This window comes from Pyrus communis, chromosome 17 (genome assembly GCF_041283825.1).
Source record: "Pyrus communis isolate YQ-2024b chromosome 17, ASM4128382v1, whole genome shotgun sequence".
NCBI lineage: Eukaryota > Viridiplantae > Streptophyta > Magnoliopsida > Rosales > Rosaceae > Pyrus > Pyrus communis.
The window spans coordinates 7,392,593-7,461,450 of record NC_142581.1 but is presented as its reverse complement, the minus strand read 5'-3'; the positions used below and the strand labels follow the sequence as shown (position 1 = coordinate 7,461,450).

At 37.3% G+C, this 68,858-nt stretch overlaps 9 protein-coding genes, 1 long non-coding RNA gene and 2 pseudogenes across 16 annotated transcripts in view; 4 read left to right on the top strand and 8 right to left on the bottom strand.

The window, feature by feature from the left end:
* Nucleotides 1-11,702: 11,702 nt before the first annotated feature.
* On the bottom strand, nucleotides 11,703-12,205 carry LOC137709480 (chlorophyll a-b binding protein of LHCII type 1-like; annotated as a pseudogene).
* A 9,987-nt stretch (nucleotides 12,206-22,192) lies between these two features.
* LOC148689348 (uncharacterized) lies at nucleotides 22,193-24,030 on the bottom strand. The gene is made up of 2 exons (XR_015958278.1): nucleotides 23,727-24,030; nucleotides 22,193-22,700 (listed from the first exon to the last, which is right to left on the bottom strand). It is a non-coding gene; the product is annotated as an uncharacterized LOC148689348 (long non-coding RNA).
* Nucleotides 24,031-26,692: 2,662 nt separating this feature from the next.
* LOC137708041 (uncharacterized) lies at nucleotides 26,693-27,359 on the top strand. The gene has a single exon (XM_068447012.2). The coding sequence runs from the start codon at nucleotides 26,784-26,786 to the stop codon at nucleotides 27,210-27,212; it is 429 nt and encodes a 142-aa protein (XP_068303113.2). The 5' UTR covers nucleotides 26,693-26,783; the 3' UTR covers nucleotides 27,213-27,359.
* LOC137708040 (transcription initiation factor TFIID subunit 6) lies at nucleotides 27,322-32,876 on the bottom strand. Its single transcript, XM_068447010.2, has 13 exons — nucleotides 32,551-32,876; nucleotides 32,291-32,461; nucleotides 31,932-32,018; nucleotides 31,751-31,852; nucleotides 31,556-31,664; nucleotides 30,960-31,063; nucleotides 30,735-30,872; nucleotides 30,546-30,641; nucleotides 29,995-30,119; nucleotides 29,430-29,562; nucleotides 28,679-28,804; nucleotides 28,489-28,600; nucleotides 27,322-27,833 (listed from the first exon to the last, which is right to left on the bottom strand). The coding sequence occupies exons 2-13, from the start codon at nucleotides 32,414-32,416 to the stop codon at nucleotides 27,457-27,459; spliced, it is 1,635 nt and encodes a 544-aa protein (XP_068303111.2). The 5' UTR covers nucleotides 32,417-32,461; nucleotides 32,551-32,876; the 3' UTR covers nucleotides 27,322-27,456.
* Nucleotides 32,877-34,997: 2,121 nt separating this feature from the next.
* LOC137708011 (protein IQ-DOMAIN 33) lies at nucleotides 34,998-37,838 on the top strand. The gene is made up of 6 exons (XM_068446974.2): nucleotides 34,998-35,658; nucleotides 35,748-36,107; nucleotides 36,427-36,633; nucleotides 36,812-36,925; nucleotides 37,155-37,526; nucleotides 37,651-37,838. The coding sequence occupies exons 1-6, from the start codon at nucleotides 35,587-35,589 to the stop codon at nucleotides 37,744-37,746; spliced, it is 1,221 nt and encodes a 406-aa protein (XP_068303075.2). The 5' UTR covers nucleotides 34,998-35,586; the 3' UTR covers nucleotides 37,747-37,838.
* A 151-nt stretch (nucleotides 37,839-37,989) lies between these two features.
* LOC137708012 (eukaryotic translation initiation factor 1A) lies at nucleotides 37,990-39,381 on the bottom strand. The gene is made up of 2 exons (XM_068446975.2): nucleotides 39,238-39,381; nucleotides 37,990-38,645 (listed from the first exon to the last, which is right to left on the bottom strand). Exon 2 carries the CDS (start codon nucleotides 38,626-38,628, stop codon nucleotides 38,188-38,190), a length of 441 nt encoding a protein of 146 aa, XP_068303076.1. The 5' UTR covers nucleotides 38,629-38,645; nucleotides 39,238-39,381; the 3' UTR covers nucleotides 37,990-38,187.
* Nucleotides 39,382-40,039: 658 nt separating this feature from the next.
* LOC148689347 (uncharacterized) lies at nucleotides 40,040-41,310 on the top strand (annotated as a pseudogene).
* A 329-nt stretch (nucleotides 41,311-41,639) lies between these two features.
* Nucleotides 41,640-44,912, bottom strand: LOC137708321 (golgin family A protein (DUF1664)). Of its 2 annotated transcripts, none has more exons than XM_088689777.1 (11): nucleotides 44,750-44,912; nucleotides 43,987-44,120; nucleotides 43,496-43,577; nucleotides 43,265-43,338; nucleotides 43,052-43,153; nucleotides 42,864-42,953; nucleotides 42,679-42,753; nucleotides 42,546-42,578; nucleotides 42,373-42,453; nucleotides 42,149-42,208; nucleotides 41,640-42,059 (listed from the first exon to the last, which is right to left on the bottom strand). In XM_088689777.1, the coding sequence occupies exons 1-11, from the start codon at nucleotides 44,802-44,804 to the stop codon at nucleotides 41,883-41,885; spliced, it is 963 nt and encodes a 320-aa protein (XP_088545903.1). In that variant the 5' UTR covers nucleotides 44,805-44,912; the 3' UTR covers nucleotides 41,640-41,882. The 2 variants fall into 2 exon arrangements, with proteins under 2 accessions (XP_088545903.1, XP_088545904.1); XM_088689778.1 differs by having other exon boundaries at nucleotides 43,265-43,335; nucleotides 44,750-44,908.
* Nucleotides 44,913-47,312: 2,400 nt separating this feature from the next.
* On the bottom strand, nucleotides 47,313-50,924 carry LOC137709558 (3-oxoacyl-[acyl-carrier-protein] synthase, mitochondrial-like). 3 transcript variants are annotated; one of them, XM_088688708.1, is made up of 7 exons: nucleotides 50,757-50,924; nucleotides 50,453-50,683; nucleotides 50,140-50,247; nucleotides 49,996-50,067; nucleotides 49,801-49,851; nucleotides 47,745-49,080; nucleotides 47,313-47,626 (listed from the first exon to the last, which is right to left on the bottom strand). In XM_088688708.1, the coding sequence occupies exons 2-6, from the start codon at nucleotides 50,576-50,578 to the stop codon at nucleotides 49,060-49,062; spliced, it is 378 nt and encodes a 125-aa protein (XP_088544834.1). In that variant the 5' UTR covers nucleotides 50,579-50,683; nucleotides 50,757-50,924; the 3' UTR covers nucleotides 47,313-47,626; nucleotides 47,745-49,059. The 3 variants fall into 3 exon arrangements, with proteins under 3 accessions (XP_088544834.1, XP_088544833.1, XP_088544832.1); XM_088688707.1 differs by having other exon boundaries at nucleotides 47,745-49,851; XM_088688706.1 differs by lacking the exons at nucleotides 50,453-50,683; nucleotides 50,757-50,924 and having other exon boundaries at nucleotides 47,745-49,851; nucleotides 49,996-50,257.
* Nucleotides 50,925-51,741: 817 nt separating this feature from the next.
* LOC137708257 (protein-tyrosine-phosphatase IBR5) lies at nucleotides 51,742-55,625 on the top strand. 2 transcript variants are annotated; one of them, XM_088689517.1, is made up of 6 exons: nucleotides 51,998-52,136; nucleotides 52,340-52,579; nucleotides 53,296-53,395; nucleotides 54,477-54,534; nucleotides 54,719-54,825; nucleotides 55,002-55,546. In XM_088689517.1, the coding sequence occupies exons 2-6, from the start codon at nucleotides 52,343-52,345 to the stop codon at nucleotides 55,316-55,318; spliced, it is 819 nt and encodes a 272-aa protein (XP_088545643.1). In that variant the 5' UTR covers nucleotides 51,998-52,136; nucleotides 52,340-52,342; the 3' UTR covers nucleotides 55,319-55,546. The 2 variants fall into 2 exon arrangements, with proteins under 2 accessions (XP_068303398.2, XP_088545643.1); XM_068447297.2 differs by having other exon boundaries at nucleotides 51,742-52,579; nucleotides 55,002-55,625.
* A 147-nt stretch (nucleotides 55,626-55,772) lies between these two features.
* Nucleotides 55,773-58,719, bottom strand: LOC137708256 (uncharacterized). Of its 3 annotated transcripts, none has more exons than XM_068447296.2 (7): nucleotides 58,657-58,719; nucleotides 58,490-58,554; nucleotides 57,867-58,115; nucleotides 56,724-57,568; nucleotides 56,415-56,463; nucleotides 56,272-56,311; nucleotides 55,773-56,090 (listed from the first exon to the last, which is right to left on the bottom strand). In XM_068447296.2, exons 3-7 carry the CDS (start codon nucleotides 58,107-58,109, stop codon nucleotides 55,951-55,953), a joined length of 1,317 nt encoding a protein of 438 aa, XP_068303397.2. In that variant the 5' UTR covers nucleotides 58,110-58,115; nucleotides 58,490-58,554; nucleotides 58,657-58,719; the 3' UTR covers nucleotides 55,773-55,950. The 3 variants fall into 3 exon arrangements, with proteins under 3 accessions (XP_068303397.2, XP_088545642.1, XP_068303396.2); XM_088689516.1 differs by lacking the exon at nucleotides 58,657-58,719 and having other exon boundaries at nucleotides 56,724-57,048; nucleotides 57,139-57,568; nucleotides 58,490-58,629; XM_068447295.2 differs by lacking the exon at nucleotides 58,657-58,719 and having other exon boundaries at nucleotides 58,490-58,629.
* A 7,829-nt stretch (nucleotides 58,720-66,548) lies between these two features.
* The window catches only part of LOC137749267 (mitochondrial pyruvate carrier 4-like), a gene marked incomplete at its 5' end in the record, with an annotated part of 2,803 nt that continues 493 nt past the window's right edge, over nucleotides 66,549-68,858 (bottom strand). Inside the window, 4 exons of the mRNA XM_068489368.2 lie at nucleotides 66,549-66,849; nucleotides 67,000-67,073; nucleotides 67,182-67,234; nucleotides 67,671-67,769. Of these exons, the coding sequence (XP_068345469.2) occupies nucleotides 66,801-66,849; nucleotides 67,000-67,073; nucleotides 67,182-67,234; nucleotides 67,671-67,769 (275 nt within the window). The remainder of the gene's footprint in view (nucleotides 66,850-66,999; nucleotides 67,074-67,181; nucleotides 67,235-67,670; nucleotides 67,770-68,858) is intronic.

The following is a 68,858-nucleotide window of genomic DNA, read 5'->3' as shown; positions in this document are numbered from 1 at the left end:
AGTGGTTTTCCACCGTATTTCTTATGAATTGGACCAAGCCACCACTCCCAATCATCATCTAACCCTTCCTTTTCCCATTATCACCCAAATTTGGAAGGAATTTGAGAGCAATTTAAGGGTTTTTCACGGGAGTGTGCCGGAGGTGGGGTGGCGGCGATCCACCATTTCTAAAGCAAATCCCGTCAACCACCACCACCATTAGACTCCTCTTGAACCCAGGAATAAAGCCCAAGTAGTGGTGGAGGCGTCGGAATAAGTTTGGAGGTCGAATAGAAGCACACCAAATTCTAGGGTCCGTACAGATTTTGGTGAAATTGAGGTATTTCCAAGCTAAATTGGCCTTGGTCACAGGTATAAAGTTTACTCTACCCATTGAGACCTACAATTCTGTAAATTTTGGTAATTTTTGGAAATAGTTGAATTTTCCGACAAGTTGGGGCGGCCGACCGCCATCGGCGGCGGTGTGTGCGGTGGAGTGTGGTCAGTGGGCTGCCAATACTATTTTTAGGCTGTGATAAATGTCGGGAATTCAGTCTTGATATTGAATGACATAGTTTGATCGTTTGAATCAAATTTTGTTATGATACGTGATTTGGTCGAAATGTGAATCAACGATCCGACCGTTGGATCGTCACCAAACTTGGATACATTATTATATGAAATATTTAAGGATTATAGGAATTTACAGATCGGAAATCTGATGTGCAAATCTTTCCAAATTGGATTTGTAAGTTCGTAAAATAAATGTTAACCGCCACTTGATTTTGGGTAATTGGCGGAGATCCGACCGTTGGATCGTAATGAAATTTTAGTAGATTATTCTAGAAGCATAATGTGGATCTTTGGGAGTTACGGATTGGAAATATGATATGCGTATCTTCCGGATCGAGTTATTCAGGGTTGTAGACTTTACCGTCGATCTTTGATCAACAGTTGACTTGTGGTCTATAGGTCTCAAACTATTTTAGAATGTTCTTGAGGATGTACCTTATGTGAATTTCGTATTCTATTGACAAGAGTTCTAAGACGTGATTCAATAATTGTTATAGGCGCCAATCGTTCGGGACGTCATATATATATATATATATATATATATATATATGTATATGTATATGTTTTAAAGTGCTAATAAATGGTTGAGTTTAGATTATGTCATAGTATATCCATATACATGTTATCTACAATTAATTATTGTGAACTACGAATGGTTTGATCCCTGTTTAGGGTAGTCTAACGAGACGTTAGATGCAGCCATACAATAAACAAGACTAAATAATTGAGACAATAGTCTTGTTTGAGGAATTGAGTAGTGTGATGGAGATTGGTTAATGTGAGGTTTAACCTTAGGTTTTGGTAGTTAAATGTTGGTCATAAATTAAGATGTAAAGAATCAAGAAATTGAAGTAAGGAAAGGTAAGTAGTGATAGTTAATTTAATTAATGTCTATTTGGACTTATCACTGATGATTACTCTCAAAAGTAAATAGTTCGGGTGTGGGGTGTTACGGTTATGCATTTCATGCCATTTGTATATATGTTTATATATCTGGAAATATTATAATATGGTTGAATTTCAGATTTACATCATGGCATATTCATATGTATAGTACCTGAACCTAATTATTGTGAATGCTTTGAAGTGCCAAATGATGATGCGGACGTCCAGGTAAGCTTCAGGTGAGTACTTGTTGATGATAGTGATAGTAGTGAGTATGATTGTGTTGAGATATATTAGAGCTCATAAACCTGCACCTCGGTGTTAGTGCTCCAGCCCGTGGCCAGGGCTTAGCCTTCACGTGATCGTTCACCTCCCGCACCGCACGCTCACTTTGGATCCAAGGTAGGTGCAAGTCTGTCGTACAGACCACTTTAGGTGGTTCCAACTCGTAGGTGACTTGCAATACTTTGCACAGCCTTCACGTGATCGTAGTACTTGAGCGTATTTATTTACACACAGCCTGTCGTACAGACCACTTTAGGTGGTTCCGACTCGTGTGCAGGAATTGGTAAATGAGCTGAATGATGAGATATGTGATGAGATATGGATAAGTCGTACAGGTCATTATAGGTGACTCCGACTTATGTGCTAGTATTGATTGATGTGATATGTGTACATTTGTACAGGTCACCATAGGTGATTTTGACTTGCATGCTAGTATGGTTTATTAAGCACATGATTATTTGTATTGTTAATGAGATGCTAGATAGTGGTATATTTCCGGGTTTACTATTAGTATACTTTTGATTTCATACTTTTACGTAGTATGATTTGTTGGAAACTATACAGGTCTTACGACGAGGGTTTACTACCTTTGATAATGGAAATGATTTTGAAAATCTTTGTTTCGACCACTCACTTTTTCTAATTTTGCACCCCTCCAGATTCTAATAGCAAAGTTCCGTATCGATGAGGACTTGTGGCAGTCCCAGTTCAGGTGGCTCTTTATGATGGTATAATCATATCTTACCTTATTGTGCTTACTTATGCTCTGTATCACATGTAAAATGGGTCCATACTCACTCACCGCGTATTTGTGTATATATGCATTTTTTTAAGTTTAAATTTATTCATATTTTATACATTATCACATTCTATAACTTCATCACCTTCCAGATGTCGGCCAGCACAACTCGATTCGGAATCCTAGTGGACTTTTCGGGTCGGTGTGTGTCAATGGATGTATTCTTTTTCCATTTATTATTACTTATTGTTACATAGTTTTTATCCATCTATTCAATCAAAATGTTTGAATTTTTTTATTGTAGCCGTTTATAATACAAATAATTAATGTTAAAACTATAAAAATATAAATATTAATGAGGTGTACAAAGTTAAGGGACTTTGATCAAACTTTGAATACCATTAAGGTTTTAATCAAAAAATGTTAGGGACTAAGGATAGCATCCAAAATATCCCTAAAAAATAACCTAACTCTTATAAGCATATACAAATGTATTAAACTTCTTATGTCGGATATTTATTCAGATTCCTATAACTACAATATCAAGATGCTGAGCACAATGCGACATGGTTAATTTTGCTTATTGTAGTTAATAAGTCACAATCAGTGACATTAATAACAAATCGTCAATAAATTACATAAGTTGACTACTAGGGGTGAGGCAGATTCTGGGACAAAAACCTTTAATTATCTTTTTCCATCAAAACCCTTTAAAAAGGGCAATGACAACAGGGTCAATTGGCACCAACCAACCCCTTTAAAAAATGGAGATCAGAGAGTTGGTGATTGCAATTCAAACCTTTGTACAGAACGACGATGGGAGAGGAAGCATCCGTACAAGGCTCATCACATGCCACACTGTGGCTGTAACTGCACCGTTGAAAAAACTGAACTGTCAGTTTTTCACCTTATTTCTACCAAGCTCATAATGTTTGTGTTTTGGCACGTCCAAATTTGCTTGCAACGAAGTGTATACTCTCATGTGTTTGTTTTTCCCAATTTCTCCTCATATACCCCCTGCAGCTAAGTCTTCTTTGGCATGTTGCTCACTGTTACATGGTCGCATGCACTTGCACATGCACCATATATTTGAAGATAAAGATGAAGTTGCTACGTAGGTTCGTGGTGATGGTGTAGAACAATATACACAGGGTGGTAGTGATTGTTAGAACAATATCAACAGAAAAAAATGTGGCAATAATCACGGTGGTGGTGAATGATTTTTTTATTGTTATTGTATATTTGAATGTGAGCGACTACTCATAACATTGTTCGTTCTTGGGTGTCATTAATTTCCTATTTTCCTTATAAAGTGAAACTAAGGCACGTGTAGTTGTTGACAAAGATAACAAAGGTAACCTAGATGTGTGTACCTCGATGTTTATCCATAGAGAAGTGGATTTTAGGATGTGTAAAATTAATTTTTTTTTTTTCTGTTGAAAAAGTGGACGTGATTATGATTTATATCATACATTGATGTTGCAAGGATCCATTTGTCTCTTAAAATAAACGAATGTATCTTTGCTTATCATCTTATTAATTATCATTGAATGAGTTTAAACTAATTTATAGCAGTATTCAATAAAATAGTGAGTATCACCATCACTTTAGGATGGTGATGAAAAAATACACTCCTCTTGTTTTAAGAGACAAATGGATCTCTTGCAACAACAATGTATGATATAAACCATCATCACGTGGACCTTTCACCAAAAGAATGAAAAATATCAAATTTTACACATCCTAAAATCGGTGAGGGTTGCGGGGATCGAAGGACAGGGACGACTCGTTTCGATTCCTAAGATTTGGAGGTGGATTGCAAGTCGTAGTTGGAGGTCACAAGGGTCACCGGAAATGGTGAGGGTTGCGGGGATCGAAGGACAGGAACGACTCATTTTGATTCAGGTTGTCACACGCAATTTAGAGTTTGAAAAACCATTTTTTGTGCTCCTATTTTCTTCATTTTTTTTCATCGCACAATCAATTCACCATAACAATATAATATACTATAGCATGATATTGAACAACAAGTAATACGAAAATAAATGTAGGGTTAATGCATCATAGTAAATGTTTCATGCTATCAAAAGTAATCAAAATATCGAAATTGAAACCATGTTTTAGAAGGTACTTGATTGATGAAACTAAGAAGATCTTTGAACTTGGTTGTAGAAGATCATTATCCAAACTGTAACGCAACATCAGGAACATGGTGATAATGTGTTCTAGGTTTATTTTAGTAAGAAAATAGGGAGAAGGTGTGGCGCATGGAGAGAGAGGAAAAAGAGATATTTTGTTGTAAAGTTTCTCACCAGTTTTTTATTTATGATAAACATAGCATGTCCTAAAAGAATTACAAAGTCCAATAAAAAAGATTTAAAACATAATCTTTAAATATAATCTACTAAGATGTACACAATTGCAGTCCTAATTAAATTATAACTGCTGCAACAGTATGAACAATTTAATTAGTTTTAAAGAGTGAATTAAAGAGAAGTATAAGCCTACAAGAGTAGGTAAAGGGAATCTAATCCTTGTACAAAATGTTCACCTACACTCGGACAAATCTCAAAATGGCATAACACAGCTGCAAAAAACTATTCAATTGTACTCAACTTGCAACATTTTACTCAGATGGGAACTGACTCATCTAAATATCATCCTTCCTACCTTTCTATTTCCCAGTGCAAACTTTTCTATTATTTTACTCCTTACAAACGTATGGTATAAAACTGCAGAAGTTATAACCTTGCCCTTATTTGTACTGCAGTTATACTCTTATTGATCGTTGATATTGTGAATGCTGGGAAATAAGTTGATTGTCATTTGTTAAGCATAGCAGTATATATGTAAGCATACATCATGTGACATTAAAAGAATTGGTGCAAACATATTATTTATATTATAACAAAGAGTACATGCATGCGTTAAAGGTTATCGGCTATGGAACATACACACAAGAACCCACAAACGTAGGTTACTCATGTTTTCCTCAACACTTCGACATACATACACTTGGCCAGTTTAAGTACGAAACATACAAAAGTTTTTATTCTTCGTTTATTAAGCTAGCGCTGATTTGCTGGATCACTTCAGTTTCCTTTCTATTGCTAGAATTAATAACCACTGTTACCATGAATGATACCACCGCCGCCGCTGCCACTATCATATGCACCACCATATCCACCACCAACTTGTCCATCACCGCCACCGCCCTTACCACCTCCATGTCCACTGCCACCACCATATCCATCGCCTTGACCACCTCCTCCTCCACCTCCTCCGCCTCCTCCTTGTCCACCGCCTTGTCCACCACCTTGACCACCTCCACCTCCGCCTCCACCTTTTCCACCTCCATGGCCACTGCCACCTCCTCCTTGACCACCACCGCCCTTACCACCTACATGTCCACTACCACCACCATATCCACTACCTTGACCACCTCCTTGTCCACCACTTCCACCACCGCCTCCACCTTTTCCACCCCCTTGTCCACCTCCACCATATCCACCTTCTCCTCCTCCTTGTCCGCCACCACCTTTACCCCCACCTTGCCCACCGCTTTGACCACCTCCGCCTTCTCCTTTTCCACCGCCTTGACCACCACTTTGTTCGTCTCTTCCACCACTACCTTTTCCACTGCCACCTTGACCACCTCCACCACCTCCTCCTCCTTGGTCACCACCGCCTCCTCCTTTTCCTTCACCTTGACTACCTTCTTGTCCGCCAACACCGCCGCCGCCGCCTTGACCACCTTCTTGCCCACCACTTCCACCTCCTTGTCCTTGACCCCCACTACCCTTACCGCCACCACCATATTCACCACCTTGACCACCTCCTTGTCCACTGCTTTTTCCACCTCCACCTTGACCACCTCCTCCATATCCCCCTCCTCCTCCTCCTCCTCCTCCTCCTCCTCCTCCACCACCACCTTGGCCACCTCCTCTTTTACCACCACCTCCTTTTCCTCCACTCTGTCCACCACCTTGACTTCCTCCACCTCCGCCTTTTACACCGCCTTGACCACCTCCTTGTCCGCCACTTCCACCACCACCTCCTTTTCCACCACCTTGTCCACCACCATGACCACCTTCACCTCCTCCTTGTCCACTACCTTGACCACCTCCTTGTCTGCCACTTCCACTACCGCCTTGACTACCTTCTTGTCCACCACCGCCTCCACCACCTCCACCATATCCACCACCACCTCCTCCTTGTCCACCACTGTATCCACCTCCTCCTCCACCTCCTCCACCTCCTCCACCTCCTCCACTTCCTCCGCCCCCTTGGCCACCTCCATATCCAATACCACCACCCTGATTCCCATGGTGGTGATTGTCAATGTACTCTGAACAAATGAAATTCATGTGTAAGAATATGATCATCTTGTTTTAGGCATTGAAAGAGAAATCGGAGCGTAACATACAATATTAGTTAGTAGGTAAAAGGTTTCTTCTACTATTAAAAAAAAAACATAGATAAAATGAGTAATATTACACTTACCACCTATCTGTACCATATCTCTAATAGAGGTAGGGCTCGCCAACGCATGTGTATCCTATCTCTATTAGAAAGATGATACAAATAAATGATAAGAGTAGAATTTTTGAGATAAAATTGATCCAAATATAAGTATCTCATGTAATAAGAAAGAAACTTTCGCAAGATGTTTACTTACGTGTTTCTAGTATGGCTTCTTCAGTTTTGGGGTCAGCAGCATAGCTGGCACACCTACCACGTCGACCGAGGCCGTCGTAGTGAATGCAATCGTCTACCGTCTTCTCTTCCCCATTCACTGCACAGGTCATGCATGTACTGTTCAGTGAACTAATATTTAATCAAAACCCTAAATATGCTGTAATTTAGGCATTAACCATGAGAATATATATACATATTTTCTTTTAAAAGAAAAGATTTATGCATGTAACTTTACAGTTTACACCACGCAATAATCTAACTTCTGCCAATTATTAATAACCATTTTTACACTAGAATTTTATACATGTTTAAAATTAAAACTCTTCCCTTGTATGTTTATGTCGTTTTCTTTTTACTAATTCATCAAAATATAAAAAAGGGAGTGAAAAAATGAAACAAATTGGAACTGGGGTTTGAAAATCTTGAAAAGAGGACCTTGAAATACTGTTAAAGGAAGTGTAGGTTCCACTTTAAAATTATTTAGGGGTACGAAGAATAGCCCAAATTACGTATTAAGACATGCAAATGACGCGAGACATTTCATGCAGATTGTGATTATAAAACCACAAGAAATGAAAGAACAAATTAAAGGAAAATAATGTGGATTATGGAAGGTGATGATCCTAGATAGGATGAAGAACCTTTGGTCTCATGATCCTGAGGCACTACTTCAGTGGCCACAGAAGAAAAAATGAGAACGAGCGCAAGCAGGTGTAGGGGCAGAAATCTGTTCATTTTTTTCTTCACAAACATAATGCTCACAAAACCACACTCAAAAGGAAAGCTTTATAGATGGAAATCTTTGGGAACTCCAATGCTTTTTCCAGTCTTTTGCTAGGCTTTATTTATAATGCAGGAGCAGAAGTAAAATGCAAAACCGCCATAAATTGGGAAGATGGGATGAGGACAGAGATCTGAACTCTTAAGTAGTTACTCGGCTGCTGAAAAAGTTGGCACATAGGCTATGTGCATGTACATGTCTCAGTTATCACTTCATCTGGACCGAAACAGCGCAAATAGAGACGTGTGTATAGGTTGAGCTCAGCAGAGAGGGATTTGTGCTCGCATACGGCCCTCCGAGTTCGTAGAGTTTTCGAGACTTCGAATGTGCATGTTCAAAACAGTGTACACAGAGACGTGTGTATAGGTTGAGCTCAGCAGAGAGGGTTTTGTGCTGGCATCTGGCCTTCTGAGTTCGTAGAATTTTCGAGACTTCGAGTCTGTAGTCGGTAGTTGATATTTTTTTTGTTGAAAGTTACTCACCTCGGTATAAAATTTGACGGGGACTTCCATTCTCTGGAAACATGTAATATTAAATGAAAACTCATTAGTTATGTATTTATGGGTTTGACGTTATCATCCTAGGCAACAATTCAAGCTAATTTTAGATTTACTGTTACCTTGTACGAGGTTTGAAATTATACAATAACTAGTGTTGTAGAAAGGTGTTTAATTAGTAAGATAATGGAGGTCGAATTTGAGACTAATGCAGGACAAAATAGGTCAGTTCTTATGGATAAAAAGTTAAGAAAAATTATGGAAACAGTTTAAATAATAAAACTATTTTTACACACTAAAATCACACACTTACTGACGTGTTTTCTAATATAGATGAGCCTCATTGATATGATTTTTACCACCTACAAAATTAGGAATAAAAAATACTTAAAAATACCTGCAAAAGAATAAGGTAGTTCTAGTATAAATGTTCATGCAAGGTAGTTTTCCATAAAGATTATTAAAACAAATTGTATTTAAAACCTATTCTTAATTAATTATTTAAAACAAAGTTTGGAAAAAGATTTGAAATTGTAAATTGAAATAACAATGCAATTAAATAAAATCAATTAAAGAATTCAACAAAAATAAAGAAAATAAAAGAAAACGGTTTTGAAAATCAAGTTTAAAATACACAAGGGTCTTGCCGTCATCTAACAACCCTATGTGGTTCTATTAGTTACTTATGAATTACCAAATACATGCTTTGAAGATTAGGTTTTCCTAACACATATTCTTCGTGATCTTCACGTAAGAACTTATATCTAACATGTGATCCATCAGTGATATTCATATCAAATATAAACATGAAGACTCATTAAGCTTTGTGAAAACTCTTTGAAAAAAAAACAAACCTTAAGAGCGTGATGTTCGCCTTAAGTGAAATTACAATTATCAATCACAAGAAGCCCTCCTCAATTTCAAGTGATGCTCCAACAAAAATTGCATCAAATTACTTGTCTAAACATCCTAATGGTCACAAATCATTAAGACAATTAGATAGTTTCAAACATGGAGATTAATAATTCAAACATGCATACATAATATCATAAGCAAATTGAAAAGAAATTATTTATTAATTCTTGTTAAGGTTCGTGGACTCACCCTAGCAAAAAGGAATTAGTTACGTATATTCATAATCAAAATCAAAGAAATAATTATTAAGAACATGGATAAAAAACACTTTGCTCTCTAAGCTGAGTTCTCCAAAGTAGTACGTAAAGTACCCTAATGGCTAGCTAGCCTTATTTATACTACTACAAAATAAAACCATTCCTCGAAAAGGTCTTCTAAAACTAGGAAACAAAATAATAAAAGGATAAGTTAAATTCACAATTGAAACAAACTAAGGAAATCTATCCTGCAGGTAAGTAATTACGTTTCTGGACCATCAGGGCTCCAAATCAAACCAAAAGGACTTGATTTGAAGCTTAGGACATCCTCTTCAAGTTTATAGAACCCAACTCCAAAAACCATCTTGAAGCCCAAATCTTGCAAATACTCCATGCAGGTCAATCTCAGCACTAAACATTAGTAAATAATTAATTTGCCATGATCAGATGCCTCAGATAAAATCCTGAAACTTTAACACAATCTTCTTAATAGACTCACGAACCTGCTCCATCGAAATTACTAAAAAATTCCTCTATTTGATCACTTTTTGCTTAGGAGAAATCGCATGTCCAACATTGGAAATACAAAACAAAATATCAAAATCTTACAAAAATAATCACCAAAATATACTAAAAGTTGGATAAAATATATAATATAAAAACAACTCATCACTTATCGTGTGGATTCTATCTTATATTAGAGTGTGTGTTAGTTTTAAGTGAGTTAAAAACGAGTAAGAGAAATATGAATGGGCAACTGCATGTGCCTTTTCTTACTATAGTGATCATAGAGTGATCATTGTGTGGAATCACTACTGTTGGAGCGGAAGACTAAGAATCAAGCAATTCAACAACTTGAGTTACAATATACTTAATGAGCTGAATTTATTTTATTGAGCAATAGACATAGTTGAATTTACAGAATTATAATTATACCAGGATATAGAGAACCATTATCAGATCCCACTTCATTTCGTAGGCATTGTTGGAGGGTTGCAATATCTTTTACTTTTACTCGTACTGCAGGTTTGGCCCTGCCAGTTCATAATTTCCTAGTTGTCCAACGGATGTGAGATTTATAGTCTCAGCCTCCTCACTGCGGGGAATTTTCAGGCTTAATTAACACGTTGACAATACAAATTTGGGTGACATGGAGAACGTGTGTTCTTTGGACTTCACAAATAGACTGTTTCTCGATCAACCATTGAAGCTAAATATCGGCGCACTTCAGCTCATAAAACATGTGCAGGGAATTTTCAAGCTTAACATGTTGACAACACAAACTTGGGTAACATGAAGAATGTGTGTTTCACAAACAAAATGTTTCTCGATCACCCACCGAAGCTGAATATCAGGCGCGTTTCGGCTCGTTAAACATGTGAATTGCACTACTTTCGTTGGTTGTGTGATCTGCTTTTGTATCTTGACAAGCCAACTATTTGTGATGTGATAACATCTCCAAAATTTGACCTGCTCACATCCTTCATAGCAGGACCAAACACGCAGAGGTCGATCTCCATTTTAGGGTTTAAGTGTTGGACAGGTGTGATAAATCATATATTGTCAGCTGTAAATATTCATAATTAGTTTACCAATTGTATTATTAGCTTATTAGTGAGCTCATTAACCAGATTCCGTTCCTTTATCTTTCTCATTCTCTCTGTTCTTGCATCTGCTTCACTAGTAAAACTTGGACTTTGTTTATTTAATGTAACCAAAAAGAAGAAGAAAACATAAAATTTTCTTCTTCCTTTTTTCGTAATTTTTTCCAAAACAGATTGTCAAAAGTTGAAGCTGCCACATCATTTTATGAAGCCTAACAAATTAAAGAACTGCAGCAAGTGTAGTTTCATCATGTTTGTATTTATATTTATTTTTAATCTAGTCGAGTAACTGCATGAAATCCATTGAACACTGAACTGATATTGCATTTTCATGACAAGATGGATTAACTGAAGCTTGAAGGTGGTGGCAATTTTGAACTAAGAAAATTGAGTTTTTGCAGTAATTAAGTTGAAATTGTTCTACACAAATTTAAACTCAAAAGACATTTATCAGATTCCATCAGCGTAAGCACATAGAAAAATTTGCGTTTTACAACAACCGCTTTACAAAATTTGTAAAAGCATTTTTCTTTAAGGTCTCCATGGAGCTTACTTTCCAGGAACAAAGTTTGTGGCATATGACCAAGCATTATTGTTAACGGGGTCAGCCAAGTGGTCGGCTAGGTTCTCTATCCCTTTCCGGTGACAATGGCTTGCACGAAAAATCCAAACATGGAGAACATGGCCAATCTTCCATTCTTGAGCTCCTTCACCTTAAGCTCAGCAAAAGCCTCTGGGTCTTCTGCAAGGCCTAATGGGTCAAAGCTCCCTCCGGGGTATAACGGGTCCGTCACCTCACCGAGTGGTCCGCCGGCAATTCTGTAGCCCTCCACGGCCCCCATCAAGATAACTTGTGCGGCCCAAATGGCCAAAATGCTTTGAGCATGGACTAAGCTTGGGTTTCCCAAGTAGTCTAGCCCACCTTCACTGAAAATTTGAGCTCCTGCCTTGAGTGAAACAGCCTCACCGAACTCGACCTCATTACGGGACAAGAGTTCGGGGAAAATGCAGCCGAGAGCGCCGAGCATTGCCCACCTTGAATGGATGACTTCAAGCTCCACCAGTACTCAGTTCCACCAGAAGGAAATACAATTAAAAGGACCAAAAAAGGAAAAATTGTTCGAGGATATAATGTGCTTTGTTCTCTAGCCAATGAAGCTTGTCCACGTACATGCTCTTTGGAGGAGATTATGACTCAAAATACGTAATGTTTTAAGTAAAATTTTGCATTAAATTTATTTAAACCACAGAGTGAATTTTGACCAAAATAGGTATGTAATGCTCTAATCATATGAGAACCATTCACATTGCTCTAATCAACTTATCTAAACTAAAATATGTATGTAATGCTTTTAATACGTTTCTAACGATTGGCAAAAAAGAAACTTTTCTAACAATTTCACTTTAATCATAGTAGAATTGCTGAATAACGTAACCAAAGAGAAAAGATGAAGAAAACGCAAAATTCATTCTTTCTTTTTGGAAAATTAGCTACACTAAATTGATATTCGATTTGAAAAAATTATTGTTTTTCAGCAACAACGATATATAATCGTATATTGTTGATACAATAATGACAACGACAACACAGTAATGTTATAGTAACGACATAGTAAACACTAATAATTTTTACAACCAAATGTCAAAATATATCTATTGTAGCTAATTACCTTGTTTTTATACAATTTTTTTCCCAAGATTTCGTTGGACCTTATTTTCTGTTTTCTGTTTTTCTCATATACTCATAGTCGTAGAGAAGAGTGCGTACGGTTTAAAAAAATCAAAACATTAGAAAGAGATCAATATGTAATGCTTCATACAACATTACGGATAATGAGCACTAAGTACAGAACATTGCATACGTACATGATCCCCTTCTTATACATTCATATGCATGATAGCTTATTCATATTTTCCTACAACAGAGCAGAACCACGCACTTATACATGTGGATTCTCATGAAGTTGGTCTAGCTTCGGAGCCTATAGGCCCGTGGCTTCAGTTGCCACCGCCCCTTCCCTCCTCCCCAGCCTCCACCATGACGACGCCCCTTCCCTCCTCCCCAGCTTCATCTGCAGGTAAGCTTTTTCTTATGTGTTGAAGGGTTTATGAACATGGGTTTGTATTTGAAGTACTATAGTTCATATTGCATGTTTCTGGTGATATGTTTATGTTAACACAATCATCAACAAACATACTTGTATCCCTCAAAGGACTTTAGAGGAAATGGACTCCAAGTATCTGAGTGTATCCTTTTAGATGGTAAAACACATCCATGAGACTCATCAGAAAATGGTATCCCAGTCATTTTCCCTTGAATACAAGCAGTACGCATACTATGATTATTATCAAAAGAATGAGAGATTTGAGACTTAGCTAACATAACAGACACGACTTAATTCGTGGGATATCCTAGTCTTTGATGTCACACGGAAGACTTCACTAGCTGTCCAAGAAGAGCTCTTGCATACTTGAATGTAGAAACAGGAATCTCACACAACTCTACGGGTCTACTCCTTCCTTCAAACAATATCTCCTTTGTCACTTTGTCCAGCACAAAAAATCAAGTATCGTCATAAATAAATCAGGATCGATTGTCCTTACACAATTCTTTGACGGACATTAAATTAACATCACTAGTAGGCACATGTAACACATTCTTCAAAACTAAGGAATGAGAAGAGGTTTTAAGTACTGTAGAACCAATATTTTGAACAAGCAAACGTTCGCTGTTTTCTATTTTAATCTTTGCGGAGCCTTCAAAAAGGTTTTACTTGGTAGAGAGCAGCAAGGCCAGATATCATGTGGTGTGATCCCCCTGTGTCCATAATCCAAGTTGTAGAATTTGGATATGTTGGTGTACTCTGAGCTGCCATAGCATTCAATGAAGAGGAAGGTTGATGATAATGATCAACATGCAATGATGATGACTGATGTGGCACCTGATAGGAGTAATTGGCGGCAAATGGTGCTAGTGCTATTGGATTCTGAAGTGGTAGTATTGGATTTTGAACAGAATATTGTGCAGCAAGAAATGGTGGTGGAAGTGAATCCTGATAAGAAAAATTGCTTCTATGACAGCACTCCAAGGCAATATATCCCTTTTTTCTATAGATCTGGCATTCATTGATGTAACAGAAGAAGCCATACTAAAATTTCTGAAGAAACAGTTAGGGGATGTATGTCCTCTTCTCTAACAGATTTGACACTCTGGTTGCATTTGTTCTAGAATCAATATTACCAGACCATCCATTACTTGGTTTGTAAGTGTTCTAACCTTCGACCTCCATTTCCTCTTTGCTGCCCTCCATTATATGGTCTTTGTTGAGAAAAATATTGAGGTGCATCCATTGATCTTGGACCGTTGTCATGAGAAGGAGTGAAGTTACCCACAAAACCAAAACTATAAGTTGGAGAGACAGGAAAATGAGATTGGGAGTTACCCGAAGGCTGTGGATGGTGCTATAATGCAATACAGGAGTAGCCATGACTCTTCCACCACCGGTACAATAAGAATCAACATCTGCAAAATTTGAACTATAAGCTCCATTATTAAACATAGAGTGCATTGATGAACTGGATGAACCTTGCATATACATTGCAGACAGTCCACGTGAAAGAGTATTAATAGTCATTTCATTCTCCCTTTCAGCTCCCACAAGTAATGCACGAAATTCCTTCATAGTGATAGCAGGCTCTCTATCAATGACAGTCCAGGATTGTAGCATACTCCTTTGGTGACCCTGCTAAGCTGCTATAACAACATTATCTGAAATGATTCACCAGCAGCAGTGAATTATCTCTTATAGATTTGAGTTTGAGTAAATATTTATCCAAAGAGTCTCCGCCCAATTGATCAGAAACAGCAACCTACAGGATCAGGGGCTCGATACCATCGTTACGGAACTGAATTGATGAAGATTGATGAACAACGAAGCAGCAGAATTATAAAGAGAGAGTGATAGATTAATGAAGAAGAAATGAAGTGATTATGCTTCATCAGTTTATAACGGAGCACTAAGTTTTTACTGGTCTGATTATTTTCAACCTTGATCCTTTAGAAACAAGCATTCATGTTTTTTTCCTGGAACAGAAAGTCCCAGCCGAATTACTTTAATTTTTAGTTGCTACCAAAAATTCATAATCACCCCTTAAAATGCTCTTTATTATAAAATTGGGTCGCTGATAGACTTCACGGTAATGTGTCTCATTGAGTATCTTACAGTCAGAAGGAAAAGGCTGAGCATATTGGTCTGGACCTTACTTTTCTGTATTTTGTTGGTTTTCTTTTTCTCCTGGATTTTATCAATTGAGGAAAATGACTTGCTTACTTCCAAACTTTGGAAGTAGTGAGGAGGCTTTTATCTTTTATTTCATCAAAACACTTTCCACTATGGCGTACCATTTTAATGGTGTAACATGGATGTGGACAACATTTAATGTCTCGTTTGCAAAATTTACTAACAAAAAAAAATATACGAGCTTTTATTCGATTGAACAACATATGCATATCACAGACGATGGCCTCAGAGTTGGAGATAAATTTCATATTTATATTTCACACATCACGTTCTTAATTTGTTTCTTGATGCTAGTGAATGGTAATAATCAAGAAGAGGCTGAAATACCTGTTTGAGTCTTCTCTCCTTTTTTTAAAAAAGTAGATTGTCGTGATAAAGTCATTGATAAGTCTCCTTTTATTAAAGGAAAAAGAAAAAAACATATGCATATCTAAAAATCTATCATAGTCGTGCTAAAAGAGTACGTCCATATAAAACACTAGAAAGAGTGCTATGTATATAATGCTTCATATAACATTACCGTTCACGAGTACAAAGGGTACAAACTACACATACTTAACGCATGAAAGAGCTACACGGACTATCATCAGTCCTTGGAGCCTGCTAGAGTCAAATTTATCCAAGTGATATTTGACACTTATGCCATGCCTTCATGCTTGTGCATATAACATTACATACGACATGATCCCATGCATGCATATACGTGCATGCACGGAGTTTATTCATATTTTTCGACAACGATGTACATGTGCTTAATTATATAGACTCTCGTGATGTTGTTGGTCTAGCTTCGAGCCTATATTTTTAGGCATATGGCCTCAGTTTCCTCCGCCGCCACCGTGTCCCCCTCCTCCCCAGCCGCCACCGCCGCCACGTCCTCCTCCTCCCCAGCTGCCACCTCCGCCACGTCCACCTCCTCCCCCACCACCGCCTCCACCGCGTCCGCCTCCTCCCCAGCCTCCGCCACCGCGTCCGCCTCCTCCGCCACCGCGTCCACCTCCTCCCCAACCTCCGCCACCACGTCCGCCTCCTCCCCAGCCTCCATATCCATCAGGCTGCTTTGTTTCAAAATTGTCCTCTACTGCGTCATCGGTAACTACTACTTCGGACTGATCAGCAACTTCAGGCCAACAACACTGTCTGCCGCAAGTGTAGCGGCCATAGCGATAGCAACACTGGCCACAGTATCCCCCGCCACCTTGGTTAACTTCCTTTGGCTCATCCTCTGCACCATATATATATATATATATATATATATATATATATATATATATATATATATATATATATATATATCTTAGCCTTAGTCGACTTAGCAAGTATATGTCGAGTATATTGGAGCAGTATGAATACAAAAAACCCTAGCTAAATATGTAATTTACGAACTATATGACACTGTTATGAACTTATAGTGGAAACAGAATCAAATTCTTGTGTACATTTCCTTTTCTTTTTTCTCCCCCTAATAATTGGGTGCATACATGTGGTTTTAGTCAGTCGTGCGAATGTAAGGGGTGCACAGGTACGTAGTGTAAAAGTGTAAACAATATTGATATATATATGTGTAATTGTTTAATGTAAGGGGTGCACAGGTACGTAGTGTAAACGTGTAAACAATATTGATATATATGTGTAATTGTTTAAAATGGAGACACAGTGAATTGAAAAAAAAAAAATTTATCAGAGCGATTAACCATTTAAAATATAAACGAATATTAACTATCATACATAAGTTCATAATAATTAACCTTTTTTCTCATCTTTGGATGTCTCAGCTTCAGCAGCAGAGGATACAAGAACAACGGAGCCAAGCAGAAGGCCTAGCAAAATAAGAGACTTGAAATATTTCATCATTCGCTAACTCGCACACTACTCAAAAATCCCACAAGAAAGACTAGAAGGATGTGAATGTTAAGCCTTGGACGATCACCATTGTTAATTTATAGTGCTGGGAGTGCTACTACACGACGGTACACATTATGGAAGTATGTGGTGCATATTTACGAGTGAGGACGCAGATTTATGTTAGCAGTTTGAAAAGAGTAGTACGTACGTATGTTTGACTTTAAGTAGAATAAAATGCATCTTCGATTCCTATCATGAACACCCCGCTTGATATATGGAAAAAAAAAAAAAAAAAACACAGGTGGTTCTGGCGTTCAAGCAAAGACATGTGTCTAGTTTGAGCTCCACATGCATGCGAATTTGGACACGTGCACGCGAATTTGGACACGCGCACACACTTACCGCATAGACACACCAATTTTCGTTTTATTATTTAATTCAAATGATATTAAAAGGGGAGAGTTAAACGCCGAACGCAGTGAATTTAGATGAAAATACTCATCAAAGCTGTATTAGGTAATGGGCCTCCATACGACTGCTGATAAAAAAATAATTTTACGATAGACTCAAAACACAATCACGTAATATTATTATTTTAATTAAATTATAATGCAAGAAGATGATACATCATGAATAAGAACTGAACGATTGATGTTCTGGTGTGATTATTTTCATACTTGACCCTTTAGAAACAACAATCCAAGTTTTTCTGATCATATTCTAGATCAGAACGTCCCAGCTAGGCCTGGCAATTTCTGACACGACCCGATAACCCGACACGACACGACACGAAATTAACAGGTGTTTGGGTCGACACGATAACGAATCGGGTCTTATCGGGTAACCCGATAAGCACCTGTTAAGATAACGGGTTGGGTCGGGTATACACGTGGGTAAACACGATACACGATAAGCAGAATATTATTTTTATAATTTTATAACCCTAAAAAAAATACTGTAATAATTATATACATTAATTTTACAATTATATACCCCTAAAAATTATAATAAATATATATATTAAATTAACTATAAAATTTATAATTATTATAATTATTATATATACTATAATAATTATACCCCAAAATATTAAGTCTATCTATACTAATTATATATATATATATATATATTAAATTTTATAAAAACTATAAGGCATATTAATTAATAATTTAATATGCATGAATCATGATCATGCATTTGCCAACTTGCCGCCCTTTTTGAAAAAAAAAAATGGAGGGAAAATGAAAATGTTAAGAAAAGTTGAAAATAAAACAAAAAAGTGAGGGAATTAGGGAAAGATGTTGGAGGGAAAAGTGAAAATGATAAGAAAAAGTTGAAAAGGAAACAAAAAAAAGAGGGAAAAATGAAAATTAATAGAAGTGGTGAGAAATTTTTTTTTTTTTTTTAAGATATTAACTTTTTATCACACACATGACTGTCATGACATATCTCACTATTTTTATAATGACACATGTGACACGTGATGTATGTACTATTCCGTGTACCAGTCAATTATAATTTATACGTACAAAATAAATAGATTTAAATCTACTTAATAAATATATATATATACACACACACACACGGAACTTGATTGACGGCATACGAATTCTCCAAAACCAATTTCAACGATCCCAACCGTCAAACTTGTTTGTATATGCTTTGAGATCACATCAACAAAAAATCATAAAAAATAAACATTCAGAGATCAAGTAACGGGACAAAGCTTTTCAACGGTTATAAACGAAAAATCACGATTTAACGGTTATTTTAACTCTGATTTTGATGATTTTTTATAACTACACTCCTTGACCCTATATGAATACAATGAATGAATTCGATCTTCAATTTAAAATATTTACACAAGTGGATACCACAAAATCTTTTGTTATACTTAATGAAAGTATAAATAAACTCTAAGTGTTAGTCAATCTATCGTTTTACGAATTCTCCAAAACTAATTTCAACGATCCAAACCGTCAAAATTGTTTGTATATGCTTGGAGATCACATCAGCAAAAAATCACAAAAAAAAAACATTCAGAGATCAAGTAACGGGACAAAGCTTTTCAACGGTTATAAACGAAAAATCACGATTTAACGGTTATTTTAACTCCGATTTTGATGATTTTTTATAACTACACTCCTTGACCCTATATGAATACAATGAATGAATTCGATCTTCAATTTAAAATATTTACACAAGTGGATACCACAAAATCTTATGTTATACTTAATGAAAGTATAAATAAACTCTAAGTGTTAGTCGATCTATCGTTTTACGAATTCTCCAAAACTAATTTCAACGATCCAAACCGTCAAAATTGTTTGTATATGCTTGGAGATCACATCAGCAAAAAATCACAAAAATAAAACATTCAGAGATCAAGTAACGGGACGAAGCTTTTCAATGGTTATAAACGAAAAATCACGATTTAACGGTTATTTTAACTCCGATTTTGATGATTTTTTATAACTACACTCCTTGACCCTATATGAATACAATGAATGAATTCGATCTTCAATTTAAAATATTTACACAAGTGGATACCACAAAATCTTATGTTATACTTAATGAAAATATAAATAAACTCTAAGTGTTAGTCAATCTATCGTTTTACGAATTCTCCAAAACTAATTTCAACGATCCAAACCGTCAAAATTGTTTGTATATGCTTGGAGATCACATCAGCAAAAAATTACAAAAAAAAAACATTCAGAGATCAAGTAACGGGACAAAGCTTTTCGACGGTTATAAACGAAAAATCAAGATTTAACGGTTATTTTAACTCTGATTTTGATGAATTTTAACAGCTACACTCCTTGACCCTATATGAATACAAAGAATGAATTTGATCTTCAATTTAAAATATTTACACTAGTGGAATTTATATACTTAATAAAAGTATGAATCAACTATAATATTAATAATTATATACATTTAATATTTGTAATAGATTAGTAGTGTATGTATTATATTTTTTATTAGGCTTTCATTTTCGAGTGTAGATATAGTACTTGAACGAGAAATGTTTTAATGTTTTCAAGTAATATTTATGTCGCAATGAGTGGTATGTGCAAATTGTAAAAAAAAATTTTTTTTTTAACGGGTCATAACGGGTCGGGTCACTTTACCCGTTGGGTAAAGTGACACGACTTGTTAAGGACCCGTTAAGATAACAGGTGTGACACGACACGACCCGTTAAGATAACAGGTGTTACACGAAAACGACACGAACACGACAGACACGACCCGTTTGCCAGGCCTAGTCCCAGCCAAAGTACCTTATTTAGTAGCTCGGTGCAGTAGCTGGTTGTTGGACGTCAAGTTGACCAACCAATTCTTTCAATCTTATCTCATTTATTAATGTATATATAGTACTTGGTCAAATCCAATCCGATATATAGTTCTTTTTTTCTTGAAGATAGTATTGTGTGGGAGATGAGACTGAGACCCCCATGCTATATCCGTAAGACGTTTTGGCCCAGGAAGAATAATGCCAAAGAAGCAAATTTTACTGTACGTCGCAGTTTAGAGTTGAATGTGAATGTGGTGTGGATCGAAAATTTTTTCACAAAGATGGATATTGCTCACACGAAATTATTAACTGTTTATCTATCTGTCTATATAGAAAGCCGGTAGGACTTTGAATAGTAGTTTTTGGGGTCACAAGCTTCATAAAAAAAAAATTGAATAGAAATGCCCCTCAAATAAAAAACTTCAAATGACACCTCCCAACCGTGATATTCCTATATATCAAGGTAGGCACGTGCTGGCTGACACTCGGGGGTGACGAAACCATTAAAAACATGCATACCGATCAAATATGTAATTAGAAAAGGATACACTAATGCAGAATCGTGTTCAGAACATACAACTAATCGAGAATAATATGAAAGAATTATTATGGAAAGGTACAAACCAAGGAATGTGTCCCACACAAAGGAGATTCAAAGATGCCTAAGCAGAAGTACCCTGACGCTGGGATCGTGTGCCTCGATTCTAACTCCTGAGGGGGCCCAAAACAGAAAATATGAGTGGACCAAAGTTTATATTAATACTAATAATAAGAAAACCATTTTATTTAGGAACATAGTAACCCCCTGTTTTGAAAACATATATATAGTACTATGTAGTAAGTTTTCTGAAAACTCTAGCATGTAATGAAAACGTTCGTAAAACATGTATGTGTAAAACAATGCTCGATAATGGTGCAATCGTTGCCTGAAGGAAAATCCGTAAATCTCATCAATACTATACATGTCCATCACCCAAAGGTGAAGTTGTACGACACTAGGTTACACCAATGAAGAATATGGTACGCCCCATCACCTGAAGGTGAAGCTGTACGACTCTAGGTTACGCAGAGAAGAAACATATAACATCACACACCAACATTAGCCCCAGATTAGTGAAGCTGGGGGTATCTCATCAATATCATCAACTCCTCATTCGCCCGAAGGTAGTACATGTCCATCACCCGAAGGTGAAACTGTATGACACTGGGTTACGCTAGTGAAGAAATAAGGTAGGCCCCATCACCCGAAGGTGAAGTTGTACGACTCCGGGTTAAGGTTTGGGCGATGACGGTAAGGAAAGCGACGGGGTCGGCATAGTTTGGGTTAGGGTGGGTGAAGGTTGATTTGGGGAGAGAGAAGGGAGGGGGTGAAGAGTGAGGAGTCGAATGGATAAGGGAAGAGAAAAGGGAGGGGAAGAGAATAGTTTTTTTATTATTATTTGTTTATTTTTTAATAGCCTAATCATTGTCCACGTGGGTGTCATGTCATCAATTAACAGAGGTTCTGACAGAAAACTTAACAGATGTATGAAAGTGTTCCAAAATTATGACTTTAGATATCACTCTGGGACGAAAAAAACTTCATGTACCAAATGTTGAAAACCAAGAAACTTCAAGGTAGTAAACTGAGATTAACCCTTAAGAGAAACTTTAAAATGACACATTTTAAAGTGATACATATTTGATAAGACTAGCAATTACATATGAACATGATGGCATGCATGCATGCAGCCTATTCATATTTCCTAGCACAGACGATGTTCTACTTATATATATGCATAGTTCTCATAAAATAGTCTTTTGAGACTGATGAAGGCATATGGCTTTAGTTTTCTCCACCACTGTCTTTCTTCCAGCCTCCACCGCCTTTCCCCCAGCTGCCACCTTTCCCCCAACCACCCGAATCACCACCTCCTCCCCAACCACTGGGGGGCCCCCAACCACTGGGGGGTTCCCAACCACTGGGGCGGCCCCAACCACCTCCTCCCCAGCCTCCACCTCCATAACTTCCTCTGCCCCCCCAACCATCATAGCCGCCGCCTCCATATCCATATCCATTAGGCTTTGTTTCAGTGCTATCGTCTACTGTTTTTGACTCTGTTGCTGCGTTATAAAAAATTAAGCTAGTCATTGTAAGTCTAAGATTTCATAGTTTGACAATACTTAATCAGATAACAATGTTATATATGTTTGTGTATATACGTTCATAAATCAATGTCATTACTGCGGCGAAACCAGGAATTTTCGGGAGGAGGGGTGAAATTTAAAAGCATAATAGGTTCCACAAAAATGTAGACAATCAAATCATTTTAGATAGTAGACAATATTTAATGTTGTTCACAGTTTGTCAATACAAACAAGTTGTAATTATTGTCGGCAAGATTTCATGTCATGAAACGTCGCATAATAGACTCATTGTCAATAAAAACAAAAACATCCCTCTCAATATAAACAATCAAGCTATCACACAACTGTTGTACATCTCTCGCAATGTAAACGTCTCTCTCAGTAACATCAAAAACACCCTCACATAATAGGAACACTAATGATATTTTCCTCACAAAACTTTTGTATATTTGAAACAAGCCCTCAAAGTCATCATTTCACAAAAATTAAAAGACAATAAGATGAAATAATTTTAAATACCAGAAATAATAACAAGAATTAAAAAAGAACAATTACAAACGTCAACCTTTGTTTTTGAATAGTCTAAACAAATGAGAGAGAGAGAGAGAGAGGGAAGAGAATTAAAATGGTGGGTTGGTAGTGCGGTTGGGAAAGAAAACCACATCAATAAAATTAAAAATTAAAAAGAAACTAAACCCACCGAACTGCACCGTTTCATTAAAAGGAACATTAAGTTTTATAAAAGGTAAACGATGCCGTTTAAACAAAACCAGGTCATCTTCTTCCCTTGAAACCAAAACCCAGCAGCGAAATGCACTTAGATCAACAAGTTCAGAAGATCAGAGGGGCGAAATTCTCACTCTTAGTGGCTATTTTCGATGACCGGAGGGGCACCCGCCCCTTCTTGCTCCTTTGTAGCTTCGCCAGTGAATACGCAGAGTAAAGGATACATATCTTGTATATTTTTATATACAGACACACCACACTATATAATTAACTAACCTTTGTTCTCATCTTTGGATGTCTCAGCTACACCAGTGGAAGAGACGAAAACCAGGGTGCCAAGCAGAAGGCCTAGCAAAATCAAAAACTTGAAATATTTCATGATTTCTTGAACTCGTATGCTGCTCAAAATTCTCACAAAGAAAGATGGGAATGCTTTAAGCTTTGGCGATCACCTATTTATATGCTTGAAGATACTATTGAACGACAAAATAAGGGGGTTTAGTAGATGACACCAGTCATTATGCATGCTCATGAGTGATGGTTCACACCTTTTCAAGCAAAAGGCATTTGTGTAGTTTGAGTGCAACATGCATATGAAGAAAAAATCAGTTGGGTTACTATTTACATGAAGAAAAAATCAAATGGGTTACTATTCATATGAGGAAAAAAATAAGAAAAATCAAATGGGTTACTATTCGTATGAAGAAAAAACATATGGGTTACTATTCATATGAGGAAAAAAAAAAGAAAAATCACATGGGTTACTTTTCTTATGAAGAAAAACATACGAGTTACTATTCATGCATGGTATTTGCACTATTCATTTGAGGAAATTTTGTAAAGTAAATGATGTTTGCTACGGTAACCTTTTGCCTATAAAATGAGAGCATACAGAGGAATGAAAAGAGAGAACAACACAAGTGTAATGACCCGTCCCTAATTATTACGGTTTTTATAATATTAATGTGTGAATATACGAAAATGCCCTTCAAACAAAAACGTTGACTTTTGTTCACCGCATTGTTGTTTCACTTAAGGTTTATTTCCTTGGCATATCCTTGTGGCACTTGTTGCTACGAGCGTGTGGGCGCAAGTGGAATCGGATTTGGAATTACGATGAACGTTTTATGGAGCTACGAAGTTGAAGGGCAAAATAGTCAATTCATTATTCTAGATATTAGGGTTGGATATTTAATTATTTTAATATTATACTAACACGTGGGACCCACATCTACACTACACTCCCCACTCTTCTTCTGCCATGTGGGTTCCTCTCCCAATCTCTCAAACCCTCTCTCTCTCACATTTCCTTCTTTTTCTCCGTGTCTCTCCCCGAGAAACACTTACCCTCTCTCACTACCATTTCCTCCCTCCCCCGAGCACACCCAAATATCATTTCCTGGATCCGCCACTAATTATGGTAGACTGGGTGGTGATTGTGGGGTTGTGGATTTTGTCTGTTTTGGTTAACAGTAAGATAGCAAGCGCTCTTTTACTGGGTTTTCCCACATAATCTATATTTCATACAAATCTAAGCTAGTTAGCAGACTATTAGTTTGGATTTATAACTTGATTTAGGATTAAGTTTAATATTCAATTTCAATTTCAAAAAAATCACTTTTGGATATATGCACTAATTGGAAATCATTAATTGATTAGTCCTTTTTCAGTAGTTGTCATGTATGTCCTCAGAACCCCATTCAATTCAGATGGGGGAATTGAGATGCAAATTTGAGAGAGAGATTGTTTGTTAGGATACAAGTCTTTCAGTTTCAAGCAATAACAACTTCGTGTCAAATTTGTATAATGAAGCTCAAGATTTTAGCTTTAGAGTTTTTTAAGCTATTGTTATACGAAACAGGGTTATTTTAGGAACAATAGTGGGTGGGGAAATACGGTTTCAATTTTTTAACTTTTAGTGGTGGGTGAGGTTATAACGTAGATGAGAAAATAAGACATTAGGGTAGATCTAGTAGCATTTTTCTTAAACACTAAGTAATATGTCTAGATGGTGTAATTACAATATTGCCCTTTATACATATTTTGTCTCGAGACTGAAAGTAAGAGAAAGAATAACACACGCATACACAGTAATATGCAAAATCTGTGGGTTTTCTCACCGAAGTTGATTTTCTGCTCCGTTTGCCAACGCGTCAGTTCATCACCAGCTTAATCTGTGTGCGGGGTCAAATTATTCTGAATTTGACCTTCCAGAATTGTCTAGGGCCAATTGGATTGAAAGGTTCAAATAACCTAAATATTTTTTTTCAAAACTTGAAGACATCTAGTAGTTTCATTTTAATATTAATTAATATAATATACCTATCTAGAATTATATATATAGAATATAAATAAATATTTATATGAATTTGGATCCCATCCAGATTCAAATTGTTAAGATTTTAAGGATCTTCACATATAACCGTTTATCGTACATCGTATGGTCAAAAATTATTTTAAAATTATTTATTTAAAATTAAACACAAATAACACTTAACGAAAATTGATTACAAGATATATATAATAAACAAGTATGATGTGAGGATTCCTAGATCTCCGCAAAGAGAATTCCAAAAGAATCCTTATCCGATTTATATGACTTCAAAGGTCAGAATATGTACGAATCCGAGTTATTTGACTTAGGATTTGTATTATAGTCCCCGAGTAGTTCGTCGTTTAATCAATTGAATTGGTGAGTAAGAATAAAAAATAAAAAAAAAAGTTTCTCAATTCAATTATAATCGCTCATAACTAATCCGAACTATTAAACAATTTTAGCAAACCAGTACATAAGTTGAAAAAACTAGAAGAAAACAGTAGTTGGTAAAAAACGAAAGATTTGAGAGAGGATTGTTTGTAAAGATTCCGGGGATCCTCTAATTATATTTGTGCATCGTACATCGTACGATCAGAAATCATTATAAATTTTTTTATTTAAAATTGAATATAAACAGTACCTGACGAAAATTAACCACACGATATACGATAAACGAATGTTATTGGAGGATTTCCGAGGATCCAGCGAGGATCCATTCATAAAATATACCGTCGTATTACTATTTTAAGCCTCCACTTGCAAGTTGTCTATTTTTTCCGTTTAATTGGCTAGCCGCTTGTAAAGTAGGTAAAACGTTTATCTATCAACTTTACAGAAACAAATTCCATAAAACTTACGGATTACAGAAACAAGGGGCCAAAAATAAAACAAAAAACTCAGTGCCCCATGCATGTGTTTATAAATACTTAACATTCCATCACTTCTTTAATTTGCAACCAAAATACAAATCAATCCAAATTTCCTTGTGAAAAAATCCCAAGCTAGCATAAGAGAAGATGAGTGTAGAAGTGCTGGATGGTGCCACCATTGTCAACTTTGTGGAAGATGAAGAAGCATTCGGCCGCTCAGTACGGGACCGTTTTGCTCGTCTCGACGCCAATCACGATGGTCTGCTTTCTTATGCAGAGATGCTAAAGGAGCTTCAGTCTCTACGGGTCTTTGAGACCCACTATGGCATTGACGTGAAGCCAAACCCGGAAGAGATTGCTCATGTCTACGACTCGCTGTTCGTGCAGTTCGATCATGACTCGAACGGGGCGGTTGATTTGGAGGAGTTCAAGGCTGAAACCAAGAGGATGATGCTGGCTATGGCCAATGGGATGGGGTTCTTGCCAGTTCAAATGGTGTTGGAAGAAGATAGCTTGCTGAAGAAAGCAGTGGAAAAAGAGCACTCCAGTGCCAAAACTAAGCAGCTGCTTAATTAAGCAATTTTAAGAGATTGTGCTTGTGTACTTAATTACAAAGAGCCTTCTGCGATGTCGATTTTTATGTTCAAGTTCCATCACAAATAAATGAGGATGAACAGACCAAAGATAGCTAAAATAAATGTAAATCGATATGATTTTATCTGAGTTTCTACTGTATTTATACAAAAATTTCTCACTGAAAACTTTCTTTCTATTTTTCCTTTTGTACACCAATCTTGAGTTTCAAGATTGCTACAGACAGTTACAAAAACAAACACATCTCGGGGGCTGGAACAAAAGAGAGAATGTCTTCACCGAACAACTCAAACAACGACACTAGGAGATGCCCAGAATTCAAGTCATCCTTCCAAACCTGAGAGAGGATAGCTGATTTCTTTAGAGACTGACCAGCAGGCTTGCCCCTTGAACTTGTGCCGTGTGAAATGCTCTCATCTGGCATTCTCTGAGAAGACGACGAGGGGCCTGCATCATTATCCCCTGATGGAGCTGGAGCTGCTGTGTCTACTTCCATGTGAGATGGTGAAGAATTAGTTGGCGCTATATCTGTTGGCCCATCAGTTGCAATTTTCTGCAGGGGCGGTTGCTCTTCCATGTGTTCCACACTTCGCTTGCGTTTATCTTGGTTATGTACATAAGAATCAGAGTTAAGACTTTATCTAAATAATAAACCTTGAAAAGTGAAGGGTAATTCTCCTTCCTGGACAAGCAACCCTATTCATCAGCTTTTCGGTCAGAAACATCCAAGGGGTGCTTCCTTCATTATGGCCAAAGCCTAGTAGCCTAGAACATATAAGAGCAGAATCCCATACCCGAAAGGGATTGCAGGGGGATAGGAAAGCGGAAACTCTTTCTTGCACGATTGCATGGTTGATGTGTTACAATCGGAAAACATACAATAGGCTTGTAGCTTAAGGGTGCTCAACTGCTATACGTGATAGTGTTTATGCTTCTTGTATACCCGTTTGAGTAGTATAATCTATTCTATTGCAAGAAACTTACGAATCAGTCTAGCAATTTATGGGCCCCTTGATATTGTTTTTTGGTTTTTAGTTTTCACTTTGTGTGGGAGATAGAGGCAAAACACAAGGGAGAAATTTGAGGGATGTGAAGAGTGGAAGGATGGTGGGAAAGATGTAGAAGAAAGGTATAAGGAGAAAATAAAAACCAAAAACCCATACGTATGCTGGTTCTATGCTTGTATAATCAAGAAACACTCATTCGAAGTGGTTGAAGTGCCATCATTCAAGAAAACATAAGCCATTGAATGTCTTACTTGGCATAGTAATACGGAGTTTTCCATTGGCCCTCCAAAAAGATTGCGGCGTTGGAGACGACATAAGTGGGAACATCTTGAGCCTATCATATATGCATTGACCTGCTGCATTCTGGAAAAGTGCATGCTCTCATTAGGAAGCCTTACTTAGATTTTTCAAACAGTATATACAGCATGAAAAGTGACTAACCAACAAGGCTCCATACACACGCCACGCTTCATGCCTCTTCATCTCATTCTTTTGCTTGTCAAGAAGCAGCTCTGGTTCAAGTAGTCGCAGATATGACTCCAGATTTGGCAGTACAAGAAGGCGAACCTGCAGTTGAGAATCCTTACTTTTGAGTTTAAAAAAATGCATATTCCGAGAAAACACAAATACCTGAAGATGAGTAAATGAACTTTGGAAGAAGTTTAAAAGCAATAGCAAGGCCCGACTTTCATTGCCATTAGTTCATATGTTGCATGGAGTAATGTCTCTCTCTTTTCTAGATTTGTTTTACTACAATGTTTTCATTTAAGAACAAGTCATTAGGAAAAGAGAAAAGGAGTTGCAAATATCTTCCATTCCAACATATTGAACTTCTAGGACTCAGACTCAGAATAAAGAGTAATAAAGATAATCCAGTTGCAGACGCAGGAAAACCTGGGCCCAGAGCCAGCTAGCTTTATTTACAAGTACAGATTCCCCTTTCAATGTAATAAAGATAATCCAGTTGCAGACGCAGGAAAACCTGGGCCCAGAGCCAGCTAGCTTTATTTACAAGTATAGATTCCCCTTTCAATGTATGAAAATAGATAACAAGGATAGGCTAACAGAAACTTATGGGAAGAAACACAAGAGATACTACTTAAAGTTGAATTCATATTCCAAAACTCATTTACATAGGCTTTGTGCATAATAGTGAACGATGTTCTTAGTTGCAAGGAGCATGAGGCCTTACCACACTGGGCCCTAGAGCAGCTAAACCTTGAATTGCACCATAGTGTTGAGTCAATGTCCGCTTTGGATCCAAAAATGCATTGACCAAAGTTTTTGTAAGACGCGACTGGAGAGTGCTATATACATGCCCAAACCTGCAACAGATTCAAATATTGAATCTCATCGGTATGATGACAAATTCACACCAAAATATATGCATGGAATTTTAAGAGAAAATACAGAGCTCTACTTCCATGGTCAGGAGAAATTTTTAAAACAACAGTTATGCTAGGCAGATTGATAGCATTGAATATGCTAGCTCAGTTTCACTTAACATAATGTAGAGAAAAAAACATAAATATTAACAAGAATCTGAATAGAATATGCACTCAACCTATGTTAAGTTGCTTAATACACCAGGATCACAAAAGTGTGAAAAGGACGTGACCGAGGTCAAGTCAGAAGAGAAAAGTAGGAGGTGATATCTCAAGAAGAGATGCCAGAGAAAGTGCAAGAAAAGGGAAGCAGGCCAGGTGAAAGAAAAGCATGAAGGTAAAAGGCGTTTAAAAAAAAATAACAAGCCTAACCTTTTGCAGATTGAAGCAACTAGGTTTGCAGTGAAGTCTCTAAGTTCCCAGTGATTGTCAGCAAACCTGTTGCCTAACCTTTTTGCAACAAGGCAAGTGACCACAGATGGCATCAATTGGTGCAGCTGATCAAGAGCCAAAAGGAACGGGAAAACATTAAAGTCTCAGAATAAAACTTCCATATAAGTAACACATTTTACCCTGATCACCACCTTACATGCTTCATAACCCTTCGACATAAATAGCACGAGTTCAAGGATGATAAACTATGATTAGCAATACATGCATATAGCAAAACAACGACTGCAGATTTGTTCATTTATTAGAAAGGAACTGAAAAGGGGCAGGAAAAAGGCCAGAAAAAGTATAGGTGATCTACTACAATCAGCCTCCCCAATCGTCAAACCAGAAAATTACAGAATTCAACTTAGACATCATTATCAAGATGTACATAAATACCTTAATAGACAATTAGAACTTAAACTACTTACATAAGGCTCTCCTATGTAAAAAAAAAGGAAACAAAGAAGAAAGAAGAAAGAAGCACTTACATAAAGTTCTATGTGTATGTGAGGATTCTGGAGAAGACTCCGAACAACTCGCATTAAAGCGAATAGAAGTGCATAATCATTCAAGCCACGAGAAACCTGATATATGTTAAGAAAGGTTGGTTTAAGTAACCAATGGCTACATATCATACTCTTCTTATAGCTGTCAGTGATAGTGTCAAGAATCATCACCTCATCAGCAATAAAGCATGTGAAATAAGGAACTAATGGATGAAGTCCCGAATCAGTGGCCAAACTCACTAATGCTTCTTTGAACAAAACCAAATCAGATCTACTCACAACAAGCTCAGTGATTTTGTCAAAATATAGCTGCAAAGGCAACAAAAAGAAGGAACATGTAAACAAGCTGCAAACTGAAGTACTTCCAGTATAAGATCAGACAAGTGAAATATGTACCTGAAGCTCCCTAGATAATATGTGCTTAACAGGTAATTTAATGTCAACAGGAAGTCCATCATCCTTTTGGTTATCAATTTTACCATCAGAAGGAGGTGCAAGTACTACAGAAGAAGAACAAAAATTCAATAACTGAGACAAACTTGGGCTAACAAAAGTAGAAAAGCCGAAAATGGAGTTAACTCTAGTTCCTCATAATTATATCAAAAAAGATTTATCAGTGGATAGCAGATTCATTTCACCATACAATTTATGTAGATTGAATTCCAGACAAAAAAAAAAGAAGAATGTGAAATACACTGCAGACCACCTCACACTCACAAGATCATGTAAAATCTCTGGTATATTGGAGATACTGAGTATTTTTTAAAGAAATCGATATACCGAGTACTTTTTAAGGAGGATATTAGTCATTTCATGCTTCACACAACTTTAAAGTTTAGAGTGTGCTACAAAACCCATAGAATGCTTTCTTTTACTACAGCTAACTCCTAGATACAAAAGTCTTAGCGTTCAGAAGTAATCACAACTCCTAAATTGGAAGTGTGATTTATGAGTAATAATTATTGGCATAATCTATAAACTTTGAGAAAAACCTTCTAGAGGAGCATTCTCTGGAATTGCAGGTTGTACACCTTCTATAGCAAGCCAGTGACAAACAATTCCAGTATCAAGCGGTACTTTTGGTAAAGGAGCTTCAATCACCTGCAGTCAAACATAAATATGGAAAATTAAAAGGAAACATACAAAATCAAGTAGAAAGTGAAATCAGATTGCTCAGTAACACATACATCTTTAAAATCCACATCCTTGTCGTCAATGTAAAACAAATCCCTATGCCCAATAGCTCTTTTGAACCGCAAAGGACCTCCGGAAACATAACCATAGATTGGCTGGTGCAAGCAGGATAAGCAAAATGAGATTTCGAATAATAAACAAACCCATGCTAATTCAATCATTTTAAAGCCTCACCTCAACATTTCTTAAGTTGAGTGCGCCATCAACATCTTCGGCTGTCAATCTAGTTCTCCTCGAGTGATGCATGCATTTAATAGCCTCCTGCACTTCCATTACAAGGAAAAATCACACTCAACCCTCCAATGTCTCAAATCAAAATTCACCAAAATAACATAACTACACTATCTTCTTGACCAACTAATCAAAACAAAAGCAACCCAACTTCCAACTATTCAGTCTCAATATTACCACATAAACACGTAAACCCAATTCCCAAACTTTACCAATTTTACTAGTACAACCTCAAACGATCGAAAACAACAATGTCAAAACAAACCCATATCACAGTTACGCCGGAAAAGTTGAAGATTTACCTGCATGATCTCACGGAGGCGGTATTCGATGTCGGGGGCGAGAGCAAGAGCAACATCTGGAGACAAGTTGTTGATTCCAATGCTTTGTGCAATTACTTCAACATTCTCTTTGGGCACAATGCTCATTGTTCTCGAATGCTTCCTCTCGACCTCAGTCACACAACAGTGTCCCTGAAACAACCACGACAGTAAGTCATTCCCATAAAAAATTTCAACTTGTTTAGTACAAAGCAAAAACGTAAACAGATTTTATTTCTTACCCTTCAAATTTTCTGGGCAGCCAAGCAAAACCCTAATCCGCACGAGTGAAAACTGAAAAACGTCAACTTGAGCAACAGTAGTAGCAGGCTTCGTTCGTTCGCTCGGAAAGAAAGAAGAAGATTGAGTCGGGCCAAAAGACAAATGAAAAGAGAGGATTTCCCATAAACATCCAAGTCGGGTTAATAAGTCAAATATTCGGGTCGGGCCTCAAATCGTGTTCTAGCTATAAACACGACCGGCCGGTGATTAATACGGCCCGTTTAGAAATGATTTTAAAATAGTTTTGTGAATTTTTTTTAAAATAAATCTTTATTAAAAATTCAAATGAATCATTGAAAAGCATTTGAAACGTTTTCTTCAAAAAGAACTTAAAGTGCTTTTGAAACTTATAGAAAATACTTTCAAACAATCCCATAAAAAACACTACCGCTAAGTTTTGACTTTTTCTAAAAATGGTGTTATTGAAAACAAGTTGAAATTTTATTAAAAACTATAGGCTTTTCAGCTAAAATGGTTATTGAGATTTGCATAACTCCTCATTTTGGTCCATGAGATTTGAAATCGATAGAATTGGTCCCTGAGTTTGTCTATCATCAGTCATTTTGGTTATTTCTTGAAAAATCTCAATAAAATAAGAACAAAATGATAAAAATACCCTCAACTTTTTGTCAAATCATTTTGATCTATTGTTTATTATATTGCGGGTAATTATGTCATTTGGATTCTTATTTAACATAATTTTTCACTGAATGACCAAAATAATTGATAGTGGACAATCTTAGGGACTACTTCTATTGATTTCAAAATTCATGAACCAAAGTGAGGAGTTAGCAAATCTCAATGACCATTTTGGCAAAAAATCCAAAACTATATTACTCATAAAAAAGTATTTTGAGGTGTTTCCTAAAAAATTATTTCACATGTGCTTTTCCATGAAGTATTTCTATAACTCAAATTCACTATTACGCTTTCTATCTCGTGTTAGATTGCCCAAAAACACTTTTAGCAGTTTCAAAAACAGTCTCAAACATGCACAAAATTGATCATGTGGCAAGCTTTAAAAAGGTCGATAAAACAGTTCTCCAATTTTTTTATTTTTTTTTATTTTTTTTTACTCCTGTAGAGTTCATTTGACATGTAAACTCATATAAAAACACACTTTAAGCTAGTCACCCACTTAGTTTTTAACAAGAAAACTTTAACGAAAAGATTCCGGTACTGTTTATTTTAACGAAAAATCATTTTTTTACACTAAAAAGTCAATTATGGTACTATTTATTTTACCCTTTATTTTATCTTTATTATTAAAACTCAAAATTTTCAAACTTTTTTCATTAATTTTTTATTTTAATAATCTGAACACTGATATTATTTGTCACACCATTTCATAATTAAACTATGAAATAAAATATTTTTTTTTCATGTTTTTTGTGTTGCCAGATTTTTTTTTCTTGTTAACTTATTAGGGTACCATGTCAGTCCCATGATGAACTGTCTTTAGTGCAAAGCATGTGCCACAGTCTATTTATAATCCAACAATCCTAATGGCAAAAAATATGCACTGAAAGAATCATTATATGAAGGGAAAAGTGCCTGATCAGGACCACCAAATTGAGCTGATGACATTGGATTTAATTATTCTATTGACCTTATAGATCACATATCCATCTTTACGAAAAAATGTTTTCTTATTCCGGTGTTAGTATCTCTCATTTTTATCTCTTCATCGTCCCCTCTCTATTTATCTCCTCATCTACCGATTTTGGTATGAACTCATAACATGCAAGTGTTTCTTGACAAAGACAGAAAAACTGACGGCGGAATGTAGAAGTTCGTCTTTGTTTTAAGCAGCAAAAACTTGATGGTAAAGATTGAAGGGGGAAAGCATCTGTCTAAGTTACTTAAAAATCTCAAACTTTAATCTCACAAAAAAAGAAGAGAAAAAAAAAGGATCTGTCTAAAGCCAATGCTCATTTTCCTCTTATAGCACAACACACAAGGAACTAAATTGCTACAGATTAGTGTTGTATTTCACTCTACACATCTTATATCTATCCCGCAAAGTATAGTACTACTACATTTTTATGGATTTTGGCCTCTCAAATGGTTCCTAAAGTTGTCGGCATGATTTTTATTTGGTCCCGGGGTACAAAAGTCATGCAATGAGTGAGAGTGTTTGGTATGTACTCCTGTTACACTCAAAGATCTTTCCACCAATAGACAAAATAATTCATGTGGTGAATGAGGTATGATCCAAAGTTACGTGATGAATGAGATAAACGATATAGATATATTTTGCCTATGCATGTATACCAAGTTTCTCTTTACCGGAGGACAAAAAAAATCATATAATGAGTGAGATAGAGTGCTATGTTAAGGTCATGTGATTCTTATATCACATGTTATAAGAAGTATATTTCAAAATCACACGATAAGTGAGATAAGTGAATGTAGATATTGTTACATGACATTGTATATTTTTCTCCACAAAAGAGCATAAGAAGTAACCAGAAAGGAAGACATAACCCTAATAGCAAGTAAGCTTTAAGCGAGGCCAAAGTGCTGAACCCATGTGCAAAAAGTGGATGAAAAAGCAAAAACACCATGCCCCTTTCATCAACCAATCTCTCACTTTTCATCTTCTATTATTTTGTGATTAAAGTACAGATCCATCCAGCTCTAAAAGCCTTCTCTTCTCTGCACTTCTAATTTAATCCTATCTAACAAGTACTTTTCTCCTAATTGAAAATGCATTAGTTTTTAGTAGCTATATAATTAGCACTCCAAAAAAGTCAATCATGTATTTCTCGTCAGTAAAGAAAATGAGGGAGAGGGTATTGCAGGATGATTTTTCGGAGTGGTAATACCAATCCCGGTTTATTTCTTTGCTTTATGAACAAATTTACACATATTCTTACTATGGTTAGTAGTATAACTGAGTGAGAATCTCAGTGCACTAATCAAACTTTTCCTGAAGCACATATATGTAATTGGCAACACTCTTTTGAGCATCTTCTTAGAGCTTCTGAGTTGAGATGGGCATCAGTGGAGGTTTGGTCAGGAGTGTTTTCTCGAGAAACCGATCTTTCAGGACACATGAGAGCAATGTGAGTTGCCACCATACAATGCTTCAACGCTCTCCTGTTAGTTGTGTTATGTATTAATGTGATTCGTGTTTTTTATTGATGGCATTTAGGTGAGGAGCAACGTGACTGAGAGGAGAAGATGGAGCTCGGTTAGATCGTACCTATGTGGAGACGAATATAATTCAGTCATGGCAGAGAATGATTCAGCTTCAGTTAAGAGCTCTGTGGCTACAGCCGCCATGCAGTTCAGTTCAGTTTTAGCTGTTGCAGACGAAGATTCTAGTTCGGTTAGGAGCTCCGAGGCAACTGTCACGCAACCGATGCCAGAAGACTTGAAAAACAAGGGAAACATCAGAAGAGAAGCAACTAAGGTAGATGTGGAAATGGCAAAGACAGAATCTTCGGTCTCCAAAACAATGTCTGAGGAGCGTGCAGCAATCATCATCCAGTCGGCATTTAGAGGCTTTTGGGTAATTCGACACTATCAGATTACTTCAATTTGCTCATCTTGTAGAAACATAAGTTTAATTCAACGGAAATTACGAATATTCAAAGATCTTTGATAGGATTTATGTTACACTTTTATTTTGAAAGGACCACATCGGCTCTAGTCAATGTGCCTACACCCATGATCTGCAGGTTTATGTTACAATTTAAGTCAGAGAAAACTCAGTCGTCCTAAAATTGTTTTGGAAGTGCAAACTCGTTATTCATTGATAACTTTGAGGAAAATATGCGTTACTGCACCGGGAATTCTGGCCCATATTCATTAGACTGCTTGGATTTCAGATTAGGTGCCGAAATGGAGGAATTAGATCCAAGGATGGTGAGCAGGAGCTTCTTGTTGGAGTGGAAAGTCCGAGTAGGGAGTCCCTAGGCACATCGGTAGAAGTTCAAACGGGAAATTCTGTGGAAGTTTACTCGATTCAAGGAGAAAATTCAGCTGCTCACCACCGGACACAAGAGAAAGCTAGAGCGCAGGCGCTAAAGTTGAAGGTAGATCAGAAACAACTCAAACTTTTCATTCTTACGTGTTAACTATGTAATGCTAAAAAAATGTGGTAAAACCACATTGAGAGTGAATTCAAACTGGGATTTTACAAGTTATTTATGTATCTACACACATGTTGAGATTGAATCACGTATGATCATTGACATTCGTAAAAATTTACAGGAAGAATGGGATGCCAGCACAGTTAGTAGCAACATATCAAGAATGAGAATGCAGAACAGATTGGAAGCAACAACAAGGCGGGAGAGAGCACTGGCGTACGCCTTTTCACAACAGGTACTGAAATTCATTCCTAAAAGAGTTGGGATTCTATCGTGCAACCGGTGATTTAACACCCCTCTCTCTCTCTCTCTCACGCGATGTGAAAGATAAGAGAAATCACGTGACTAAGAGAGAGAGAGAGTGATAAATAACCGACTACATCCAAGATTTTGCCCTGAAAGAGGTTCTAAAGACTCCTCCTATGGTTTTGGAAACTAATTAACTTAGTATTATTTGTTTGAAGCTAAGGATCTGCTCAAAGAAAAGGCACACCACAACTGATGGCACAGAACAGAACATGGGTTGGAGCTGGCTAGAACGGTGGATGGCAACCCGCCCTGCTGAAATCTCCTCCGCAGAAAGTCATACAAGCAACCACGTTGAACCAATTCACAGCAGCCAAAGATTTGTCATCGGAAAGAGATTGTTCGACATTGCAGGTGAAGAAAAAGAGAGCTGCGGATCTAATGAAGTCGGTGTCCCATTTAATAACTTTCCGGTACCAGCAGAAGAGAAAGATGGCTTCAGTCCAACTAAGAACAGATTCAAGGCTACGAGAAGCCTATCGAGGCGAAAATCGATGCCAAGCTACGAGTGTGGGAAAGAGTATCCCAAGGTAAGGATATGTCTCATTTAAGCTATGATCCGAACTGAGCTTGTCAAAAGAGGATCGATATTTGAAGAACAAAATTACTAAGTTCCGGTGTTCAATTCAATGACTGGCTTCAACATTGATACAGGTAAGCAAGAAGGATTGTTCGAGGGAAGCCGAAAGAGATGAAGAACGGACCGAAAAGCAAACTGGGCGAAGGAAGTGCAGAAATACTTCATTCTAATGAACACAGATTTCCCTGTAGAATCTCTGTCAAGTAAATACTCTGATATCTTATATATAATCTGATGCTTGATACCTGAGTGAGTTTAAAAATGCATCTCAAAGAACCTCATCTTCTCCGAAGAAACCAACGAAAGGAAACACACAGACTAACTAGGTAAAACATTGTCAACGACGCTGTTAAAAACGAAACACAGAACAAGGTAAACAGAGTAAAAGGGAAGAACCTCTGTGACGAAACTAGTTATTCGAAAAAGAAGACAAACATATCAAATATATTAGTAATAACAGATGTTACATGGAACATGACCAATTCCCCATCTGGAAATACAAAACCATACAGAGCCAACTGCCAATCCAAGTTTGACTTATACCAAGGACAAGTAACTGCCATTCGGTAATGTAAAAACATAACATCCAAATAGAGTTTTAACCTGAAAGCCTATATCTTATCGATATCTTCATCCTCAAACTCAACATAGTCATCAACACCACCTTCAGTTTCTTCATCATCAATACCCCCAGCAATACCCTCGTTGAGACGTGTATTCTCTGGAAGCTCTCCATATGCCTTCAGAAGCCTAGCCTCATCAGGCATGTACTTGAGGATCACATCAGCTTTGTCGTCCTGATAGTCACGAAGGCCAACAAGAATGATATCACCAGCTGCAATCCAAACCTTCTTGTGCATCTTACCACGAATGTGACAAAGTCGCTTGGTCCCATCAATGCACATGGCTTCACACCGACCGTTACCAAGCATTCGAAGCACTTGGGCATACTCCTGTCCATCTTCCTTAAACACAAGCTCACGCTTTTCGTCATCAGCTTCGTTCTTACCTCTCTTCCTGTTCTTTCCTCCCTTACCCTTGTTCTTCGGCATGATTACTAGTTCTGTTTCTGCAACCAAAATACAATCAGGTACTCAAACGTGAATATCAACCACTTCCATAACTTCGTAAATTATTCAACCAACACCAAAACTGGATCACAACCCACAAAGCTCACGAAAACATATTTTCATCAGACAAAAACGTACAATAAAGCATATAAACTCAAATTACCAATGAAAAAAAAAAAACCCTAAAAATATAGGTTCACAAAATTTTTTTTTCAATGAATTAGAAATTAAATTCCAACAAAAAAAATAGATTCTGGGTCTGTTCGGCTTAACTCAAACAACAGTTAATTTCGATTTCGAAGAAAAAAAGATTCAAAATTTTATCATTCAAACATAAATTTAACTTCAAGAAATAAAATTCATCACAATTAGGGGAAAAACAATCAAACCAATAAAATTAACAAAAAATTCCAATAACACAGAAACCTCAGGAAGAACAAATTCTCTGAAATTCAAAAAACCCATATGTAATTAGATGAGATCCCCCAAACTAATTCAACGCACAGCCCGCTATAGCGATTTACAGGAAAACTACGAAACCCTAGAATCGATAACAACTTCAGAAGACGAAAAAGATAGGGAGGAGAATACCTCTGGTTTGCGAATAGGCGAAACTTGGAGCAGGATTCGACGGAGGACCACAATCTGAAAAAAACCGAGCTTCCGGTATCGAATCGAGAAACCTAGCACGCAGCTCGTATTTGTACCACGAAAGGTCAAGTTGGGCCGGGTCGATATAAAATTAATTTGACCCGAAAGCCAGAGGTTTGGGCTTAGAGGAATAGGGAGAGAGAGGGCGATGTCTATAGGATTTTTACAAAATTTTTACTTTTAATCCTCTCGTTCACACTCAACGTAAAATACTAACTTGTTGTGAAAATAAAGATATGTGTGCGTAGAATAAAGTAGATAAAACACAATATTTACGAGATTTAGCGAGTGTGCCTACATTCTTAGGGCAGCAATATTACTTTCTTACTTCTTCTTTTCGTTCTTTTCTTTCTTTTCTTTGGTATGTTTCTCATCTCCCTTCTTTCCTTTATTTTTCAATCTTTTATAGGCAAAAGTCAAGACCTAACAAACCCATCATATGGGTTATTTTAATACATTAATGGGAACCAAAGTCATCAAGTGAAAAGTAAATTTTAATCATCTTTTAAAGTGTTTATTCATACTGTTTTTCAATGGGCATTCACACTGCTTTAATCATATAAGTATATGTGGGCTTAAGGGTTTCGATTTAGGCCCAGAAAAAACCCTAGTCTCCAATTGCTTGAACTTCAAGGTAGGTTTCCTACCACTTCATTTATAAACCTCCTTTCTTCACTTGACAATCACAAAATCCAGCAAAGCAAAAGTGTAAGCCGACATCCCAAAGAACGCGTACACAAAAAGGTTGGAAGATCAGAAAGCAAGACGACATGAAGGCAAATAATGATGAACCAAACATGGAGGATGCCGAACTAATGCGGCGACGTCATGTACCAGACTGTGTTATCAACTGAATCCTCCAACTCCTTTCCACTATACCCGTGGCCCGGATGAGCTTTCTTTCCAAGCAATTTGAAGGCCTTAGGTCTTCAGTTTTTGTACTAGATTTTAATGAGGGCAACGTTCATCATAACTTTGATGATCAACGTCAAAGAAACTTCATCAAAGATTGGGACTGGTATTTAGATCAATTCCGTGAGAATGACAAGCAGCTCTTATTCAAATTCAAGCTTCACATGAGGTACTTCGATGGAGACGCAACTATTGTATGTAAGTGGTTAAACTTTGCAATCGAGAGAGGCGTCAACGAGTTGGATATCAGCCTTCCGAAGGAAAACTGGGAGGACAAGGTAGAATGCAAACCAAACACGAAGTATTTCTGGCGCATACCAGATAAGTTCTTCTCCTTACCTTTAGAAACCATTGGTAATGCTGCAAAATCTCTAACGAGTTTAAATTTGGAGTATGTGGAAATAAATCGTCAGTGGAGATATTCTGTTGATATAGCCCTTCCATCCTTGAAAAGTTTGGCCATGAAGAAAGTAGAATTGGATAACTTCACTGATTTCTTCAAACATAACTTCAAGTGCCCTTCCATCGAGACTCGAGTACTTGTCATTAACGTCATGTAACTTGCGGGACTATTCTGTTTCAAGTTCCAGTCTCAAATCCTTGAAAATTACACTATGCACTTGTGAGGAGATTGAAGTTGCTGCTAAGAATCTGGAATCGTTTAAATTTGTTTCAAGTACTTCTGATCAAAGGTGCACAGCGAAGCACGTCACAATCAGAGCGGCTAAGCACCTGAGGAACTTTGTTATATGGGCAGGCCAAGATAATGTGGAGGCCACGATCATTATTCCAAATATTTCTTTATCTTTCAGTGGGTTTTTGGAGGCTAGCATCACGCTTCCAGACATTGAATTACCCACCTTTGACAGCTCATTGGATCACCTTTCTTCTCTACGAGATTATCTTGAAAGTTTTGACTGCTCCAGAAAAATTACACTGAAAGTTCATGATGCTACGGTATATGAACATAACATGATGGGTTTGATCACCTTCGAATTTTTGTATTTGCCACCATATTCCAAGTTCTGCAATGAATCATTCCGTTCTCAAATTTTTGTTTGTGTGCATGGTTTAGGATCTCTTATTTCCAAAGAAATTTAGAAAGACCTGCGCTGTGAAATTTTGCCATTAATGAACTAAATGCTGCGAGTTTTTGCAACACCATGCCCAAGTTTTATGCATGTTTCATGTTCCAATCTCAAATTCTTTGGAGATTACACTTATACACTAGTGGAGTTTCTTTAGAGTTGAAACTGAATCTTGAACCTTTTACGTTAGTTTCAAGTCCGATCAGAGCTATGAGCTCTCGGCCATGAGCTGATCCGCGCCTGACCTTGAGCTCTCGGCCATGAGCTCAAGTCCGATCATAGATTCGGGGGACTGAGGCTTCTGTTTCAACTCCGACGAATGTGGCATATAGTACTCGGATGTTTCTACAACACATTGATGCAGTAAATTGAACAAATTCCATCACAATTACAAGACTATTCGACTTTATTTTATACATGTATGACAACCACAAATTGCACTCCCTGTAATTCTCCTTAAGCAGAGAACAAAAAGTCAGAAGTTACAGCAAGAATCAATATGAAATATGAATTGCGAAGGCGGCCCTTCATAAAATAAATCACTTATGACGAAAACAAACCCAAAAAGAAAAACAAACAAAAAAATCACATACCCGAGCCCATTTTGTCCCGGTTCAAAGAAATCCCAACTGGATATGACCGGTGTATTCTTGTTTTTATTGCTGGAACTTTTTCTCCAGGGAAGATGTTGGGATCATTCTTTTTTGTCATTGATTTCTCCGTTGTGCTCCGTTCTTCGTTGTCAGCAAAGAATTGAAGGCCCTAAAGTATGTTTCGAAGTTTGGACATGTTACAACCAAATATTAAAAAAGCGTAATGTGGAAAACGTAAGAAAATGAGGGTCAATCTACCTTGGGTGATTTATCCTCTATTGCCATTGGTGAATGCTTTCCTAGCTTAGCTGAGGCATTCTGCAGATACACGACTACTAAGATAACTTGGTAACTGATTGAGGAGGACGATGGGTACTTGACAATGTTGACGTGCAGTAAGCCAATTTCATCGATTAACTAGATATATCCCCTAGCTCATTTAGTAATCAGTTTTCTAAAGAACAAAAAGAAAATATTCTGACCTGTAAGGGTTTAGTATCCAGCTGACCTTTGACGCCGTCTGCTACTTGGCATAGATACAACAGACCTGAGTTGGTTGCATCCTGTATTGAAAACAAAAGGGTCAAATCAATGACTACAAAGACGAAAAGAAAATAGAAGATTTCCAAAGTCATAGCATAACCAGAAATATAACCTGTTTGCTCTCAATAAAGTCGACCTTCTCTTCCTGTTGAGCCAATTAACAAATACAACATAAGAACTCCGATAAGCTTAAAGCATTTCTGAGTAACATAAAAGAACATATTAAAGAAAATATATCAACTCACCAACCCAGACACCATCTGATGAATCATTTCTACATCAAACCCAATTTGAGAAAGGTTTGTTTTCACCTCATTCACCTGCATTCAAATGAAATGGAAAATAGATAGGATCATAGTGAGTAGTTATTTACATCAGAGAATGTAAATACATCATTGAAAAGAAAGTACGTAAATATAATGTTTCATACATCATTTGCGATAAGCTGAGTTATTTCCTTCTGCTCCTCCACCTTCCAATCCAAGTTTTCCAGCTTCTTCGACAGATGCCTTTTTGTACTCTGCAAAACGACAGTCAAGACGTCAGCGTGCTGCAGACCCTTTTGAGGATTACCATCTGGAAAAGCCAACCACACCATTGCCAACACTTAAGACTTACCGCCAATGTTTCATGCACATTCTCTAATTGTTTGGACACGGTTGCAACAGCATTTGCCATATTATGCCTTGTTACAAACATTACATCAGAAAATGACCAGCCCTGTACGATATCACAGACATACCCGTAGATCAGCAATGATACAAATCTTTACAAGTGCAGAACTAAATAGAATGTGTTTGTGATTGCCACGACAAATTTTTGGAGAGGTACCTTCCACCACATGTAACAATAGCCCATTGCACCAATTGCAGCAGCTGGAACTAAATATGAAGCATAACTCCCTGCTGTGACATGAAATATGTGAACATCTCTATTGATATAAAGTCCCGATCATTCCCAGACAGAGAATAAACGTGCAAAGTGGTTTCTGAACAATTCATAGAAACTCTAATCTATGAAAATCACAAAACCGTTATAAAGCCTCTGAAGAACTGTTTTTACCACTAGAGGAAGAATTCTCATTGTAGACGGTTACAGGGCCAGATGAGGTTAACTCCCTGATTTCTCGAGCCAATTGTTGAATCTGAAGGTAAAAACACATGTAAGTATTAACTTATACAAACTCTGCAAAGAAATTATGTATCTACGAGCATAACATAACCACATTTATGGACTAAACAGTTGAAAAAAGAGGGCAAAATCATAACAGTTCCGGTATTATAGCAAAGCATCTTACACTCAACTTCTAGAGTTCAAAAAGAAAGATAAATAAAGTTTCAATATAATTTTTGGTTTAAGACTTTTAAGTAGATGACAACATTGATCGAGCCATCACATATTAATACTATTCAAACCGAAACTAATGAAACTTGTAGCATTTGTCACTGTTTGACCATGACAAAACATCAGTATCTGAGATGATGCACGGTATCTCTGGCAAACTTTGAATCTGTTTTAAGTATAAAAACCTAATTGAATTCAAGCTGCAATACCTGAGCTCTGATAATTGCACTATCAAACTTCTCAGGCAAGATATCAGCTTCATTTACACCCTTCAGTATATCCTGAAGCTGTGCAATAAGTTCAGACAATCGCCCGCTCCTCAAAACTATCGAACTGGTCAAGCCTGAATCGCAAAATATATACTAGTTAGAGGAAAATAGTAATAGATGGAAAGGTACAAAGACCTATATACAAACTGTGTTTTGTAAACCGTTCTGTGTTATATTCTGTTTTTCCGTCCTTTCCTACTAAAAATTCTCATTAAAATAGAAAGGAATTATACTTTTGAAGCACTAGGATTATTACTTATGAAAGGAACAAGAATCCACTAAGTAATTTACACCCCAAGAAAAGCAGACGCGGAGTTAGGCCAGTTGGGTAAGGAAGCGTGCCCGCCCCCGTGCACCAAGTTCGAATCCCAATCCCATTAGATTACAACAGTTTATAGAAAAAATAAACAAACAAACATCTACACACCCAGAAGAATGAAAAATAGGTTAAACCCTGAATCTGTGTCCAGCAGCCATAGCAGCCAAAAGACAGTCTGCACTACTTATCACTCAGTTCACCAACTAATTGCTATTTATACCCAAATTTACTTGCTATCTGTGCAATTTCAGTTTCAATAAGGTTATATCCTTCAAAGTTTCAGAATTTTGTTTCTGATCAATCAAATTTCTAGAATTTAGATCAAACTGGAAAGAAAACAAAGTGAAAAAGGGTAAAATAGGAACAAAATTCAATAATCCTGACCTGCTCCGACGAGGATGAGAACCTTGGAGCCGGAAACCCCCGTCTGCAACGCCATCTTCGGCTGCTTTGGCCTCCTTTTCTTCTTTCTTCTTCTTCCCCCACACGAGGAAAAGATCCAAATTTTAATTTAAAGGCAAGTTAAAATTTGTGCCAAATGCGTGGTGTCATTCGTAGCAGTGGAGGGGAAATTCCACTTTAGTCCCTCTACTTCTTTCCCAACTTAGATCTGGTTTGGTACTGAGATGATTTTGAAAAAAACTGCTATAAAAAAAAGCTGGGAGCTGTTTTTGTGTTTGGTAAACACTCAGCTTCAGCTTTTTTTCACAGTTTTTGGGTGAAAAAATGCCAAAAACAAGAAGCTGCAAAACCCAGCTTTGAAAAACCAGCTTTTTTTCACATCTGTTTTACATAAAAATTTACCAAACACTCTAATACTGCTTTTTTTTTTCTTTCAAAAGCACTTTTAAAAAAAAGTTTACCAAACACTCTGCTACTTTATTTCACAGCTGCTTATTCTCACAGCACAGCAGAAGCAGCCTTTTTTCAAAGCACAGCAATACCAAACCAGCCCTTACTCCCCCTCCTTTTAAGACCTGATTTGGTACTGAGGTGATTCTGAAAAAAGTTGCTACTAAAAAAAGCTGGGAGCTGTTTTTGTGTTTGGTAAACACTCAGCTTCAGCTTTTTTTCACAGTTTTGGATGGAAAAAAGCCAAAAACAAGAAGTTGCAAAACCTAGCTTTGAAAAACCGGCTTTTTTTTACATCTGTTTTACATAAAAGTTTACCAAACACTCTAATACTGTTTTTTTTTTCAAAAGCACTTTTACAAAAAAGTTTACCAAACACTCTGCTGCTTTATTTCACAGCTGCTTATTCTCATAGCACAGCAGAAGCAGCTTTTTTTCAAAGCACAGCAATACCAAACCAAGCTCACCACCAAAAGCTAAGGACATCTCCAACCGAAGAGTCTAGAGGATCACAAGACCGAAAATAGCCCAAAAATCATCTTCAACCGAGGGCTAGGTCAGAGGGCTTATGGGCCCCACGAAATCTGAAAGGGTCAAAGAGCCAAAGGGTTGGCTGCAGCCCAGGGCTGGCCAGAAATATCACCAATCATGTCGGATATAACCGACATGAATGAATTCATATTTAATATAAATATATTCCTATTAGTTATAACCGACAGTAATGCTTAAACAAAAATTTAAATCCAACGACTAGCTGACTAGCCGTTGTATTAAAAAAAAAAAAAATTAATGAATTTAAACCTTTTTATTTCCAACAAAATTCATATTTTTTTGAAATTCCATTTTTTTTCTTTTAACTTATATTTTACAAAATTTGGCCCTCAGTTGGAGACGGTTTTTTGTGACAGGGCTAAAATGAGCCATATGGCCCTTTGGCCCTCGATTGAAGATGGAGGCAAATATAGCCATGTACTATTTATTAAAATATTAATTTCTTTGAGGACCAAAGGGCTAAAACGAGCCATTTGGTCAGTCCTCGTTTGGAGATGGCCTAACAACGGTTGGCTCAAATTGGTTAGATCTTTGTCTTGTGTGTAATCTCAATAAAGTTTGAGTTTCGCTGTAAGCAGTTTTTATTGATGCAATCTATAAATTCTTATGTAAATTCATACTGATGACAGCTTGTAATTAAGTGCTACACGTAAGTCCTTTCGACTTGAGATGGTGGGTATGCCTTACCGCAGGTTGTGAAACTCTCTCTAAACTTTTATTCTACCAAAAAGCTCACAAACCGAACAAAGCCAAAAAATGTGGGGGTGTTTTGGACATTTCACATAGCAAGAGTTTTGTCTAGTTTGTTAAATCTTTGCGCTTTTTGCATGTTTGTCCTTGAGCCAAAGCCAAAACCAAGACATACAAAAAAAAAGGAATCAGTCACTCTTTGTCTTCTCTTCTCCAGAGACTTCAATGGCGCCAGCAACTGTTCTCTTCCTCCTCATAGCTTCCTTCTTCCTTTCACCGCCGACCCACCTGCAAGTCCAAGCTGCCGACCAAGCCTTCGCATCCGTCGTCATCTCCCTAAAGTGTCTCGGTTTTCTCAAGGAATTCCCTTCACCAATCATTCACGGCTTCACCCTTCAAAACGCTGAACTAGTCTGCTCGAGTTCAAGAATCATGGTCTGCGGCGACGTAATATATGTGGCATCGCAATCACAGTCTTAATTGGCTTCTGCACAACTTTGTCTAAACGCATACATCATTCGTGACTTGGACTTTCCTCACGAGGATTTAAAGCCTCAACGTTCCTTTTTGTATAGCGCAGTTCAATGTTCATATGTAAAGATCAGAGGGAAGAAGAACCCTTCCGCTCGTTGAATGTGAGAAATTGTAACATATAACTTGTTCTACGTTTGTAACAACACCGGTGTACATGTTTTTGTTAGAGAAAACTGCTTGCTCGTTGCTACATGGTTAATGTTCTTCAACCCTTTTAATTTTTTTCATTGCGGGAAAACAGTTTACGTATCCATTAATTACTGCATGAAATAGTTCATACTGAAGTAAATACGAACTGTCTTCAACGAAACCATTCACATGAAGAAGACAAAAATTTTAATTTCTTTTGTGCTAGAGATTAACGGAAAGTCTAAACTTCGAAAAAATGAAGAAGATTGTATGAAACCCTAAACTTCGAAAGTGAAAACAACTAAAAATCATCGGTCCTCCATTTCATCATGTCCAGTGTTCAATTTGTGGTATATATGCAGAAGGTGCTATCCAAAGCAAGGAGTCCCTCAACTCGGAATCTTCTGCCTCAGTTGCCGGAGGCATCTTGGCGGTGACGTTATGTTTGGGATTACGCAATGGTGGAGAGCAGGTCTTTCTGAAACTTTCTGGAAAGATGAAGGACTACACTGTTCACACAACACAGAGAGTTAAAAAGGAAATTGTTAGTAAGGAATCAACTGCAGAACGTGGAATATTAGATGCATAAATACATAAACTGTAAAGTGGCTGATATATATACCTTGGCATCTTGAATATAGAGGGACATGTCTTCGGAGCAATCAAAACTTTCGAGATAATCTCTCAGCGCAGATAAGTGTTCCGATGAGCCTGCAGGGCCCAATTTAATCGAAGAGATCAACTTCACAGAACCATTAAAAAGGAAATATGTTACTTTTGGATTAATAAATGCATCCTTCACATAGCATATGCTTCCACATAATACAAAACTTCTCAGGTTCTTAGCTCCCATGATCGCGAGCTCTTCCAATCTCATTCTCCAGCTTTGATCTGAACCTGAAACAAATTTCAAAGATTTGAGATACATAGCACGAACTACAATCAACCTCGCACCCGAGCAATGCATAATTTCCAAGTATTTGAGGCTGGATTCTGGAAAAAGAAAGACCATGCTCCTCATAACACATGACGTTAATGACAAATGTTCGATGGAAAGGCATAACTTAAACATGTCGATGAGATCAAAGTTTTCCAAATCCACATTTTTGAGGGACAATCCTTTCAAGGAAGAACAAGGTACAAGACCAGAGAAACCTTGTATTCCCACATGCTCCAAATTTAAACTAGTTAGATATTTTGCAGCACTAACACTCCGCAGGGATAACAAGTAGCCATTTGTTCTGTCCTCTGCATTTTTCTTTGGGAGGCTGATATCCAACTCTTTGACGCCTCTCACAATCGCAAAATTCAACCATTTATCGACCAAAGTAGCGTCGTCAACAAAGTACCTCATGCGAAGCATGAATTTGTCTAAGACTTGCTTGTCGTTCTCACGGAATTGATCCGCATACCTTTCCCAAATCTTGATGAACTTTCTTGGCTGATTGTCGAGTGTATGATCAATGTTTCCCTCGTCGAAATCTAATATAGGGACTGAAGACCACACACCTTCCCATTGCTTGGAAAGAAAACTCATGCGGACGGCAGATTTAGTGGGAAGGAATCGGAGGATTTGATGGTTATATAGCAAGGTCTGGTAATTCAGGCCTCCGTATTGCTTCCACATCCTTGGTGCTTTCATCATCATTATTTCCCATTCTTTCGTCTTGCTTTTGGATGTTCGAACTTGTATTTGTATATGGGTTCTCTGAGATGTTGCCTTGAGCTTTTCTCTCGGTGGACATGACGGGATTTGAGTGCCAAGTTGCCGACCAAAAGAACCGGAGCTCTTGTTTACAAGTACTGTTACAATAAAGCGGTAGGAACCTTGAATTCCAAGCAATTGGAGATTAGGGTTATTTTTCCTTGAGAGAAATAGAAAACGTAGGCCCATAAACCCACATATTCTTACGTTTGGAATATTCTAAAATGGTCTCTTAGTAGTCAAGGCCCTTCACCTGGAAATCAAAAAGAAAAATCCTTTAAACAAGATAACAATAGCAACAAAGTATAACGCCCTTAAAAGTGAAGCTAGTTTTGTGAGCAGAGCCAAGTACATTTCAACCAATGCAGGCTGGAAATTCAGTATTAAAGCATTGTGCGCTTGTGAGGTACATGGCTAAGACACAAAAAAGGCTTATAAAATTTATATAGCAGTGGAACAACATCCTGCTAATGATAAAGCATCAATGCTAGACTATGTGCCTCCAGCCACCATAACATCTGAATCTCCAAACTGAATCATCCTTGTGGAATCACCCAAAGAATGTGCTCCAGTAGCACAAGCTGTTACTGCAGCATGATTTCGTCCCCATGTTTAAAAACAACACCAGATGTATGTTTTACTACATGAGAATACGTACACATGACCTTCAAACAGAGGAGAGACTTTTCGGTATGAAAATTGAAAAAGGGCAGAACATGATTCATGGCTTCATGAGAGCTATTGCAGTCCATCTTGTTTTTGGCACTCTTGTCAACTAATCACTCGATTGGTTCAATGGTTAATGGTTCGGTGCCAACTTCAATTGAAAAAAGACCAACATGATAGCTAATGACCTACATCTCCGTCCATGATGGTCCTTGCATAAATACATCAGAATTTGAATAAATAACCAACCTTTGTCCACGTAACACTCGTAACATACATAATGTGTCTCAGAAAGTTGTTCACACACCTGGAATCCATATTTCATGCTGATATGACCAGATGCCATGTTGATTAGTATCTGAGGAATGAAGAAAGGACTAAGCCGACGAATACACTTATTAGACAAATAGAAACAGCACATATCAAGTTTTGTTCTTTCTACCATTTCCCATGTCATTGCATAGATATTTTGACAACCGGAAATGTAAAACAAAAAACCAACCTTCTCACAAATCATTTGCGCAGCGTCCAATATATGACTGTTACTTCCAGTTCCCCCACCAACTGGGACTCCCTGCCATCCATCAAATTAACATAAACCCACATTTTCAATCATCTTAATTACCGACTTAAAATTTGAAATTACCGTTCTTTCCCTTTCTTCAGGCTCGGTGGGGATCCAACTAGCATCCTTAAGTGCTTCTACAGCAGCACACAGCGCATATCCAATAAACCTCGCCATTGAACGATGATCCTGACATAATACACATATACATTGTACACATTTCAGTAAAAGCATGAAACTTTCAGTATTTTTTTTATACATGAGTCAGCCATACTAAATTAGTATCGCACTCGCTATCCAAACCAAGACCTCCGCTTGCAAGAAATACCAGTAAATCGTAGTACTAAATGCCAGCCGAAACTTTCACTATCTGATACTAAATTAAACTAATTACATTGGAAATGAGCCACAATTCCTCATTGAATTCACCTGGGTTGCTTCCACAGGGCACGATTGCAGCAACCTTGGAGGTGAGCTTGTTGAAGGTGCATGATTGTGTGTCTGAATCAAAGCCGTTCATCTTGATATATTCAGGGGTCAGTGCCCTTATGGCGCAATCGCCTTCTATGAGTCATCTTCCACGTCGTCTCCACCCCTCATCCCAATGACGGCACCATGCCCAGCCCTGCAAACCAGAGCGCACCAAGCTAAGATTACAGAGAGGATGAGAGACAGAAAAGGGAGGAGAAAGAGAGTACCGGTGATGACGACTCGGCGAGAACGAGGGGGTGGAGGGGGTCAAAGAAAGAAGAGGACATGCGACGAGTGAAGAGTTTGCGCCAAGCGGGAGAAGCCATTGTTTTCAGAGCGCCAACAATGGCCATGGCTTTTTGGGTTTAACTCTTTCAAACGATTGTTTCGCTGAGATATCTTACCGGGCTTGACTTTGGGCCTTGCCACTGGGTGCACCTAAATCAGTAAAGCTACTTACGTTTTTCTAATGATGTTTCGTATTAATGATACAATAATATATCATATAACGTTGTGGATAAATATTTAGACGTGCCACGTGCTTGTATTATTGACGTTGAATGCTATAATTTTTCTAATTAAATACATAATTAAGTTGAAATACCGTTGTCTTGGTAGTTTATAGTAGGTAAATTTCTTTGACAAAAACTTTTAACTTCTTACACAATCCTCTTTATTTTTAGTAATTGAATTGGATAAGTCAAATGGAATTCGAGGATCATGTTTAAACAAAAATGTGTGAAAACCAAAAAAGGTTTGTAAAAGTCATATTTTTTTTCTTAAAAGAAAAAATTGTAGGTAAATTTCTCCATTATCCAAGTGCGTTTTTTCATATCCAAAAACAAAGACAACGAAAAGGAACCGGATTTCCTCCCGATCCACAGGAATTGAGCTCAAAGATCAAATCATCTAGACCATTGAAATTTGATCCAATAGCTACAAAGAAAGGGCTCCTCTAAAAGTTATAATAATTGTAGTAGTTGGATCAAATTTTAATGATCCGGATCATTTGATCATTAGATTTAGTTCATTTGGATCCGAAAGGGACCCGGTTCCCAATGAAAAAAACTAGAAGCTGCCATGACTCATGAATAGTAGAATCCACGTGTCGTCACATAATTGGAGAAAACTGTAAATGGGCTCCACACAATATGTGGTCCAAAGGAACAGTGTGATTGGGTACTAATGTGGATGGGGGCCCTGGGGCTTTGCAGAAAATAACCCCCTGTGCATTGAATTATCAAAAGAAAAGGAAGTCTGGCTTTTCTGCTGCACGGCCTTCAGCAAGAACAAGGAAGAAGCAGAGCATCAATCAAAAATCACACCAACACCATATCTCCCTCTCATATTTCTCTTTCCATCATAAATGGGGAATGAAATAGTATATAAACAATATGGATAAACACGTACTGCCGTGATTTCCGCCCTCCCTCCCCACCCTGCATCTCTCCTCTCTCTCTCTCTCTTTTCTACTGTATTGTCTCCCACCGCCAATAAGGACAGCTTTGTCAGTGAGTGACGCCCAAAAGCCAAAGCCAAAGCCAAAGCCAAAGCGCGAATCCGAGGGCTCATAAATCTTCATCAATCTGATAAGACTACGCTTCCTTGTAACGCCTTCTAAATCTCTCTCTGCCCCTCTCTCTCTCTATAAATCTCCCTCTCTTTTTTTCCCACCTTAGTCTTTATCAAAGACACAATCTTTGAGGAACCCACCTCGATTTCTCGGGTTTTTTTTATCTGGGTTTTGCTTGTTTTGTGATTTGGAATTCGTTTTCTCATCTGGGTCGGTGCGTAATCTTGCTGCAATTAGGGTATGAGGAAGAGGGAGAGGGAGAATCCATGTGGGGTTTGTGGGCACTATCACAAATACGAAGAAGGGGAGGTCTGTGGGGTCTGCGGCCATCGAATGCCGGCGGTTTCTGAGAGAACTTCGATCCAAGTTAGTGCTTTTCCGTCTGAGATCCTGCCGGAGTTCCTCTATTTGGGCAGCTACGATAACGCTTCTCGCTCTGAACTTCTCAAGACTCAGGGAATTTCTCGTGTCCTAAATGTAAGATTTTGTACTTTTGATTTGTATGCTTTGGTTATAGGATTGTGAATACGATACTGCGTTTCTGGTTCGGTTTTGCTATTGGAATGGATCAGTTTGGTTTATAGGTTCGATTTCTGTAGCCGAATTTGTTTTCGTATGTTGATTTGTGCAAATTAGTTGTGCTTTTGGAGAACTGTATTTATGATGGATAAGAGATGCCAAAGCTGAAATTTTATCTGCGGTATGAGGAAGTGCTTTTGTTGCATTGTTTATGTAAATAATTGGGAAGTCAATGAGATAGCTGCAAGAGCATCCATCGTTAAACGGAATGGTTGAGATCAAAAGTTAGCTTGTCTCTTAGATTGAAGTAGTTGGCTGTTGAGATAGATAGCGGAACATGAAGAGGCGAATGGTAGCATCCAAGGATAAGCTGCGTGGTGGTCATATAGGTGGTTAACTCCTCTGCAATAGAAGATATAATTTCATATGAGAAGTAAGAAAGGTGGATTAAGGCTGTGTCTAGGGTTATGAATAGATATGGACTTGGATAATGAATTAGTTTTCACTATTTGGCCTTGACGATTTATGATCATTGGGTTTATTTTGATGATCTTTGCTACTGAGCTAATATTTGTAGATTACTTGTTGTGTTGTGTTGGTTGAAATAGTGATTCAGTCTCCAACAATCGAAGTCTTGACATTCTGGTGTGATGTTTTTCTCCCTCTATATGCAGACGGTTCCTGCTTGTCAAAATCTCTACAAGAACTCTTTCACTTATCACTACCTCCAAGATGACAAGATTTTGCAATTTGAGGATGCAAATCAATTTTTAGGTGTGTACTTTCTCTTTTTAACCATTATAAATTCACATATGTTGTTTAATGTATTCTAGATTTCAGCACGTTATATGGTTATGATTCTGGGATATTTGGCTCATAATTTTCACTAATACAGATTTGCCTTTCAAACTCAGTCTTCATATATAGCTGTCGTGACCTACTGTTTGCATCATTTGCTGACATGCACACATTTAACATATTGTTCGCTGTTGCTTTCAGTTTAGTTGAGTACATTTGCTACTTCAATTGGTTCATAGTTTTTCTATGGATTTCCCTCCTGGCATAGTATTTAAGTCAAAGAATGTACGGAGCCACTGAAACTTGGTTACGGGAACATTAAGATATTTGTGTTGGTGGGTTCTTTAATGTGGGATCTTTATATGTTAACGGATTGGAATTTGATGAATAGGATTATTAATAGTTTTTTATTTTTGGTGATTGGATGGTTTAGGGTTAAATTTGATATGTTTCCCAGACCTTTTCCTTGGCCTTGTTTTGATCATTATGATAACACGACACAGAAAGCTTTCTTGATTCACACTTACCTAATGGCCCCCTTGTTTAAGTTCTTGCTTTATTTGACCAAATATCTGAATTCACCTGTCACATTCTGGTACCATCCACTGGTTCAGTGGATTTGCAACCTTATAGGTTTACATGTCAGCTTCCCAATTGAGAATTAGAATCAAGATATGGACAAAGGGCAATAACGAGACGGACTGGCAGTCTAGCACCTTTCTGATAATTTGTTGGAAGAATATATATTTTAATCTTAAATTGATCAATTTTAGATGAGCTAAGTGAACCACATTCTACTAGGTTGTTAATATAAAAAATAACTAGTTCACGCTCTGCAGTTACTGAGCTATTGTGTGTTTTGATAGCAGAACATCACTGAAGTGATTTATAGCATTTAATTACTGTAACCGACCTGAAAATTTTAATACTTATTAGTGAATGGCTTCGCTATTGAATTTCAGAATTGCTGATGCTAGCTTGGATATTCTTAGTATAATTAGCATTTCAAAATTTGCATTGTTTGCTTATCGAAGTGAAACTGTGCTTTATCTTGCAGAGCAATGTGAAAGCGACAAAGCTCGCGTTTTAGTACACTGCATGTCAGGGCAAAAGAGGTGAATTACTGAAAATGATATTTTTTTTTGTTTTAGTTTATGTCTAGAGTATTCCATAAATAGTGGATCACATAGCCTATGCAATTAATATATTGCTAAACCACCAGCCTATTGGTTTTTATGAAATATTAATCATCAAATTTTTTGTTTGTTTTTGGGATAATAACTATGTTCATTTTTGCAGGTCTCCGGCTATTGTAATTGCTTATTTGATGAAATCTAGAGGATGGAGACTAGCACTGAGTTACCAGTGGGTGAAAGAACGGAGACCAGCTGTTGAATTAACTGAAGGTATGCAATGAAGGTCTGTTTCAGCATTTCTTAGAAGGAGCAGAATGCAAATGGTGGACTGCCATGTTTGTCAAACCTTCTGAATATTACCTAGCAATGTTCGTGCATGAAAGTAGTGCCCACTTGTTCTGGACAATTATCCATCCTCTGACTTTCATTTGTGTTTGTGGATGCAGCTTATTACCGGCAACTGCAGGAGTATGAGGAAAAGATTTTTGGATCAACTGATAAGAGCAACCCAACCCTGCCAGCCTTCCCACCGGCAGCTGCACCTTTGTTTAGCTTTGGCTTCCCAAGACCCAATAATCCAGTTCCCGTCCCTACATTTAACAATGTTGGTGCTACCTCTGTTTTCGCCCGGCCTCCCTTAGACATTCCTCCTCAAGACTTTACATTCGGAGCCAGCCAGCCTCAAAATAACATCTCAGCAAGTGCTTTCGGTGCAAACCCGCAGAATTCAAACCCCTGTGATATTCCAATGGATGGTTCTTGAGTTTTCCTGTTTCTTAAACCCCTTTTGCGGATCAAACTGTTGGAGCATAGTATCCCGACTCGGATGAGTTTTATTTATATCTGGATGTAAAGTGGGAGTGACTGCTCATACTTTTTAAGCTTATAAGATTTGACAGGGTGATAAGGGAAGTTGTCATTTTCTTTCGTGCTCATACTTTTTAAGCTTATAAGATTTGACAGGGTGATAAAGGAAGTTGTCATTTTCTTTCTTTGGTTTCAGTTCTGTAAGTGGAGTTGTATTTCATCATTAACGCATGATCCATTAATACAAAAGTTATCTTTCGCTAGATGCACTTTTGTTTTTGGGTGTGTTATTGCAAACGCAAATGCAGTTCGAACTTGAGACCTCTTCGTGTATATCTAGTAAGATAAGTAACACTCTGCCGAAAACTAGTTGGTGAGCGGCGTGTGACGGGCAGTGAGCAGCGTCGAAATATAAAACAGCCATTTTTATTTTTATTACAATGTTCACCTGACATGATTTTATGCCCAGTAATCATATACACAACGATTGTTCTACAGCCAAGCCAAGCATGCATTACATATTTACATGAGACGCAACACAATAGAGATCACAGAGAGACAGAGCACTCTTTGCTTGGAAATGTGTCTTCAGGAAATACATGTCTCAAGGGTGGACTTGGCAAGCCACAATAATCCCGGATCATCCCGCTTCAGCACAAGATAAGTCTCTTGTTTTCCATCCATGACACTTTCGTTGAAGCCAATCGGAAGAAGGAATTCCATGGCAGCTGTTATTGCAAAATTGAAAAACGGCAAAACAAAAAAGTTTATCACGAAGCTACAGTAGCTCGATCATTAGACCGTCCTGGGATTATTATCCAACCCTTCAGGGTTCCCATTTAAAGATGGGAAAATTTCACCAAGCCAGATCAATAAATACGGAATCTAAATGTAGAGGAAGTTGCATACCTTTGTAGTTTGCCACATTCCTTTGGATTGTGGAGTTCACCTGCTATGTATATCCATCGCTATTAGGAGAAATGTTTAAGAGGAAACTCCACCTGTTCAAGCTAAATATAATGAAAGATTATCACTGGTAACAATGTCCATACCTTGAGAAGTTTCCTGTAATTCGTCTCACCTGGGTGTTCGAGCACATTCCTACAAAAAAAAAAAAAGTGTATGAATAAGCCACAATCAACATCTCAATGCACAAAGGTTTACAGATGACCCAACAATGCATCTTCTATTAACTTCATGTGCTACCTGAGTTCTACATTGCTTCAGAGCAACAAGTTCAATATAACTGCGACCCTATCACATGGTGTTTCTAAAAAGATTAAACCAGCTGGTATACGCTGCCTGGAACTTTTTACATGTATGGAGAAAGGCTACAAGTTAATCAAACTAAACTACTATACCTTATTATCTTAAAGAGAGTTTGGAGGACTGTGGTAGCCTGTGCGCGATTAACCTCAGCTTCCAGCATCTTAATGTTCTCCTGCAAGCATTTACAAAAGATTGTAACAGGGTCTTGAATTCTTTGAAATTCTTGATCATCTGGATCGGGTTCATCAATCTGCATTCTGGATGTTTTCTGTGGATGCACCATATTAGCATCAGGATCAGGCTCTGCCCGAGTGACTCCATTTGACTGGGAATCATCAGGATCAGGTTCATTATAAGCCTTCCTTGGATCGTCTTCATGTTTGATGGTTTCAGTAACCAAAGAACTGTCGTGGTTAGGTCTTATGATATTTCTACAGGAACTATATCCTAAATTATCCGCTTTTGCATCCTCGGCATCAGGATCAGGTTCGTCCACATTATTCCTAGGTCTTATGATATTTCTACAGGAACTATATCCTAAATTATCTGCTTTTGCATCCTCGGCATCAGGATCAGGTTCGTCCACATTATTCCTTGCTTGCCCCCTGCTTTCCATAATATCCATATTATCAGGATCTGGTTCTTCACGAGACTCGGTCCCTGCTAACTCATGTTGACAGATCATAGACTCACTGAATTCTTTTCCAAATAAGGTCCCACTTCCCGTAAATTGAGATGATGATTCATCAGTGCCCTGAGAATCATGAGGACTGCGCTCAAACTTGTTCTGATTGTCAGACAGGGCATCATGATCAGGCTCCATATCAGGGTTCTTCTGAAGTTTGTGTGAACTTCCAACCTCCAAGTTTGCCTTTGCATTTTGTAAAACTTCATCAACCTCGTTTTCAGACACTCCCATCATTCTGATGGACTTTCCCTGAAAAAGAACAAATCAATCAGTTAGCATGCAAGAACTCCAAAAGTTCAGTTATAGACATTCAATCCATCAAAGTTACATCCATCTTATCCTCTTCAATACATTCATTGCACGTATTCATTTATGAAACTTGAATAGAAATTAGAAGGGCTCTAAAGTTTTCTTGTCGTCCAAGTCACGCACATAAAGCTTCTGATAGGGCAGTTATCGCGTCATAAAGACAAGTAGAACCACCAAACACCAAAAGCAGTAGCAAATAGCAATATCTAGGTAACTGTTTTAAGTATTCAGAAGATACCTCAACGAATGAAGCTTCCTGTAAACTCAAGTTCCGATGCTCATCAGAGAAAGGAGACAACAATTTCGAGCTTTTATCGGAAAACTTTGGAACAATTAGCCTCATCGTATCTGCTTTAACATCCGTCAACTTCTGCAGTTCGTGCCCGAGATCCTTAAGAGTGGCACCCGAATGGATCTTCACATCAAACCTCTTTCCTCTCCATAAGACCCAAAGATTGTGCTCCACTCGTGGATCTTCCATGTTATCCTACAAACCCAAATATTTCAACTTTTAATACATAACAATGCATCTAGAACTACCAATAAACCAAAATTACCAGTCTTTTTAATATCCCAAAGGAAGAATAATCATTTTTTCAGTTCCACCATCAAAATATTAAAAACCCACATAAAGTTTTGAACTTTATCCACTGACAAAAAAAAACCCAACAAAACCCACATAAAATTCATCTCAAATTTCAACGAAAATCAGCTCCAGGCTAAGAAATTTGAGAAATGGGCACACAGTTTTCACAGAAATAAATGAAGTAGATTGAATTGAACAGAGATTTTCGGAACTAATTAAGCATTAATCATAGAGATTATGGAAGCATAATCCGTAATTTAAGAAAGATGACTTACTCAGATTATGATCGAGCTCTCTCTGGTTTTTCTGAGAAGCGGATTTTCTGAGAATTGGCTTTGTCCTAAATATCAGGCAAAAATGCTTTTGGCATCAAAATAGTAAAATAAATTCGACGATCAATTGGTTGCATAGGCATGCGAGCGTAGGACAAGAGGCGGCGTACTTTAGTGGTTATGGTTGGGATTGCCGCTAAAATTAACGGATGTGCGTCGTTGACCTCGCGTTACGTACGTGCCGGCGTATCGCCATCGGGATCAGTGAGAAGAGAAACTGCAACTATGTTGACTGAACACATTTCCTAGATTTTTCTTTTTTCTTTTTTTTTTAATCAATTTTTCGAGCATTTTCTTGGGACGTAGCCCTTAAAACTCCTAGCGTAACCAACGGCTTAATGATTAAATTGTTTTTATCAGATAATACTAATAACATTCTTATTTGAACCTTCTCATTCTAGTTTCTCAACTCGGCTCTTCTTCTCATTCTGCAATATTATACAATATGATTTGAATTATCTATTTTCTAGGTGAGCTTTTAAAAATCATTTATGCAAAAAATTAATTAAATTCGAGATCGTTTATTCATATCAACAGTTATTGAATAAATAAACTATGTTTTTCACTTACACATTAATATTTTTTTACAATGTTAATTATAGTTAAAAGATTTAATTTAGTTGATTTTTTACAGAGTTAATCTTTAGAAAGTACAACGAGAAGATATGAGCGAGAATGTTGTCATCCCATATTTTCCCAATCTTCTTCATGATATCATCCTTGTTATGAATAACTAATAAGGAATAGCAAGTTTTATACATCCCCTAGTTAAGTCACATTCTTCGCGTTTCCAGGATTAGGTTTATTTAGCTTTACAGCTAGTAGCAAAATTTGCAAACATAGGACATGTACTGAAAGAAAGTAGACGAACATTTTTTTTCTCTAAGCACATAGCCCTTGCTAGGCCATCTCTAACCGAAGGCTAGCCAGAGGACTCGTATATTAATATTTTAATGAACAGTACAAGGCCATATTTGCCTCCATCTCCAACCGAGGGCCAAAGGGCCATAGGACTCGTTTTAGCCCTGTCACAAAAAATCGTCTCCAACCTAGGGCCAAATATAATTTATTATTTAAAAACTACAACTTAAATTCAAATCTAATGGCTAAGTAACCAGCTAGTCATTGGTAGCTGATGTCAGCTAGCCGTTGGATTTGAACCAAATTTTGTAAAATAGAAGTTATAGGAAAAAAAATAGAATTTAAAAAAAAATATGAACCAAATTTTGTAAAATAGAAGTTATAGTAAAAAACAGAAAAAAAAAAAAAAAAAAAGCTTTAAATTCATAAATAAATTTGAATACAGCAACTAGCTGACTCAGCTAGCTGTTGTATTCAAAATTTTCATATTATTCGTGTCGGTTATAACCGACACGATTGCAATTAATCAAAATTATTCATGTGTAGCCATTACTATTCGTGTCAGTTATAACCGACACTATTGCGATAAACAAAATTATGTCTGTCGGTTATATCCAACAGGAAATCCAACAGTTTTAAGCAAAATTCTGCCCAGCCCAAAGCTGGCTGGAAAAAGCCAGCCTTCTGGCCCTTTGGCCCTTTTAGATTCTATAGGGCCCACGAACCCTCTAGCCTAGCCCTCGGTTGGAAACTGTTTTTGGGCTATTTTCAGCCCTCTGGACCCTTCGGTTGGAGATGGCTTTAGTGCCTACATACCAGCAATGGCCAAAGCCAAAACAAGGGGAGCTTCATCTTCGAGTGTGGGGATAAATACTCTTTACCATGGAATTAGGCTTCTCTCAATAGCTTGCATGCGCTTTGTGTAAATGTGCCGAATAGAGATGTCGCTTTGTATAAACATAATTTATGCTACAATTGTTATAAATAGGCAAAAGTTAGAGAGATAACCTTTATTAGTGACAGAAGCGAATCAGGTGTAAAATATCACACTGTAACTATAACACAAGGAGATGACAAATAAAAGAGGGAAGGATAGATACTGATGTTATTGATCTTTTCTTCCTCGTAGTATTTTGATAGCACACGGAGTGCTCTATTTATAGAGCAACTCTAGTACACACACCTTTTGAAAATACAATCCTCATTCATTTCCCAATTCCACATTACTGTGTAGGCATTCATTAACCCAAAAATATTTTCAACATTCCCACTTGAATGCCCACATATCAACATCAGTTACCTCATTAAAACCTTGCTTGGAAAAACCTAGTGGGAAAAAACCATAGCAAAGGAAAAAGAGTACAACTTTACCTAGATTGTTGATATAGTGTTAAATATGCTTATGTTGCCTCGTTAAAACCTTGATAGGAAAAAACCCAGTGGGAAAACCCTAATCGAAGGAAAAAGAGTACAACATACATGTATCATGGATGCTTCCCTTGATATGTATCTCCTCTTGATTCCACATTTTCCAAATTTATCTGATTGGTAAGTCGACATAATCCGATATTTTGCACTAACTTCTGAAACGTGCACTTTGGTAGAGCTTTGGTGAACAAGTCTGCCAGATTTTCATTGGAACGAATTTGTCTGATTTCAATAACTTTATGTGCACTGAAAAACTTTGGAGATATGTGATTAGTCTTATCGCCCTTGATAAATCCTTCCTTCATTTTGGCAACTCAAACTGCATTATCTTTATGGATGACAGTTGGATTGTCTATCTTCGAAGTTAGATTACATGAATTCCGGATATGATGGATCATTGATCTTAACCAAGAACATTCACGACTTGCTTCATGTAAAGCAAGTATTTCTGGGTGATTTGAAGATGTAGCAACTAATGTTTGCTTTGTTGAGTACCATAAGATTGTTATATCTTCATTCTTGAACACATATCTAGTTTGTGAGTGAACTTTATGCGAATTAGAGAAAAAACCAGTATCTGCATATCCAACAAGGACCTGGTCATTTATGGATTTCTTTGAGTAGAAAAGACTCATGTCTGCTGTACCACGAAGGTATCACAATACATCTTTGATTCCCTTCCAATGACGAATTGTTGGAGCAGAGATATACCTTGCTAACAAGTTGACTGAAAAAGCTATAAATGATCTAGTACATTGTGCTAAATACAATAAAACACCTATTGCACTCAGATATGATACTTCTGGATCAAAGACCACTTCGTCATCTTCCTTTGGACGGAATGGATATTTTTTAATGTCCAAAGAACGAACGACCATTGGCGTGCTGAGTGGATAAGCCTTATCCAAGCCAAATCGCTTCAAGATTTTTTCAATGTAAATTGATTGGTGGACCAAAATTCCATTAGTACAATGCTCAATCTGCAGGCCAAGACAATATTTTGTTTTTCCAAGGTCTTTCATTTCAAATTCGTTTTTTAGATATTCAGTAGTTTTATTAAGCTCTTCAGGAGTTCCAACTAGGTTCATATCATTAACATATACTGCCACTATAGCAAATCCAGAATTAGATTTCTTAATGAACATGCAAAGGCAAATGACATTGTTGATATACCCTTCTTTGATCAAATACTCACTGAGACTATTATACAACATTCATCCAAATTGTTTCAATCCATACAATGATCGCCTTAATTTGATTGAGAGCATACCTCGTGGTTTGTTAGTTGTTTCAGGCAACTTAAGTCCTTCTGGGACTTTCATATATATTTCAATATCTAATTCTCCATATAGATACGCAATGATGACATCCATAAGTCGCATGTCAAGTTTTTTTTAAACTACTAAACTTATTAAGTAACAGAACGTAATTGCGTCCATTACAGGAAAATATGTCTCCTCATAAACAATTCCAGGTCTTTGTGAAAAATCTTGTGCAACGAGTCGTGCTTTATATCTTGCAATCTCATTTTTCTCATTTCGTTTTCTTAGGAATTCCCATTTGTAACCCATAGGGTTTATACCAGGCGGGGTTTGGACTATCGGTCCAAAAACATTTCGCTTTTGCAAGGAATTTAATTCTGCCTAGATTGCATCTTTCCATTTGGGCCAATCTTGTCTCTGTTTGCATTCATCGACAAAGCGGGGCTCAATATCATCACTTAATATGATTTCAGTGGCTACTGCAAATGCAAACATGTCGTTGATAATTATTTCATTCCAATCCCACAATTCATTAGTACAAGCATAATTTATGGAGATTTCTTTGCTTTCATGTACCTTTGTTTCTTCAGGTACATGTGTCTCACCAAGGACATTTTCTTTTTCTGCAAGTATAAAATCATGAACTGTGGATTTGTCATACATTTTTTCTTCTTGAATAATTTCGTTTGGATTCAGTTGTGCCTTTGTCTTTCTCGTTCGAGGTGCTGAATCTTTTGAACCTGGAGGTCTACCACGCTTCAAGCATGCACCAGATGAATCATTCGCTGCCACTTTATTTTGTCCAACAGGAACATCAATTCTTGTAGGTGCATTTGCAGTTGGTATATATGATTTTGTCATTTTCATAGCAACATTAAATGCATCTGGCATTTGATTGGCAATACTTTGATGATGAACGATCATTTTCACTTCATTTTCACATTGAGTGCTACGTGGATCAAAATGAGATAAGATGGGAACAACCCATGTCAGCTCTTGCCGTTCTTCTGGAACGATCTTTTCTTCCCCTAACGATGGGAAGACTATCTCATCAAAGTGACAATCAGCAAAACGTGTTGTAAACACATCACTTGTCAAGGGTTCCAAATATCTAATGATAGACAGTGAATCAAAACCCATAGAAATTCCCAATCTGTGCTGAGGTTTCATCTTAGTGCGTTGTGGTGGTGCAATAGGTACATAAACAGCACAACCAAAAACTCGTAAATGTGAAATGTTTGGCTGATGCCCAAACACGAGTCGTACTAAGGAGTATTGGTCATTGGCTATATGTCTCAATTGAACCAATGATGCAGCATGTAAGATGGCATATCCCCATGCAGAAACTGACAATTTTGTTATCATGAGCAGAGTGCGAATTATTAACTGAAGCCGCTTGATCACTGCTTCTGCTAAACCATTCTGAGTATGGATAGGAGGAACAAGATGTTCAACATCGATGCCCAATGTCATGCAGTAATCATCAAAAGTTTAAGACGTAAATTCACCAGCGTTATCAAGTCGGATTGACTTAATGAGGTAATTTAGGAACTATGCTTGCAACTTAATTATCTGAGCAAGAAGTCTCACAAAAGCTACATTCTGAGTAGACAAGAGACAAACATGTGACCATCGGGTAGATGCATAAACCAAAACCATAAAATATCGATATGGTCCACAAGATGGTTGAATAAGCCCACAAATATCATTTTGAATTCTCTGCAGAAATGAAGGGGATTCAGAATTTAGTTATGATGGTCTAATTACCAACTTCCCTTGAGAACAAGCCTTGCAAGGGTTATCATTTAAGATAACAATGTGTCTGCTCAATAATGGACATCCATTAGAGTTGGTAATGATCTTACGCATCATGGTAGATCCTGGGTGACCCAGACGGTCATGCCAAAGTATGTAAACTTTTGAATCAATGAACTTCTGGTTCATGACAGTATATGATTCAACTGTCTTTATGTATATATAATATAATCCACTCGTCAAACCACACAACTTCTCCAATATACGCTTCTGGGTATCATTGGAGGTAATACATAGATACTCAACATTTTCTGCACTTTTCGTTTCAATGTGGTATCCATTTAAACGTATGTCTTTGAAACTCAACAAATTTCAAGTAGATTGAGTAGAGTACAACGCATTCTGTATGGACAATATTGTTCCATTTGGTAACATAATCTGGGCTTTACCTGAGCCTTCAATTACACCTGATTGGCCTGATATTGTTGTTACCCTTACTTTTGTAAACATTAATCTTGAGAAATACTTTTGATCTCGAAGTATTGTATGCGTGGTTGCGCTGTCTGCAAGACAAATATCTCTGCCATTGCTCTTGTTTTGAGAATAACTATAATATTTATCCATGCTTTCTGAGTAAGGGGATCATGGTTAAAAGTAATTTATAACAGGAAATTTAAATGTCATTTTTATTGAATTTGAAATGCTAGTTTTAAACTACAAGTTCAGTACATCAAACATAAACGATTCAGTCGGACTGGTACACTTCATTTCCCCTTTCCACAATAAAGTCTGAGACATCTAGGTGGGTTGTGTTCAACTGCCCTAATAAGTCACACACTGGATCAGGTATATCCATTGGTTTAGCTTGGTCTCGAAAATTGGTCTCAACACCCTTCTCCTTGATGAAGGCTTGATATAGATCCACCAGATGTTTTGGGGTACGACAAGTACGCGTCCAGTGCCCATTGCCACTACACCTATGGTAGGCTCCTTCAGAGTTTCTGGGAGCATTATTCATATGAGCTTTGCCTTTGTGGCGATTTACATTTTTGAAGCTCGGGCCTGAATTATGCCTTGGAACCTGGTTGTGAAACTGGACACCATGATTCTTGCCTTTCCCGTTCCACCATCCTCGTTTGTGGCCACGTCCTCGTATATGATTATTGCCACCAAAGGATGTGGCATTCACTTCGAGGGAAACAACATTCATTTCTGAGAATGGTGCAAATCCAGTAGGTCGGAATTGATGATTTTTCATCAAAAGCTTATTGTTTTGTTCAGCAACCAGGAACACAGATATCAGCTAGTTGTATTCGTGAAACCTCGCTCTCTGTACTGTTGTTGTATGAGCACATTTGAGGCATGAAAAGTGTTGAAGGTCTTTTCCAGCATATATTTCTCAGTGATGGTTTCCCCACAGAGTTTCATTTGGAAGCTAATTCTGAACATCGCAGAATTGTACTCAGCCACTGACTTGAAATCCTAAATCCTTAGGCGAGTCCACTTATAACGAGCTCTTGGAAGAATCACCGTTTTCTGGTGATTGTATCTGTTTCTCTAGCCTTCCAGAGAGCTAACGGATCTTCAACCTTCAAGTACTCGCTCTTTAGTCCTTCATCAAGGTGGTGACGGATAAAGATCATGGCCTTTGCCCGATTTTGAGAAGATGCACTGTTCTCCTCCTTGATTGTTTCTCCAAGATTCCCTGCCTCCAAATGGATCTTGGTATCCATTACCCAGGTAAGGTAGTTATTCCCAGTAATGTCCAGGGTAACAAAATCAAGTTTTGCCAAGTTTGCCATTTTGCAATAATATATATTCTGGAGGTATGTAGTGTTAGAACTTCTGGTTCTTACAAAATTTTCATTTTGATATTCAGGCCAAAATGATAAGCACTCGAAACTTCTGGCTTGAGATTTACGATGAATGAGGAGGGTGATTGTACCGCACAATTCTCATTGAAATAACATAACATAGGATGAGCGATTATTTCACACCACTCAAGTAGCAGGAAAATTTAAATACGCAGAACAGGGTGGACGATTATACCGCACCACCTAAAATTGCAATGAAATTAAACAGCAGGTAAATTAAATATGCAAGGTAGGCGCTCCACCTAAAATTTGCAGTAAAATTAGATCTGCAGTCCAAGATAGGTGATGATACTGCACCATCTTGAATTGTAGTAAGATTAAATTTGCAGTTCAAGATGAGCGATTGTACCGCATCATCTTGGATTGCAGTAAAATCAACATAAATAAACACTGGGTTAGTAATCAATAGCTACACCAAACAAGAAATTAAAGATATAAGTAACTGTTAGATTGAGAACTAGAAGCAGGCATGGTGCAAATAGTTCTTTGCGAGGGTATATCCAGCAGTTGAGGCAAAAGAAGAAGAAGAACAGTAAAATCTTTAGAGGAAACATTTATTTTTTCTTTCTTTCGGCGAGGTGAAATGAGAAATGGTTAGAGAGTCATACTGATAACGTGTTATAAATAGGCAAAAGTTAAAGAGATAACCTTTACTAGTGATAGAAGCGAAACATGTGTAAAATATCACACTGTAACTATAACACAAGGGGATGACAAATAAAAGAGGGAGAGATAGATACTGATGTTATTTATCTTTTCTTCCTCTTAGTATTTTAATAGTATACGGAGCGCTCTATTTATAGAGCAACTTCAACACACACCTTTTGAAAATACAATCCTCATTCATTTCCCAAGTCCACATTGGTGTATGGGCATTCATCACAAATATTTTCAACAACAATATATTTTTCATTGGCCTTAATTGGACCATGAGGTTCAAACATATATAATCCAACATTAATGTACATCAATCCAAGAGAATGAATATGTTTTACTATAAATGTTGCATGAGTCGAATCGGAGTGCGCTCAACTCGAAACCAGCACGCCAAGTTTACTATAATTGAGATTTTATTCATTCTTCTTCTACAGCAACTTCTTGGTTTTTGGTAGATAAGTCATGCCTGGAAAATATGAAAATTGGTGATAGTCAGATTCATTGTAATTACTTGCCATTCAAAACGAGACACAAATATGAGAGCAGTTAATTGCGCTATAAGATTAATTTGGAATGCTAATAACAATTTCCAATACGAGAGCACATGACAACATACTGAATTTTACGTGAAAGTTGATACATAGCGGTTACAGACATCGCGAAACTGACACTCAAAAGATTCCAGTTCTTCTGCAATCTCAAAATGGACAAACTATGAGGATGTGAAAATCTATCTCAAACTTGTACATCAAACTATTGATGTAATTAATTAATAACTTGAGGTTTAGAGTCAATTACTGGTGTAATTATTGCGCTGTATCTTGCCCATATAAGTCCGGTGGATGCAAGGGCTGGAGATCATCAAATAGGGATGCCAAAAGTTTTTATCAGTAAGTAAATTAATGAAATAATTACCAAGCAAACAAAAACAATTACCAACCAGTAAGTAAACTTTTCAACAAAATGACAAGACGGGAGATTCTTGACTGCCCCGGCTATATATCCCTTTCTTCTTATATCTCTCAACATTCTCATTATTTGATAGCGGCTAGATAATAACGACTAGGTAATGTGATGAGATATATAAAAAGTAAGAAATATACCTCCGATTGTATGGTAGAAGCCTTGAAAGACCGAGGCCATCAAACAAATCTCAGTACTCTCATTATGTGATAGTCGTTAGGTCACGTAATGAGATATATAGAAAATAAGAAATATATATCTGGTTGTTTGGTAGAAGCGTCAAAAAATCGAGTCCATCAAAGAAATTAGAGAGTCATGGCCAACCTGATTGCTGAGGATAGGATAGTTTCTCTGGTGGTTTTGCTGAGTCGAGAATATTTGCAATGGTTAGACCCCATTTAAATGTTGGGGCCCAGAAATGGACTGCAAAATTAAAACACACAGAAAACCTTTTAATATATGAGAGACTGTATTCTATCTACAATTTCTTTTCTTTTTTTTTTTTGTGACAAGTTTTTCTATTACAATTTCTTTATTAGAACTCCATATATTCTAAGACCAACCGGGGTAAATGGTATAATCATGTAGTGTTAATTGATTTTTATTTTTTTTATAAAAAAATTATATTCGTCATCAGATAAACTTTAACTTTACATTAGAGTTGAGTACCAAAAAACGAAGGAAATATACCAAGTTCATAAAGATGACAAATCAACAAGTTCAAAAGAGCAAAACTATAGCGGGCAAAATGCCTCGCGAACAAGCCCACGCCATCAAATCATTGAGTTTAAGAGGGTGTAGTCAAACTAGGATTTTAAAGAATTTTAAAAATGATAGATTTGATAAGATTTATGAAGATTTAAGACTTCTACAAAATTCATATGAATTTTAAAGAATTTGAATGGATTTAGTTTGTAGATTTTGGTCGATTGTGGTGGATTTTCATATAATTTTTTTATTGAAAAAAGAGAAGGAAAAATCTTTCCCCTTGTCTTATTATATTCGATAGCCACTTTATTTCTTTCCTTTTCGGGTCCTTTTTCACACAACCATGGCTCCATCTCTTTATCAAGTGATAGATCAACATAACTTTGGTGAGCTTTTGAGCACTACACCATCAACAACCATCACTACCGACTGCCCTTTTGCCACAGACGTACTCTGTGGTACTTCAGTAGTGCTTGTAGTACCACAGACATTAAAAAATTAAAATGGCGAGAGAGTAGTATTAACCAAAATCCTAGATCGATCATGTCCTTCAATAATCATACATGCCTAATTAAGGTTTAAGGGTCATAATAAGAGATTCCACTAAAGTATATGGTGGTTACCTGTGTGTGGCTGGGGTTGGTAGAGATTTGAGAACTGTCCAGATGGAAAAGGATTTGAAATCTTAGGAGGTGAGGTTGCATTCTTGTTAGTCTTGGTTATATATACTTCTTGCTCTCAAATCCCACAAAATCCATAACTTATTAAAATCCTCCAAAATCTTAATTTTTTGAATACATTTAG

Bases quoted from the DNA above. Each gene is read 5' to 3' on its own strand.
- LOC137708321 (XM_088689777.1), bottom strand. From the start codon at position 44,804: ATGGCGTTGCAGACGGGGGTTTCCGGCTCCAAGGTTCTCATCCTCGTC. The intron at 44,121-44,749 runs GTCAGGATTATT...TTTGCGATTCAG, and splicing joins TCTCATCCTCGTCGGAGCAG to GCTTGACCAGTTCGATAGTT. The intron at 43,154-43,264 runs GTACCTCTCCAA...GATATCGTACAG, and splicing joins ATTGTTACATGTGGTGGAAG to GGCTGGTCATTTTCTGATGT.
- LOC137708257 (XM_068447297.2), top strand. From the start codon at position 52,343: ATGAGGAAGAGGGAGAGGGAGAATCCATGTGGGGTTTGTGGGCACTAT. The intron at 52,580-53,295 runs GTAAGATTTTGT...CTCTATATGCAG, and splicing joins GAATTTCTCGTGTCCTAAAT to ACGGTTCCTGCTTGTCAAAA. The intron at 53,396-54,476 runs GTGTGTACTTTC...TTTATCTTGCAG, and splicing joins GGATGCAAATCAATTTTTAG to AGCAATGTGAAAGCGACAAA.
- LOC137709558 (XM_088688706.1), bottom strand. From the start codon at position 49,016: ATGGGCCTACGTTTTCTATTTCTCTCAAGGAAAAATAACCCTAATCTC. The intron at 47,627-47,744 runs GTATATATATCA...TGAACAGTGTAG, and splicing joins TCTATATTCAAGATGCCAAG to TCCTTCATCTTTCCAGAAAG.
- LOC137708012 (XM_068446975.2), bottom strand. From the start codon at position 38,628: ATGCCGAAGAACAAGGGTAAGGGAGGAAAGAACAGGAAGAGAGGTAAG.
- LOC137708011 (XM_068446974.2), top strand. From the start codon at position 35,587: ATGGGCATCAGTGGAGGTTTGGTCAGGAGTGTTTTCTCGAGAAACCGA. The intron at 36,634-36,811 runs GTAGATCAGAAA...AAAAATTTACAG, and splicing joins CGCAGGCGCTAAAGTTGAAG to GAAGAATGGGATGCCAGCAC. The intron at 37,527-37,650 runs GTAAGGATATGT...ACATTGATACAG, and splicing joins GTGGGAAAGAGTATCCCAAG to GTAAGCAAGAAGGATTGTTC.
- LOC137708041 (XM_068447012.2), top strand. From the start codon at position 26,784: ATGAGTGTAGAAGTGCTGGATGGTGCCACCATTGTCAACTTTGTGGAA.
- LOC137708256 (XM_068447296.2), bottom strand. From the start codon at position 58,109: ATGGAAGATCCACGAGTGGAGCACAATCTTTGGGTCTTATGGAGAGGA. The intron at 56,464-56,723 runs GTATAGTAGTTT...TTTTTTTTGTAG, and splicing joins ACTCTCTTTAAGATAATAAG to GAATGTGCTCGAACACCCAG. The intron at 56,091-56,271 runs GTATGCAACTTC...TTGCAATAACAG, and splicing joins GAATGTGGCAAACTACAAAG to CTGCCATGGAATTCCTTCTT.
- LOC137708040 (XM_068447010.2), bottom strand. From the start codon at position 32,416: ATGAGCATTGTGCCCAAAGAGAATGTTGAAGTAATTGCACAAAGCATT. The intron at 31,064-31,555 runs GTTTTTCTCAAA...CTTCTTCTGTAG, and splicing joins AGAGAATGCTCCTCTAGAAG to TACTTGCACCTCCTTCTGAT. The intron at 27,834-28,488 runs GTAAGACATTCA...TACATAACCAAG, and splicing joins ACTCCGTATTACTATGCCAA to ATAAACGCAAGCGAAGTGTG.